This window comes from Anolis sagrei, chromosome 2 (genome assembly GCF_037176765.1).
Source record: "Anolis sagrei isolate rAnoSag1 chromosome 2, rAnoSag1.mat, whole genome shotgun sequence".
Classification (NCBI taxonomy): domain Eukaryota; kingdom Metazoa; phylum Chordata; class Lepidosauria; order Squamata; family Dactyloidae; genus Anolis; species Anolis sagrei.
The window spans coordinates 200,261,457-200,331,320 of NC_090022.1; the positions used below are offsets into that span (position 1 = coordinate 200,261,457).

General features: G+C 40.1%; 1 protein-coding gene across 3 annotated transcripts; it reads left to right on the forward strand.

Moving 5' to 3' along the window:
• Positions 1 to 6,705: 6,705 nt before the first annotated feature.
• On the forward strand, positions 6,706 to 40,999 carry RAD23B (RAD23 homolog B, nucleotide excision repair protein). 3 transcript variants are annotated; one of them, XM_067464347.1, is made up of 11 exons: positions 6,707 to 6,946; positions 16,920 to 17,007; positions 17,892 to 17,973; positions 21,556 to 21,635; positions 24,480 to 24,754; positions 26,263 to 26,318; positions 29,911 to 30,038; positions 33,437 to 33,581; positions 36,685 to 36,811; positions 37,467 to 37,683; positions 39,657 to 40,999. In XM_067464347.1, the coding sequence occupies exons 2-11, from the start codon at positions 17,005 to 17,007 to the stop codon at positions 39,768 to 39,770; spliced, it is 1,227 nt and encodes a 408-aa protein (XP_067320448.1). In that variant the 5' UTR covers positions 6,707 to 6,946; positions 16,920 to 17,004; the 3' UTR covers positions 39,771 to 40,999. The 3 variants fall into 3 exon arrangements, with proteins under 3 accessions (XP_067320447.1, XP_067320448.1, XP_060618531.1); XM_067464346.1 differs by lacking the exon at positions 16,920 to 17,007 and having other exon boundaries at positions 6,706 to 6,946; XM_060762548.2 differs by lacking the exon at positions 16,920 to 17,007 and having other exon boundaries at positions 36,685 to 36,812; positions 37,486 to 37,683.
• The last annotated feature ends 28,865 nt before the right edge of the window (positions 41,000 to 69,864 follow it).

Below are 69,864 nucleotides of genomic sequence, written 5' to 3' on the forward strand. Positions count from 1 at the left end.
TCAGGATGCCTCTTGTGTTTAGCCTGCATATAGAATTCTTCTGTATTTGTGTTAACAAATACCAGACTATTTTGCTACTATGCAAGTTGATCAATAACAGGTGGCAAAACACATTAAAACTGCCCTTCACATTTCTGAATTTAACTTTTGCAGATTTGATTATTTATGGGTTTGATTAAGAATCTGTGTGACTCTATATTGCATTGTGTTGGAGGGCCTAGGGACATCTAGAAAGAATATCTCTAGAAATCTATAGATTTAGCCTTAACCACTGTGGTGGAAGCTAATTTGATCCTGCAGTTCAAACCCTTGAGCTCCTATCACTTAAGACTGTTTATGATTACATTACAACAACAAAAATGGACTAAATTCAAAGAGAAAGATATTTTTCTGTTGCTGTCCTTGCAGTTCTATGTGGTAGGGAGGCTGCAGTCAATCAACTGCCCCATAAGATTTCTACAGCAATACAGCCACCATATGATGAAGAATGCTCAACTGGAATAATTCAACAAACTTCAGACTGCTATTCAGACTGTACTACAATTAGATCACTACGATAAGTATAGTTTGTTGCTGTTATCTGCTTCTGGGAAGTAATCTACACGGCTGATCATGTAGTACAGCTATTTTTGTACAACAGGATTGAGCAAAGTATCATGGACCACAACTGAGCCTCAAAGCCTTTTGTTGGTGTTTCCTAAAGCCCTTCTCAGAGCTAGAAAAACCAGCTAGGCAAAATGAAGCCAATGTGAAGTAGTTGTCTGAGAGTTGGACTAGAACACCAAGAGTCCAAATCTGCATTCTTATTGAAGAAACCACTGGATGACCTTGGACTAGTCACAAGCTGAAGTGAAAGGCAACTGAATACATATTCACACACACATACACACACTGTGAAAACGGCATAATTCACAAAAAGGATCTAGGATACTGACTTGATTTCACAAGGAGACGCGTTTGAAATAACGAGAGTATGGAAACATAACCTCCCCACAGGTTATAGGAGCAAAATAGTGGGGAATAGGAGCTAATTTACTAGAAAATCTGTGATTAGCATAGATTGAGCTGTGACTACAGAAGTAAATCAGAATGCTGATAATATATTGCGCTCCAACCACCACTCTAAGTATTCTTTGCCCAAGGAAACCCTGTGAAACTCATGGAATTGCCATAGGTCGACAGGTGAATTGAAGGTACATATACATGTAAGCTTGACAAGTACTGTGTGCTGAAGAGAAGAAATTGTTTTCTTTTAAATAGCATAAAAAGTATCAGAGAAGCCATGCATTTCAGCCTGGCCCCTGATGAATTACCAAATACTGTAGTCCAGCTTGAAAATTACTTATGTGCTAAGAAAACCATCTATTTTAGAACCAACATTATTCTACAACAGATGGTGTGTTATTTGTTTAATAATGTGGTAGCAGCTTCAAGGCACATTGCATTGTTCTATGTTTCCATAATGCAGTCATTATTCCCATAATGTAGAAATATAGGTACATATGGCAGTGTACTGAAATTCATAATTACGTCTCTAAATATAGCTACATCTCTGTATGATTTTCATCATATCCATTATAAAATGTTAACCTCTGTATTTGCTCAGAAACACATAAAATAGCCTTCTTAAAAGAAATACTTCTTCTAGCAGGTATGTTTGTTTGGGTTGGGTACATTCATAGATTTATTGAGGATAGCAAAAATCACAGATAATAGTGAACCCTATTGAACAAGTGACTTCTACCAGAAGTTACCATAGACTTGCACCAGAGGACCTAAAAAATGCCTAGGACACCTGAGAAGTTTCTTGTTACTCCAGTGCAACTCTAAGCATACTAAAGAATCATGCTGGAGGACCTAGAAAACACCTCAGCTAAGGACAGCACGTTTCTTCTGAATGAATGCCTGGAGGAGGTAATGGGCTGGATGAAGAAAAATAAATGGAAACCAAATCCAGACAAGACAGAAGTGCTTGCCATTAAGGGTCCTAACTTGGGAATGGAGGCATCTCAGCCAGTTCTGGTTGGGTTACACTCCCCCTGAAAGATTGTGTTCACTGGTTGGGAGTGCTTTTAGATCCATCTCTCCAAATGTCAGCTCAGGTAAATGCAATGGTCAGAAGTGCTTACTACCCGCTTCAGATGATACGTCACCTTCACCCCTTCCTGGAATCAGAGGACCTAAAATGGCATTGCATGTGCTGGTAACCTCAAGGTTGGAATTCTGCAATGCACTTTACATTGGGCCACCTCTGTACCAAGTTTGGAAACTCCAATTAGTTCCAAACATAGCAGCCAGGCTAATTACAGGAACATCCAGGAGTGAGAATATTACACCCACACTAAAGTCACTCAACTGGTTGCCCATTAATTTCTGGGTAAAGTACAAAGTGTTGCACTGCATGGTTTTGGTTACCTACAGGATCGCTTTCTCTTGTACAATTTACGCTGGACATTTATTCCAACCAGCCAGAACCTGACTAGCGACTGTCAGCTCCTCCAAGACTATGGAATGACCTGCTGGAAGAGATTAATCAGCAAAATCAGTTGTAGGAATTCAAGATACAACTGAAGACCAATCTCATCCAGCAGGCCTATCTGGTCAATTTCAAACTATGAATTTTAAATTTACATTCTATGACTATTGTATTTTGATCTTTGTTCCATGAATCTTAGTGTGTGTGTTTTACATAAAAATGTTTTAATATATGCATTTTATTGAATGTTTTTATGATGATGTGTTTAACTATGTTGTGCCCTGCCCCCTGTTGTGAGGAGAGGCTGGTAACAAATCATGATCACCATGTGTTTCACTATTTGCTAACTGTTCAACCTGTGTGTTCACGAAATGACTATTTAAAGAATTAGCATACATCTACAGCACTCTAGCCATACGAGAAAATTGATAATGTACTTTTTGGGGAAAATGAACATAAAACAAAAGTATATTATATGTTCCTTTTCTCCATGAAGAATTATGTATAACTTGAGTGTTTGTAACACTATATAATTTTGTGCATGAAATCAAATTTGTATAAACTAAGCCATCAGAAAGCAAAGGTATCTTTATTTCAGACAGCAGAATTCTGAATAACAGATGCTCACTCAGTATCATAATAACTGTTAACCCATGCTGAAAAACATGAGCTTGTTGCCAGTTATCTTCCAAGTCCAATTAAGAGTTTTATTGGCCATGGCTGACTAGTGATCAGCAAGTCTGCTGGACTACAATTTCCATCATTGCTGACCACTTGCCAGAATGGCTAGGACTAGCAGAAGTTAATATACAGAATTATCTGGAGGACAAATGGTTGTCTCTATTCATTTCAGCCGTTAAAATTTTTGAATATTTCTCAACCTTTAAAGTCTTAATTGGTTAGAGCAGTGTCGACACTATGGAATTGCAGATTAGGATGGAGTGTTTAGAATTCAAAATTAGAGAACTCTAGGGCCTCACTAAAATATAAACTACACAATTCCATAGGATGCAAGTATGGCAGTTAAAGTGGAATCGTAACACTATGATTTCATAGTGTGAAAGAGACCCAGATGCTGAGTGGCCCTCCACCCACATTATTACCAATCTCTTTTGCAGGACAGCAGTACTAATCAAAGTGTTGGTCCCTGCACAGCTGGTAGTGCTTTGCAAATTTCCGGGAAAGAAAGAAGCACTTCTGATCAGTGAGGAATTTGCTTCCTGTTTGTTGCTTTGCTATTGCACTGCATTTTGAATTAAACTTTCAACTGTGTCAATTCCTTTTTGAACATCTTTGACATTCCAATTCCAGTAAAAGTACAAACGAAACTCAATAAATATAGTGAAAGCTATCACAAAAGAACATGACTTTTGTGTCTAACAGGAGTTAATTCTTAGAGATCAACAAGAATGGCTCACAAATAATGTATACAGGACTGCTGTCACAAAAATCCGTTGCAGACTGTAATCCTATAGAGCAGAAAAAATAAGAATGGATATGTGTGTTTGTGTACATGTTTGTGTACAGGCAGTCCCTGAGTTACAAACATTCAACTTACAAATGACTCATAGTTAAGAATGGGGCTGAGACAACAGGAAGTGAGAGAAATTCATCCCTGAAAGAGTTTTCATGGGGAAAAGTGGTCTCCACTGAAGCTTCATCACCAATCCTTTTTTCCACAACAAGCCAATTTTTTTCAAAACCCAATAATCACAGGGACAGAAAGTGAGGTGAAATCTTATGAACAGGGGCACTGACAGCAAAACAAACACAAGAGTGCTAACACTTCCCTATGCTATCCAAAGCCTATATATGCATGTGTGTGTCTGGAGTTACCCTTAAATAATGTACCTGTACAACTTACCAAAAAATCAACTTAAGAAGAAACCTACAGAACCTATCTTGTTCATAACTTGAAGACTGCCTGTACATATGCACACACAGGCAGGCACTGCCACGCACACATGTAAGCAATGTAAGCACACATTCACTAAGACAGAATAGTACTTTTAGGCAGGTCCTGATGTGTTGTTGTTTTTTTTTTTTTGAAAGGCATTATTAAAGATTGAAGCCCCTTAATGACTGTTGGCCTACCATGTATAAGCTGTATGCATGCTGCATGCACATATATGCATATTTATATTTAAAACACGACTAAAGACCCATCTCTTTCAACAGGCCTACTCAGCAAATTTTGAACCATGAATTTTATATTTACATTCTATAACTATAGCATTTTCATCTTTATACCATACGTTTTAATACATGTATTTTATAGTAATGTGTTAAAGTATGTATTTTATGTTAATGCTTTTTACTGTGTTGTGCCTCACGTGAAGTTGTGAGAGTTGTGTAATAAAATTTACTATTATTACCGCACATATATATGTGACTCCTCACATGAGTATATATACACATATTTGTGTACCTATCTGTGTGTACTGTCTATATACTCTGCTCTCACCACATACATAAACCGACTGTGGCCCCTTCTACACTGCCATATAATCCAGATCATCAACTAGATCAGGGTCCTCAAACTTTTAAACAGGGCCAGGTCACAGTCCCTCAAACTGTTGGAGGGCCGGATTATAATTTGGAAAAAAAATGAATGAATTGCTATGCACACTGCACATATCTTATTTGTGGTGCAAAAAACCCCACACTTAAAAACAATACAATAATTAAAATGGAGAACAATTTTAACAAATATAAATGTATTAGTATTTCAATGGGAAGTGTGGCCTTGCTTTTGGCTGATGACATAGAATTGTTATTGTTGTTGTTGTGTGCTTTAAAGTCATTTCAGACTTAGGTTGACTCTGAGCGAGGGCCGGGTAAATGACCTTGGAGGGCCGTATTCAGCCCTCAAGCCTTAGCTTGAGGACCCCTGAACTAGATAATCCATATTATCTGCTTTGAACTGGATTATATGAGACCACAGTGATAGTATGATAGCTGGGACCCAGTGCTGCTAGCGCTACGCTGTTTTCGCAACAGTGGTTGTGAATGAGGGAAGGAAACACGTGAATGACGTGGACGAGAGAGCAGACAGAGTGAGAGACGCAGGTGCAACAGAGTCGGGAAGATAGTTCGTTGTTGCATTCGAAGGAAGGATAAAAAGGAGAGACATACAAGGAGTGGTGAGGAATTAATGAAATCCAGTTTATTGAGCAGTTTCGCACAACTGAGCAGGAAGTGAGTTCTTTGGAGGCACGTTTAATTATTGGGCAACGCTGTTCAGTTTGTGGACAGGCTGGATGTGGGGTAGCCATGAAGCTGGTGAAGACAGGTGCACTGTCTTGCACATATATTCCCTTCCCTGATTCTGACCCGCGTTGCGCTACCAACATACCCGAACCTGCGTTGCAGAAACAGTGTCGTGCTAGCAGCACTGGGTCCCAGCTATCATACTATCACCAAGGCCCCTTCTACACTGTCATATAATCCAGATTATTAAATCAGATGATTCACATCATCGGCTATGAACTGGATTATATGAGTACACACTGCCTCATAATATGGATTTTATAGCAGTGTAGAAGGGGCCTGTGTGTACTCTTTCTCTTTCCTCGCCTCAGGAGTTTAAAGTGTGGTAAAAGAGAAATCCAGGGAAATTGCACTTTCAGCTGCCTCAAAGGATTATTCTGTTTTGGGCCCCTTCCACAGCTGTATAAAATCCACATTGAACTGGATTATATGGCAGTGTGGACTCAGATAACCCAGTTCAAAGCAGATATTGTGGGATTTTTGTCTTGATATTCTGGGTTATATGGCTGTGTGGAAAGGCCCTCAGATAACCCGGTTATGTAGACTCAGATAGCGCAGTTCAAGGCAGATATATTGGCTGCGTTTATATTCTGTGTCATATGGCTGTGTAGAAGGGCCCTCAGTCAATACGTTCTTGAGTTCTCCCTTCTTCCTCACCTCTGCGCCTACTTCCTTCCTCAAATCCTGCTCTCCTTCCTGGTTTTATTCTCTGACGCTTCCCTCATCCTTTTCTTCCGCGGGGAAGAAGAGTCCCGCTCGCACATGCGCAGTTCTTCCTTTTTCCCGCTGGCGGACTTTCTCGGAGGGGCCGTCACGAGACTGCAGCGTCACGCGCGCTGTCGTCATCATGGCGGCGGCGGCGCCAACCGCGGCGGCCCCCTCCCTGCCCTGAGCGTGAGAATTCCGGAGTGCGCCTGCGCCGGTGCGCGCGCATGGGGACGTCTGGCGCGTCGTGGCTCCGCCCACTGCCCCCCTTCCCTCCCTCCCTTTTTCCTTTCTCCCAACGTCGCTGGAGCTTGCCTGCCGTCCTCCGTGAGGGAAGGAAAGAAGGAAGGAAAGGAAGGAAGAAAGGAGGAGGGTGCGGGTTGGCTCCGCCGGGGGAGGAGGCCCCACTGCCAAGCAGCCGCCGCCGCCATGCAAGTCACGCTGAAGACGCTGCAGCAGCAGACCTTCAAGATAGACATCGACCCTGAGGAGACGGTGCGGCCTGAGAGGAAGAGGAAAGGGATGGGCGGCGGGGAAGAGGAGGGCTGCTAGGCCTCAAATGGCGGCGGGGCCTGGAAGGAGAGCCTCCTCGAGGCCTAGCTCGCAAAGAGGCCTGTAGAAGTTTTTTAGCGGGGGGAGGGGAAGGGGGGGGTGAGGAGGGAAAAGTTGGCGCGCCATTGGTCGCTTATGGAAACGGCTCCATGCTATAGGCCAGGCCTGCGCGCGGGCCTCGAGACCCTTCTTCGCGAAGAGGGGAAACCTCTCCCCCCCCTCCTTTTTCCGCCATGACGGCTCTTGCTGCTTCGTTGGGTGGTGACAAGGGTATTGAGTGTCGTCTCCGTCGCGCAAAGGGTGGGCGGGCCTGCTTATGAAGGGGAAAGGGTGCCATGACTGTGCATTATCGCTTCGCGCGAGGAAGGGGTGTGTGTGTGTGTCACTCAGGCTGTCTCTGTGTGTGTCCGTCCGTGGCTCCGTGTGCGCATGCGCCACTATTGGGATCCATGCGCGGGAGAAGTGAGCCAGGAGGTTTTAGAATCATAATATTTAGGCCCCTTCCACACAGCTGAGTACAACCCCAGATCTGCTCTAAACTGGGAACTCTTCCACACAGCCCTATATCCCAGAATACCAAGGGAGAAAATCCCACATTATCTGAGTGTGGACACAGATAACCCAGTTCAAAGCAGATACTGTGGGATTGTATGCCTTTATATTCTGAGATGTAGGGCTGTGTGGAAGGGCCCTGGGATATATGGCAATGTGGATTCCTGGCTATTCCAGACAGGCCCTATATCCCGGGATCGGAATCCAGGTTTTCTGCTTTAAACTGGATTATATGAGTCCCCACTGCCAGATAATCTGGGATAAACACAAATCATTGGATCAGATCCTGGGATATATGGCGTGTCTTGAAGGGCCCTCAGATAACCAAGTTCAAAACAGATATTGTGGGTTATTGTGTCTTGATGTTCTAGGGGCCCATCCACACAACCCTATATCCCAGAATATCAAGCAGAAAACCCCACAAAATCTGCTTTGAACTGAGTTATCTGAGTCTACACTCAGATAATATGGGGTTTTCTGCCTTGATATTCTGGGATATAAGGCTGTGTGAAAGGGCCCTGAGATAACCTAGTTCAAAGCAGATATTGTGGGATTTTCTGCCTTGATATTCTAGGATATAGGGCTATGTGGAAGGCCCCCCAGAATATCTGCTTTGAACTGGGTTATCTAAGTCCACACTGCCATATATTTCAGTTCAAAGCAGAAAATGTGGGATTTTATTCAGTTGTGTGGAAGGGGCTGTGGAAGAGACCACAGGGGCCATCCAACCCAAACCCCTTATATTTCAGGATCTGATCCCAGGTTTTCTGCTTTAAACTGAATTACATGAGTTCGTACTGCCAGATAATCTGGCATAAACAGAAAACCTGGGATCAGATCCTGGGATATAGGGCCTTTCTGGAAGGGCCCTCAGACCCCTTCCACACAGCTGAATAAAATCCCACATTATCTGCTTTGGACTGGAATATATGGCAACGTGGACTCCAATGGTCATGGAATGGAGACAGCTTTGGTCACCTGGGTGGATGACCTTCACATGGAGCTTGACAAGGAGTGTGTACCTGTTGGTTCTCTTGAATCTTTCAGTGACTTTCGATACCATCGACCGTGGTATCCTTCTGGGCCAGCTTTCTGGAATAGGACTTGGTGGCACTGCATTGCAGTGGCTCCACTCGTTCCTGGAGGACCAGACCCAGATGGTGGTGCTGGGGGACACCTGCTCGGACCCCTGGCCATTGACTTGTGGAGTCGTGCAAGGTTCTATTCTATCCCCCATCGACATGAAACCGCTGAGTGAGGTCTTTGGAGTTTAGGAGTTTGGTGTCTTCTGTATGCAGATGACACACAAACTATTATTCGTTTCCACCAAAATCCAAGGAAGCTCCCCGAAGTTCTGGACTAGTGCCTGGCAGTTGTGATGGACTGGATGAGGGTTAACAAACTGAAGCTAAATCCAGACAAGACAGAGGTCTTCCTGGTCAGTCGTGAGGTTGCACCCTGTGCTCGACGGGGTGACACTCCTCCTGATTACACAGGTCTGCAGTTTGGGGGTCTTCCTGGACTCAGTGCTGATCCTGGAAACTCGCAGAGGAGGAAAGTTCCTAACATATGACACATGCTACCCAAAAAGGTTGTACTAAGCTTATACTGTCTTTGTAATTCGGGTAGCTATCAGAAAAGTGGTCTAAACCCCTTAAGACTATATCCAGTCTGATCTTGAAGGAGAGTCAGACCTGGTTAGTGCTTGGATGGGAAACCAACGATAAATGCCAGGTACTGCAAGTTATATTTCAGAGGAAGGATTTAGCAAAACACTGCTGAGTTTTCTTTTTAAAGAGACTTTGTTTTGGGACTCGACACAAACCTGCTGAAATGTCCTAAACACACCAGATCCCATCTGATGGACTCTAAGCAGGGTCAGCCCTAGTTAGTACTTGAATGAAAGACCACCAATGAAAATTAAATGTCATGGGCAATATTTCATAGTAAAGAACTAGCAAAACTATCCCTGAGTATTCCTCGCCTAAGAGTAACCTATGAAATTAATTGGATTTCTATAAAGCAACAGGCTCATTGAAGGCACATGTGCACACGCCTATCAGTGATAGAATTTGCACTGTCAAAATATTGGAATGATTTTCGACACATAGTAATGTAGATGTCTGTATATACATGTGCTTTCCTCTGTCTGGCCATCGTTGTTGGTTGTTTATTCAGAAGTGGGAACATATTCCAAGTTTTGGAAACAGTGATTCAGTACAGCCTAGTGAGTTGGTAAAGAACAGTTATTGATTTTGCCTTATGTTTTGGAGAGCCTACCTGCACAGTCATACTCTATACCCCACTGAGATCACTGATCAGTGTGTTAATTGTTGTCCTCTGAACCAATCCCAAGCAGATACTGAGGACCCACTATACAGCATTAGAACAACTGGTATGTCTGCTTCATAATGCTTGTCTCACTCTTAAAGAAGTGTGTCTATTAATTTCATTAGATGCCCTTTCTGCTGGAATACAGCTATAGATGTATAAGGTATTGTTAAGCATGTTTCAGTTCAAGTCTGACAGTATTTTTCTGTAAGGATTACATACAACTTCAGAGATACTAAGACATTTGAGTTTGGTAAACAAATACATGTTACGAAGGCTTTTCATTGCCTATGGATTCATTGCTAAGGAAGGATATATGTTCTGTGGTAAACAAGATAAACAGTGCTTTGGTTCTGTTCTCAGCTTAGCTAGTTGTTATGTGCAATGTAAACATTTCTCCAAAACACCGTTTATATATATACTGTACTTGGGGTGTGATCTGGAGATGTGCTTAATTTGTTCGATAGTTTTATGCAATCTACACTCTCAACTTTAGATTTTGTATTTGTAGTGGGCATTTTGTAGCTCTAGATATAACACTGCAACTTTAAGATCAGCAGTGGAACTGGAAACTGCACTTCCTAAATGCCTACACTGCAGTTCATAGAAAAGAATTGGCTAACGATATGCTGTTGTAAGCATTATGGAAATAGTGGGCTTGTTTGTCTGGGCTACAATATCTCAATTAAATATGATGAAATAGTAGATTTTATGGGCATATTCCTTTTGCTCCTCCCTTCATAGTAGGAACAAACAAATTGTCTGCTGAAAACTTCAAAATAGGAAGCTATGGTGCACATAGTTGTGACATAGTTGTGAGAAGTCATATTATAATATCATCTTCAGACTACACTTTTGTATTCTGACTTGTTCTTGGACCTATTAATCAGAGTATTCACCTTGGATGTAATTTTAATAAGATGTGGGGGGGGGGGGGAGAGATCTGGTTGGTTTACTTTTGTGAAGGGAGGAGCTGCCAGGTTGCATGCTCAACCAGAAGGCTTTTTTAATATCTCAGTTTACAGTTTACAGACTGAGTCCTCAAGTATTACAATAGTTATAGAAAGAAGAACTTGTCAAATCATTACTACATTACAATATCACAATTTAACACTCAAATGCTCTCCAACACTGGCATTGCTGTTTTGGCATGGTGGGAATTATAGTCCAGTACAGGTTAGGAAGGCTGCTCTGAAAATTCATTATTTATTGTACTATCTATAACTACTTAATCATATAGATTATTGGTTAATAGTTTTGCATAAACAAGTGCAATTTAACGTAACATGTTGGAGGTCAACTATCCACATTCTTTGTGATGAATTCCCCAGGAAAGTGGAAAAACTGTGAATAAAAAGCTATTTTTTAACTTCAGAAAATACCTCGCTAGAAATCTGGATCCTCCAGCACAACTCTGTGGCAGAAGTTGCACTGGAGGACTCAGGTGATTCTTAGAGAGACTGCATTAATCACAATTTATCCACAAAAGTTTTATCCACATTGTGTAGATCCTGTTGTTAACAGTGTTATACTGTTTTCAGGTTTTGTATTGTACCAGGATATTAAGAAATATAATATTAAATACAATCTCTCACTGGCTTTTTAAGTATGTTTAAGGGTTTTTTAAAAAATAAGTTGGCTGGTCAACATGGCACCTGATTAAAAAAAAAAGACTACAACATTTTGTTTTACACACACACACATATATATATATAAATAACTTTTTAAATGTATTGATTTTCCATTTCTCTCTACATTCTGAAAAGGTTAGTACAGAAATTCTAAATTTGGATCATATTTAAAATACATTTTAAAATAAATTTAAAGCAGTTTATCACTGTTTTAGCATTTATTATGTTTTAGCATAATATATTGTAAAATGACTCTTGGCTCACCATCTGAGATGCTTGGTCTTCAATGGTATGATGGACAAATGTCTTAGTAATCAGGTAACATTACCTGATTGGGTTTTGGGGATGGAAAAATATCCCATAAGTATGTTATCCGATCATTCTCCTGATGCGTAGACAGTGGCTTTATCAGGCTGTTGTGAGAAATAGAGGAATTTGATTATTGACCGTACTCCATTCTCTATGATTGTCTGACAAAATTGGTGAAAAGCTGAAGCCTAAAAATAAAGAATCCCATGTTTTAATATTCATGCCTCTTGTTAAAATGGATTGCTGTAGGCTTCAAGAAATTAGTTACCAGGGTTCTTTTATTCCAAGATTTGATTGGATTTCTACAATTGACTTGTTCCACGGCCAGGCTACCCACCTCATAGACCAGGGGTCCTCAAACTTTTTAAACAGAGGGCCTGGTCACAGTCCCTCAAACTGATGGAGGGCCGGATTATAATTTGAAAAAAAACACATGAATGAATTCCTATGCACACTGCACATATCTTATTTGTGGTGCAAAAAACAGTTAAAACAACACAATAATTAAAATGAAGAACATTTTTAACAAATATAAACTTATTAGTATTTCAATGGGAAGTGTGGGCCTGGTTTTGGCTGATGAGATAGGATTGCTGTTGTTGTCGTGTGCTTTCAAGTCATTTCAGACTTAGGTTGACCCTGAGTGAGTTTGGAGTTTGGAGACCCCTATGTTGTGAACTACATTGCTAGGAAACCTTCAGATCTTTTTGACTTGTACAATTCATTGGGTCCTTAGTTTTTATTTCTCTTTTTGTCATGTCTTCTGTTGATAATCTTAAACAAACTAGTACATTTTGGCCTTCCATTTTTATTATAAGAATAATGCAGATTGGGTTTTTTTAACATGAATGTAATGCTGTAATAGATGAAAAGATAGTATATGAAAACTATTTTGTACACAAAAGTATAATTTAGTCCTGATTTAGTCTTGTAATCTTGTTTAATTTTATCAATCCATGCAATCATGCCGGCCATGTGACCCTGGAGGTGCCTACACACAACGCCAGCTCTTTGGCTTAGAAATGGAGATGAGCACTAACCCCCAGAGTCGGACACAACTAGACTTAATGTCAGGGGAAAAGTTTTATCTTTACCTTATATGGCAGTGTGAACTCAGATAATCCAGCTCAAAGCAGATACTGTGTAATCTGCCTTGATATTCCAGGTTATATGGCTGTGTGGAAGGGCCCTTAGAGAAACTGTTTGTTATTCCTCTCCTCCAGTGCAACAGTGTGATTTTGGAGGCTTTTAAACAGACTGGATGGCCATCTGTCAAGGATATTTTGTGCTTTTCTTGTACAATAGGCGGTTGGACTAGTTGGTTCATGTGGTCTCTTCCAACTTTGTTATTCTATGATTCTATAATTATCCGAAGCACTTAATCCTGATTTTGGGCACTCCTTTGTAACAACCTTCTCCATTTTAGCCCCCTCCCAATTTTTATTGAATTTAAAGCTGTGGTAGAGGTAATTTAATATGATACGCATATGCTCAGTAGGATCTTACACTTTTGTAAGAGGAAGAAGGCATATTGCTTTGATGAAATTTAGCATGTACATTTTACACATCTGGAATGCTCTTGGATCTCAGTATTCTGACTTTTCAGAATTTTGCATTGGTTTGGAGTATGAGCAGCACTAGCTTTTAAAATACCTGGCTCTTGTTCTCCCTTATGTAGGCCTGTGACTGTCAGTTTTGGTGTTGTAATCTGACTGCTAGGCACCATTGGCCTTTCAGATGTGTCCTAAAGTGGGGAAAAGTGCCATTTTGTTTTAGCCTTAAGCTTCTGTTCTGCCAAAATCCATGAAATCAGCTGAGAAATTACAGCTGAAACATTCATTTTATCTTTTGGTAGTTACTTATCAAAAAGGCATGCCTGCTTACTGTTTCAATATCTTCTCCCAACCATGGAATTTGGAAAAGTGGGGTTTTCTAAAACTCACACCTTCTTGACTTTTAGTGGTGGTGTAAATCATTTTTTAAAAACCTGTGTAAACGTTGAGTATCCCTTATCAGAAATGCTTGGGACCAGAAGTATTCTGTATTTTGTAGGGTTTTTTGGATTTCAGAATACTTCAATATATATGATGAGATAATCTTGAACATAGGATCCAATTCTAAACACCAAATTTATTTATGTTTATATTCACCCTAAATACATAGTCTGAAGATAATTTTATACAATTTAAAAAAAACATTGTGCATGAAATTAAGTTTGTGCTCATCGAACCATCAGAAACCAAAAGTGTCGCTATCATGCCACCCACAAAGACAATGTTGTGTTTTGGAATATTTTGGCATTATCTGTAAGGTAGACTCAAACTGTAGTGACAGTAAATGAGACAGAAAGATGGCTCTATTATTACCAGCTACAGAAAGGTTTTCTAATTGAGTGTTGCTATATTTTTCTCATTGTTGTGTTCTAAATATCGTTAAATTGTTTGAAACTAGCACTATTTTAGTAGGATAATTTATTTAATGGCCCTCTAAGTTCTATTTTACTGATGTGACTGGTTTTAACTATATCATAATCTATGTTGTGAATTACTTTAGGTCCCATACAGGAGAAAGGTAGTACAGACATAGCAAAAATGTATAAAACATTAACAAGTATTTTGTTTTATTGCCAGAGGGGAATATATATTCTAGAAGTGGTACCACTGCAATAGATTGCATGGTATCTGCTAGGTATCAGATTATTATTATAATTTATACCCTGCCTTTCTCCCTGTAGTGACTCAAGGTGGCTAACAATCCACACTAGGCAAGTTTTAAAAGTGCAGTACAAAAGTTTAAAAAAGAATTAAATAGTAATAGTGTGATTAAAAACAGAATTAAAATAAAATGAATACTAGGGGCGTGCATTTAGGTAAAAGCTTGTTCTGTTTTGCTTCTGGGTTTTTGTTGCAGGGCCTGATCCATTTTTGGTAAGCGCTCCGAAATTGGGAGGGTTGTTTTTGATTCTTTCATTACGGGGCCTGAAAATCGGCCCATGATGGGGGGGGGGTCGCTTCCCACCCACTGGCTCCCCTTTCCGAGGCACTTGGCTGCCTGGCAGTCACTGGCAAATGTGTAAGTGGCCACTGCGCTTCTTCTCTTCCTCCCCCTCCCTCACTCGCGCCCGCAATGCCCCACATTCACTCACGGGAGTTATGGCCGGGCAGCCCCACATCCAAACCTCACCAAGCATGTTTTTTCAAGGCAGAAGGAACCACCTCCCCTCCCTTCTTTCCACTTGGAGAGTGTGGCAGGCAGCAGGGCATGTGTGTGTGATGGGGTGTGTGACTGTGCAGGTGCCCGGCTGCAGGCAGGAACTGACAGGCACGCACATTCTTTCTGGGCCTTCCTGCATGCCCCATGCCACACACATTTTCTTCCTGGAAAAAGTGTATGTGTGTGGTGGGGCGCACACAGGCCTGGAAAGTGTGTTCGTACCTGTCAGTGACTGCCTGCAGCCGAGTGCCTGCACAGTCACACACCACACCACACACATGCACAGTAAGGAGGAAGGGACAGTGGTTCCTTCCGCCCTGATGCTGAGGTCCGCATGTGGGGCTGCCCAGCCGCAACTCCTGTGAGTGAATGAGGGGCATTATGGGCACGAAGAGGGAGGAGGAGAAAGAGAAGAAGCGCGTACACATGGAATTTTGGCTCCACACAAAAGCAGTATTTTGTGTCGAGCTGAGGTTCATGTAGGGAGGGGGCTTCCTGTTTCTTGCTTCTGAATAAATGGAAGGAACTGTAAGAACGAATTTTGCACACATGTCTAATAAATACATTAAAATGGCCTTTTAGAACATACACCAGCCCAAATAATATTTGACCAAAATGTCATTATAATTTGAGGGAAAAAATATTATTTTCAAACTACAAAGTAGATTTTCTGGAAATACAGAGTATGACATAAGTGTTTAATATTTATTTTAAATTAATGTTTCAATTGGATTAGTGTTATTTGTTCGTTTGAAAAAATACATGTTGTATGGTAGTTTTAACTTAGCTTCCCATGTTTGAAAAAAAAATAGGATATCAAACAAACACAAAATAGCTTCATGAAGCTTTTGATTTCAGTTAACATTTTGAGACAACTTGTATCGTTAATAGCCCAGCCATATGGTTATTTATATCACTCTGCCCCATTAAATTAATATATATCTTGATAAACATACGTTAGATTACAGTTGTACTGAATGAAAATGTTTAATTTACAGATGGTTTATAAATTTGAAACCTTTCTCTAACAGCTATTTTTGTATTGAGAATAGTCTTCCCACTTAATATTATATATAATTTTTCAGATTTAGCTAGAGATATCTTGATTTGATGTTGTAGCTTGTAATTGTCGTCTTGACATTTGTCGTAACCATCCCCTCCCCATCCCAAGGATTGATAATGTTTGCCCTCTTGAGCAATTTAGGTAGGTCTTTTTCCTCAGAGAAGGGCATGGTTCCTTTTGTAACAAAACAAAACAGCTAGGTTTCCATATTAACTCTTACCAAAAAGGAAACATCCTCTTATCTCAGGAGAGTGGTTAAAGGCAAGAACTTAGTCCATCATGGGAGAATCTAAAAGAAGCACCCACCCCACTATTCTATTGGTGTTCCTCTGCTGCTACCATTTTTACACTAAGCCATTCTAAAAGACCAGAAGCAACACACAACAGATGAAGCAGAGAAGAGTCAGTAAGTTCTCCCAGAATAGACTTTGGGGCCCCTCCAGACAGGCCTTATATCCCAGGATCAGATCCCAGGTTTTCTGTTTGACCCTGACAGTGGGAATTCATACAATCCAGTTTAAAGCAAAAAACCTGGGATCAGATCCTGGGATATAGGGCCTGTCTGGAAGGGCCCTAAGCTTTCACTTTTGCCACTTTACTCAGAGGATGGGGTGGTTGTTTTTTTTTTAAAGTATTAATGTATAGTACTTTAACTCACGAATAGGTCGACCCAGGATTTTGGGGTTGATTTTTTTGACTTAAAATTTTTAGATTTACATTGACGAGGTATTTGATCTTGGAATATAAATGTTTTGGAAGTTACAAGTTTGTTTGGAAGTGAAAACTGATGAGTTTAGTTCCTCTTATTAAATTTTAGGCTATCTGAAGATTTTGTTTGGCCATTGATTACGAGATAAAGTTCTTGTGCAAGGAGAAGGAAGTGGTAGAACCTGTTTCACTAGATGGTATGTAGATACTTTCTCATCTTATAGTTAGAGGTGGAAAAATTCAGCATATCTGCCTGGCTGGCTAAGAAAGTCCCAAATTCCTCAATTTGGACATTTTCTAAGGCAGTGGTTCTCAACCTGTGTGTCCCCAGATGTTTTGGCCTACAACTCCCAGAAATCCTAGCCATTTTACCAGCTGTTAGGATTTCTGGGAGTTGAAAGCCAAAACATCTGGGGACCCACAGGTTGAGAACCACTGTTCTAAGGGGTCTCAGATGTATTAAGCTCAACTGGCTGGTGTAATTTTCTACCAGGTTTGTTAGGCTGAAATGAGAAATGAGGGGGCAGAAATCTGACTTTTTTATCCTTGTATGATAAGGCCTATAATATTTAACAACTGGTTAAAATGGTGAAGTCAGAAATAGTTATGATCAATGGGTTTTGAATTTGAGAAGGATAATGTTGAAAAATGGAACTCAGATGTAAATTGGAGGACATTAAAGTTGGTATGTCTGCATCTGGTCTAGATCTCTTTTTAATGAAGTAAGAGAGTGTTAATTGGTAAATTCCCAGGGTGTGGCATATGTCCTCAGATCCTATGGAAGTTGAATTTAGCTGCAGAAGTGCATAGGTTAGATGTCTCTTACCGAGACTGCTGTAATCTGTGATGTGGTGAAAACTGTGGTATTGTAAAATGTGGCTATTGCTTGCCATAGATTTCAGAATTCGTATCACTGGCTTTGAATCATTTTAACGCACTAGCACTGAAAAGATTAAACCCTATTTTCTATTGAAAAGGGGGAAATCCCCTTAATTTTTGTACTGTAGAAAGAGTATCAGGTGTTGTGATATTATAGCGTTAGAAGTATCAAATGTCTTCTAATCGAAACTATTTGTTACAGGTTAAGGCTTTGAAAGAGAAGATTGAATCGGAAAAGGGGAAAGATGCATTTCCAGTAGGAGGCCAAAAATTAATATACGCAGGTAAAATGATCTTATATATAAAAATACTTTTGAAATAGGTTGTATAGAAAACATGACGCTTCCAATCTGTTCATAAAGTACCCAGTGATGGGAGAAGATATCCAGCTTCTTTAATTTCATTCAGTAAATATTGTAAAATTAGACATTTTGTTTGAGAAAATGTATATTATTTAGTCCCATGGTTGCTTTGCTTATATGCATGTGTAAAGCCAAATTTTCAAAATCCAGTTATCACAGAGATAGAAAGTGAAATAAAATCTTATGAACCAGTGGCACAGACAGCAAAACAAACACCATGTGGGTGTTATCTTTTCCCTATGCCAATTATTCTCAGCCTGTAGGTCCCCAGATGTTCTTGCTTCAATTCCCAGAAATCCTCTAACAGCTGGTAAACTGGCTGAGATTTCTGGAAGTTGTAGGCCAAAACACCTGAGGACCCACAGGTTGAGAACCACTGCTCTATGCTATCCAAAATGTGTGTGTGTGTGTGGCTGGAGTTACACTTTAAAAATGAATTTATATTTAAGTTGGAACAGGTACAACTTAAAAACAAACCTACAGAGCCTATCTTGTTCAAAACTTGGGAACCGCCTGTACTTGGAAAAAAGGTTCATCCAACACAGTAAGACTTAGATTTGGAGAGGCATACTTAGGCTTGTCCTGTTTCTTTCCACTGCTTGTGTCTTGAACCTCATACTAATTAAATAAATGTATATAATAGTGCACTGTAAAAAAGAAAAGAAAAATTAAAGCTATGTCAGCTGTGAATATGTTATGTAGCATAGGTATTAGTTGAAAAATGGTTTGGTGAAAAACATGGTTGAGGTGGAAGGATGAATCCAAATTCTGTGTAGTTCTTATCTGTGGTCGTGACAATTGGAAGGGGAAAATACCCATGGTCATCAGTTTTTATCATCCCTGGTCTCTATAGATATTATCCACAGTGATTCATATGTTACAGCTTACTGCTTTATTTTGCATATAAGCATTTGTTTTCTAAATACATGGGCCAGTTCCTCACTATTCTGTGTGAAACTGTAGAATAGGTGCTTATTTATCTTATTTGAGAGCCTTGTGTGCTTTCATTTATTATAGGTTTTTTTTACAGGACTATGCCTGTCTTGTGAGGTCTTTTTGCTAATCAAAACATTTCTATCCCATCATGAAACGTTTAAAAACTTGGGCTAATTGGATTAGCATCCCAGAAGTCTTTCATGCTTTCACTGCCTGTTTGAAATATAGCATTAAGATTTTCTGCAACGTAAACAATCTGACAGGCAGAAATATATTCCTATGCATTGGTTTTAGCTTTATATATATAAATGCATTGGTATTTTTCTTGCTACTGGATTTATGACAGAAAACACTTTTAATAAAATATTGAAGATGCAGTGCAGACATCTCTTGAATAGACAAAGAATGCCAATTAGAAATGATTAGCTAGAATTTCTGGCCAACAGTACCTTATATATAATTCCATCAACTTTTGTATAAGTTTTGTAATTCAGCTGACTTCCATTAAGTACAACTGAATACAACAGTTAAGCCAGGACTTGCTACTAGAAGTGCTGCTTAAAGTGTTGGTCCACCAGCCAGTGCCAATCCACAAGCTATTTGTTGTCGGCCCATGGTGAATTTCCAGGAAAGAAAGAAACAGATGTAGCTAATAGATACCAGTATTGCTGGGGTCTGGCACACCGTAGAAAAAAACAATTTCATCCCCCACCAAATAGTTTTAAAAACACTGCTGTATAGTAATCTGATTGAACTGCTAAATTAATAAATTATGCAACAAATGCCCAAGTAGAAATCATCATAACAGAATTTTAGAAAGAACACCCAAGAGGAAACTGGTGAACTTATAGATCATGTTGTGAAAACAGGTAACTATATTATGAGCTACTTGCTGTTAGTGGTTAACAGGATGTTATCTATTATTTCATGTGGGAATTTAGTATTGTTCTGCCACAAAATAAGAGGTGTGCGACAATACAGACATTCCCCATTTTTCGACAGTCTGCTTTTTCTCTGTTTGCTCTTTTGACTCTTTACAATTAGAATCAGAATCCATTAATTTTACATATGGTTTGCTTTTTTGACTATGCACCGAAGTAATGGGTTCTAGTTACATAATTTGAAAGAGTCAACAGAGTAAAGGTAGGGTCTCTTTTAGTTGGATGTCACCATTTGTGCACACACCTTGCCTAGATAACAACTTGAGATAACTTTGGATGTGCTTGGAAGGGATTGTTGGGAGTGGTTGTCTTCTGCAGTTTGGTGGCTGTTGAATTAGCAGGCAGTGAGCACTCCAGATTGAATGAAAAGATTTGCACAATACTACTGCAATCATGTTTTTTCTTGTTTTTGACTCAGTACCATCTTTCATTCAATCCCTACTGCGCTCTCCACTTACTTAGTAGGCTATGGATCAGATACCACATTTTGGCAGTTTCTGCTTTTTTGACAGTGCTCTGGTTCCTAATAGGACTATGCACAGATCCATTTTTCAAAATGGGCTCCGGCTGTTTCAGCATAGGCGCTGTGCCATTTTTTTTCTGGCTGCAATAGACCACATGGTTGCTGAAAAAGTCTTCCTTTGGTTTCTTTCAGCGACACATGGAGTGCAGAGAGGGAGGCAGCCATATGCATACTGGTTTCCGTGTGAGGTTGGAAGCCCTGCTGCATACCTGAGTCATTCAACAAAAAAGCCACTAATGTGCTTTGTGTTTGCTGCTCTTAGGATCTTGCTTTTGAATTCAGTTGCAATCTTTTCCTTTGGCAAGTTCATTTATGGGCTGTGAAATGGCATTGGGGGGGGGGGGTGTATGTTTAAATATTGGGGTGGTTTACTGATGGGAAGGGATAGCTTGAGTCCTCACGGGGAGAATTCAATTCCTCCCCAAGTCTAGTTGAAGAATATTAGAGGAAAGGATACCAGAAAAAGTGATTTCCTAACCCTGATGTCTTAATCCAGGGCTAGCTGAAGGAGAATAAAAGAAAGCACACCAGAAACAGTGGTATCTTAAGCCTGACATTTTAACCCAGGGCTAGCTGAAGGGGATTACAGGAAAGGATGCCAGAAACAGTGGTTTCTTAGGTCTGATGTCTTAAACCCAAGTCTTGAAGGATATGAGGAGAAACAATCCAAGACTTCTTAAGACTGATGCCCTAAAAATGACGGAAAAGGGAACCTCGTAAGTTCCCCATTGCCACCAATGGGCTGGATCTTCCCAGATCTTTTGGCTGCCAAACCAAAAAACTGACTTTTCCCTGGCCAATTTCAGGAGGCTCCTGAAAATCTGATCTGGGTGGGTGGGGGAGGGGACCAAAATCTGGACACTGAAAACAGCATGGGGTTTAACCAAATTGCACACCCTAGTTCCTAATCTGTCAAATGAGCGCAATATACCTGTAAACCTAAAGTTTTTCTGATGATTGTAGAAGCCTGCTCCCTATGCAGTTATATTACTTGTTTCTACTTACAGCTTTCAACACAGAGGGAACACATTAATTTCCACAACTTTGTGGTGGTGAAGGCTAAGGAAAGCAAAAACCATCTGAAATGTTTGTCTGATTTTCTAGGTAAAATTCTTAATGATGATACTGCTCTGAAAGAATACAAAATTGATGAAAAGAACTTTGTTGTGGTTATGGTGACAAAGGTAAGTTACTGTTCATAAATTTTATTTTGAGATTTTCTGGGTGTTTTTAAAAGTTTTTTTTATAGTAAAACAGGTAGAATAATGTAAATTTCAGTAACCATTTCATAATACAAACAGAATGTTGTTAACTTAATTTGCTTAACATTGACGATTCCGCATTTATTTCCCACTTGCGTCTATTTATTTATTTATTTATTTATTTATTTATTTATTTATTTGCTGTATTTGTATACTGCCTTTCTCAGCCCGTAGGTGACTCAAGGCAGTTAACAGGATAAATTCAATGCTTACAATATCATAAATATAATTAAAAAATATAACATATAATAAAAATTAAACAAATTAATAAAATATAAATTCATAGTATCTCCTTGTTAAAAACATTGTCCAGTCTCATTGTCGTCGTGCCATTTTCCTATGTCAGTTACTCTGCATTTGAAAATGCTTGTTCAAAAAGCCACATCTTGACTTTTTTCCGGAATGTTAAAAGGGAGGTGGCCGATCTAATTTCTATAGGGAGGGCATTCCATAGCCGAGGGGCCACCACCGAGAAGGCTCTGTCTCTCGTCTATGCCAAACGTACTTGTGACAAAGGCGATAACGAGAGCAGGGCCTCCCTAGATGGTTCATAGGGGGAGTTGCATTCGGACATGTAAGTTGGGCCAGAACCGTTTAGGGGTTACTCCCAGATCCCCCCCCCCCCCCCCACAGAACAGTACTTTCCTTCATACACATATTATTTTAATTGATTAATCATAGAGAGAATCTGGTGCAGTTCTTTGTATTTTCTTTCTACTCTATCAATCTTTCCTGTTTCATATCCCACTTCTTGTTGATTCGTCCTGATGTATATTTGGTTATGCTTTCGAGGATGTAGTCCTGGAGCATGAAATCCACTAAATATTCAAACCATTTTTAATCTTCCCACTTTCTGTGCTTTTTCTAGCCCAACGCCACAGTTGCTTGGGCAGTGACTATCATATGTTTTATTATATCAACCAGTCTATAATATTATCCTTCCTATCTACTTTCTGGGTAAAAAAATCTTTTTTGTTCAACTCCAATTTATGCTCTATTAATTATTCCATCTCCTTCTTTACCTTGTCATAGAATTTTTGTACTTTGTTGCAGTCCCACCACATATGCATATAGGAGCCAATTTCTCCACATCTGTGTAAACATATTTTTTTGATTGATTTAGTTTTATGAGCTAATTTAATTGGGGTTATATACTGTTTGGTCAATTTTTTCCTTTGTGTTTCTCCAGTCCTTATGTATTTATTTATTTTTATTGTTGACTTTTTCCAATTTAATCAATTCAATCAAATTCACAATTGGAAAAATAATTTTACTTGACTGGGATATGTGATGATTTCCCCCCAATTTCCATTTTTTTTTCAAATCCTACCATATCGTATCTTCAACAAAATAATCAAGAAATGGGACAACTCAGCAAAAAATTGGATAGTAGGAGCAAACAAAAATAGAATCTCCAACTCAATATTTTACTTCCCTGAATGAAATTGAGGCCTGCCAATTAACAAGATTGTTACAATTAAACTTTGATAGTTCAAAAAGATGGGCCAGAATGGAAAAAAAAATAAATGGATGGAATCACTGTCTGTGTTTAAAAGGGAGAGTTGGCAATAAGGTATTAAAAGTAATTAATGGGGACCCAATGATCTCATCCATGAAGTGTTGGAAAAAATGGCAAAGCAAATTCCTAATAAATAAAGTAGATATGATAATAGGGTTCGTAGACAATACAAAAGATTTGGCAAAGTGATAACAAATTTAAAACAAAATGGAATGAAACTGATAAGAGACCTCCTAAACCGAGATGGGACAACCAAGGATTGGGAGACAATAAAGGATAATTGTGGTCAATGTAACTGGCTTCTATGGAACGGTTTGAAACAAAGGATTATGGATTGGAGAAAAAAGGAAAGTCCAGAAACATACTTTGATCAGATTTTAAAGTGGAAATTAGAAAAGGAGGTCTGATGGGCTTCTTATACAATAAATTAGTTGGAAAACAATATAAATGGAAACAAACATTGGCGGAAAGGGGACCTGAACAGTAATGTATTAGACATTGAACACTGAAGATTTTATAGGTGTTTTAGAAAAAAATTACATAAATCTACACAGAAGAATACAGGTTGAGCATCTCTTATTCTGAAATCCAAAATTGTCCACATGGATGACTGAGATAGGGACACCTTCACTTTCTGATGGCTCAATGCAAACAAATTTTATTTCATGCACAAAATGGGCGGCTTGAATCTATGGATACAGAGGCCCAACTGCTTCCTTCCCTCCACCCTCCGTAGTCTACAGCAGTGGTTCTCAACCTGTGGGTCCCCAGGTGTTTTGGCCTACAACTCCTAGAAATCCCAGCTAGTTTATCAGCTGTTAGGATTTCTGGGAGTTGGAGGCCAAAACATCTGGGGACCCACAGGTTGAGAACCACTGCTTTAAATAATTCTTAGTGTCTGCTAGTGACGTGTAAACCTTTTGAATGAATGAGTGAAACTTTGTTTATAACACACCTTATCTCCCCATGAGGACTCAGGGTGGCTTATAACAAAATACACAGTGGCAAACATTTGAGGAAATGCAAAACATTTCTTGTAGGAAAAAAGTGTTGCATATACCTTATAGAACATCAGTAGTAGTTATGTGGAAGTGACTTAAAGCAGCCTCTGTGTCACAGATTTAAGTTCCAGGTGAGTCCTGAGAGAGGTGTGTAAAAGGGTCTTATGCTTAAAGCATATTACCAAATTGTAATGGAAAAATAAAGGATGACTTGGTAATTTGATTAATTTAAATTAATAATTATAGCCCAAAGCAGCAGCGGCTCCAGCTCCATCGCCAACTACAACTCAACAGTCAAATGATACCACTACTACTGTTAGTTCTTCTACGATAGCTGCATCAGCCCCCAAACCAGCACCTGTCCCAGCTCCTGCACCCGCACCGGTTTCAACACCTGCAGCAGATCCTCCAACGTCAGCTGCAGTGACTTGTGAACCAGCACCCGTGAGCTCTCCTGTAGAAGAGAAAGTAGCAGAGAAACCCATAGAGACACCAGCTGCCACCAGCACATCTACAGATAGGTATGATCAGATTGTTTGGAAGTAGAGTGCTTCTCATCACAGTTTAGAGGGATTCGATGGAGAACCTCAAACTTACCTACCTCCAAAAAAGCTGTCTACATTCTCTTCTGGGCTGTTTATAAACTATAGTCATGTATACGTTGAAAATGTAATCTAAAATGCAACCTAACAACCTGGGTTGATTTATACACAAATTAATGCAGTAATGCCTAGTCAAAAAATGTAGCAGTGGCGGCTCTTTCATGCTTTCTTGCTGCACCAGAGAGATCAGTGGGGCTTAGTCCATCCCAGGATAGACTGAAAAAAAGCCCAAATCCACATGTATCTTTCTGCTGCAGTGGTGAATCTTTGGGTCTTTCCCACCAGGGCATGGATATTGAGGGTGGAGGAAGGAGAAAGGGTGAAAGCCCCCCCCCCATCCCCCCTGCACATTTGCTTCTTCTTGACTAGTGGCCAGAGTAGAGGAGGTGAACTCCAATTCATTTCTTCTCTTTCCAAAAGTAGCAGTAGCTCATTATCCTTTCTCATCCAGGGTCAGAAGAGTGGAAGGAGTTGTGCTTTCTTTTAGTTTGCCATAAATGTACTGGATAACTTTGTCTGTCCAGGTCCTAAAAGAAATCCGAGTGCCTCCCACTACTTCCATTGACCTTTTATAATATCTGGGCATGGAAATGATGGCATTCCTTGATGGAATGCTGGTAGCTTGTGCTGAGCCTCAAAGTTTTATTTACCCTTGAGTTATCTATGAATCGTATTAAAATTCATAATTTTGGCCTTCAGACTTGGGCCTTGATTGAGACCAATCTGTACATACATTTGTATATATTGTACATTATTATTACACTTTCTTCTGAAAAGTGGGCGGATATGGCAGTGATATGAACTGCTATTTTTAGTGTTGTGAAGAAACCAGCGTCTTTTAATGTTTATGCCGAATTTTATATCCATGGTTTCACTTACCCACACTACAAAATATCCCTCCCGAGAGGTGTTTGTAGGGCTCTCTAGGTCCTCCAGTACAGTTCTGTAGTATGATTTTTGCTCAAGTATAGTCAAAATGTAGCTATTATCCACAGTTTTTGATGTTTGTGTGTCTTGGAATGTATCATTCATATTTATGTGTTGTATTTAACTTGGTCTACTGAACGAAGACAGTAAATATCAAACTAGCATGCATGCTTTGAATCATTATCTACCTTTTATCTGTCTGCTTTTATTCCCATTATGAACAATGAAGTCAAAGCTCAGCATTTTTCGTAGTCTGTTATATTTCTGGATTGGCTTTATAGGAGGAAGAGATTTTTGGATAACTTCTCCTAGTAATACCTTAATATAAAATAACATTTTCATTCAAGGCACATTCTTATTAAAATGAGTATACAGCAATTTGAGATGCCTTGTGAACATACATTTTAGCTAACAATAAATGTTCTAATTCTGAATATGAATGAATGAACCTCTTTCACGTTGGAGACACATCTTAACACTTTGTTTTTATTTTGTCGCAGTACAACAGGTGATCTATCACGATCAAATCTCTTTGAGGATGCTACAAGTGCACTTGGTAAGTATTTAATGAGAGTTGGCTGAGTGGGAAGATCATTGCTTCCATCCTACTTCAGCAGTTCTTAACACCAGATTCATAACTGAACAATTATGATTTTTGAAGAGCCGCTAATAAGTGTTAAATATAATCAAGATTCTGCTTCAGTTTATTTTCAGATAACTATTCCTTCTATTTTGCTTGGACAACCCCCATTAGTTTCTTTGGCTTGTCTGTGAATTATGACAAAGAGTTTAAGATAGTATGTGATTACTTTCTATAAGTTTTTGAAGTGAAGTTTTCAAGGGTGGCATTAACAGCCATCCATTCGTCACTTTTGTTGGATTATTTTTCCATTCAACAGTTTAGTGTCTCAGGGCCCAAAGCTAAATACTATTCAAACTCACTTAAATTCAGTTGAAATACAGCAAACTTTTAACATAAAATACAGCTGTAAATGTGATTCCTCATTAAGTTTTTGTATTCTGTACATATTAAGTTCATCATTCAGTAATAACTAGGTATTTCAAATGTGTATTGATGTTATTGTTTTTCCCCCTTCTCACATGTACCTCATATGCTTTGTTGTGAAAAATAAATAAGTCCCAATTGTTCTTAAAGTTGATTCAGGATTTCTCCTTGAAAGGGTTGTAGTTCTCTAGCAAGGGAGCACAAGGCAGGTAGTCAAACATTTTTTCAGGTTAAAAAAGCTTGCTGCTAGAGGATGTAAGTAGTGCTCAATCAAGTAGTGCTCAGTCAATCAAATAGTGCTCAATCATCCCTTTTGTATGTCCTTCCTTCTCTCTTTCTTCCTCTCTCCTTCCCTCTCTCCCTCTTTCTCCTTCCTTTTTCCTTCCTTCCCTCCCTTCCCTTCCACCCTTTTGTCCTTCCTTACTTCCTTCCCTCCCTTTTGTCTTTCCTTCCTTCTCTCTTCACGGCAGAGGGGGAAAAGGAAAGGGCCTGAGGCTGTTAGGAATGGTGGGAGTTGCAGTCCAAAACATCCGGAGGGCCCAAGTTTGCCCAGGCCTGCACTAGATGTTTTTAAGCCTTTACATATCACACCATCATTTCCAAATCTCTTCCTCCATATTCCACAAAGTGTAAAAGTCAATGCACGCTGTTTTGTACTGTCTTGTACTCCCCCCCCCCTTAAATATACCACCTGTCTGGAGAAGGGTGGTAATATAAAACTGCCTTTAAAACATGAAATACTTTGCTTCCTATTTACATAGCATTGAAGTGCCACTCTGGCTGTCCAATCACTTATCTTGATTTTTATTTTTTTATTTTTTTGTGGCTTATGCTTTCTAAGTAACCAGCTTTTCAAGAAGACTGATTGATTAGATAGACAGACAGACTTAAAGCTAAAAATGATTGTTTGCTTTTTCTGTGAGCTTCACATTGATGGTAATGTTATGTCTTGGTTCCATCAAAGTCACTTTCTGTGTTGAAGTTTATTTTTTATATAATGTCAGAAGCAAATTGAGAATATACTTCTAGTCATTTCTGGTGTAAGAGAATTGGCAGTCTGCAAGGGTGTTGCCCATGGGATGCCCGGATGTGTTACTTTCATGTCACCGCATGAGAAGCTGAGGCTGACGTTTGGAAGCTCACCCTGTCTTGTGGATTCAAACTGCTAACCTTTAGGTCAGTGGTTCAGCCGGCACAAGGGTTTAAACCATTGCACTACTGCCACACCTTGGATTGAAGTTACTTCACTTCATTGGTTTGAAGTGATGCTTTTATTCAATAATAGATTCAAATAGCCTTGAGTCATTACCGAATTTACCTATCAATTAGAGACAAGTGTTTCATATCAGATAAGCCCTTTTCTTAGGAACCTAAGAGCCCTGCTGGCTCCAACAGGATCCATTTAGTCCAGCACCCTATTTTGTTAATATCTAACCAGACACCTTTTACAAGACTATAAGCAGATAACATTAGTAATATGGGGATTAGTATTTGATGGGATACCATTTTTTTATCTGAAGATGCCTTCAAACTGTTGTGAGGTATCTGGGCACTATCCTATCCAGCCACAGATCAGATTGAGATATGCTTAGTTTTATTAAGATTTCTGTATCTTCAGTTGTCTTACCAGATGTTTCAGACTAGAGCTCTTTCGTATTACTTTTGAAAGTGAACAATATATAAAGAACTAGTTTTCCCACCTCTAGCTTTGGTATAGTTGATTGCTAGACATTTACTTGTGTTAGCTTCTTCTGAATCTTAGTACTCAGTTCTGAAGGCAGAGAAGTAAGGATAGGCTGCGATCCCAGGATTCAGTTTAAATGGGGGTGGGTGCTATTTTCAACTCAGTGAGAAAGCACATTTTAAGAACGTTGGAGCTAAATGCCAACTTACCTGAGAAACAAGTTTCATCGAGCTGTGACTTAGCAGTGCCTTGAAACCAGGAACTGGTCAAATCTCTGTGCTACAGAAGGAAAGGTAAAGAAACAGAATTCCAGTTTTGCCTTGACAGAACAAAGCTTTTTTTCCCAGTCTCCGTCTTAGCCCTGCACCCAGCTAACTGTAGAGGCATAGTCATTTTCTTTTTCTTGTGAATTTTATCATGGTCTACTTGGGAAACAGTTGAGCAAAGGGCAAGAGGAGATATGGTTGCCCAGTTCAAAGAGTGAGCTACATATTGTAGGAGAGGTTGCTGTCCATCAGCTGCTTGCATGATTTTCATAGCGAGTACTGAGAAATTCACCTTCCACCAAGAAAAAAATGATCCTAATATGTGGGCTGATACCCACCAAGGGAATGTGACCTTCCCCTTAGAAAAGATTCCCTATTATAATGTACAACATAAAGGCTTTTATAGTAGTAGAGCAGGATGCATTGGTGGGGGAAGATTTAAAGGAGTGCTGCGGCAGATAAGAAAGTGTGGCAGAGAAGCAACTAGTTCTTGAGTTTTTTTATGTATGTGCAAGTTGAGGATAAAGGGTTCCTCTTTGCTTATCAACTGAAACAATGTTGTGCAGTAGTTCTGTGTCTCTCTTTTTCAAAGCAGTGGTTGAAAGCTGTTAGCTATTACTTCATTACAGATTGGATGCATATAGCTTTTGTTCTAATAAGTTGTTAGGATTTTCAAAGTCTCAGATGAGCTAGGGGAACCAGTTTCTATTCTGACATACTGGATAACTTTCTTTAGTTACAAAATATGTTTAAATTCATCAGATATTAGCAAAGAAGCAGCAGACTTTAAGTAAGGAAAGTTGTTTCAATTCATTAATTCACAGTGTTTCAACTGTCTTAAGGAACTGTCTCAACATAAATATGTCTGATTATTAAGATCTGCAGGTGAGACCCTTCTGAGGACTTTATCATTTCAAGAGGCCTGCTTGAATAAACATGTATGAGAGGGCTTCTTCCTGTAACATTCTCAAATTGTGAATGCACAGAGTTAACTACACTTTCTACTTTTAGTAAAGGTATCAAGACACTTTTAAAATTTGACTTTTTACTTTTTAAATTGTTCTTATTTTTAATAGATTTCAGGGTGATTATTTCTTACAAACCCCACTCTATTCTTTTCTTGGATATTTCCCTCCCATTGTCTCCATTTATTCATTTTTCATCTTGACGTTTGGTTTTCTGTTTTTCTTAGTGACAGGTCAGTCCTATGAAAATATGGTGACTGAGATCATGTCAATGGGATATGAGAGAGAGCAAGTAATTGCTGCATTGAGAGCCAGCTTCAACAATCCAGATAGAGCAGTGGAGTATCTTTTAATGGTGAGCATATCTTGATTTTTGTATGTTCCTTCTGTGAGTTTACCATGGAACTATTTTTCATATGACAAACTCCTTAAGAGTAGGTAAACCTGGATTTAGAAATTACGGATTGAATGTCATGATTCAGTAATTAAAGTTATTTGAAATTTTTCTTCAAGGGCAAAATTCCCCAAACATATGGGGCTTCACAGTTGTCCTCAAGACCTTCCTGAAAGTTCGGATATCCTCCATCCCCTCACACACATGGAAGTTGATTCCAGAAATATAGGCTTGCCACTAAAACAGCCTGTGGAAGGGGACTGGTAAAATGTCTCTTGTTGACTGTGAAGAAGGTTCAGTCTCTAAAGTATTCTCTCAGTACTGCATGTGCCAGTTATTCAGCCCTTTCCATTATCGAAGCAGCTTGATTTCTGTATCACCCAAATTTTCCGAACCATCTTTAAAAGCAGTCCCATTTTAAGAATAAATTATAGTAGTGCGGCATGGCAGTCATCAGACCAAGAAAAAATTAAGCAAGGGCTATAAATCTAAGATAGAATAGAACAGCAGTTCTCAAACTTTTTTGATCATGGAACCCTTCAGAAGACACACCCACACACCTTTCCGGAACCCTAACTCTGTCCCTGATTTTTCTACAGAACCCTAATTCTGCTCCTAAGCATTGTCAATCCACAAAGTCCTTCCCTGTTTCATCTACCCCTATTGTCTGAATGTTCTGAGTAATGTAGCAGTAATGTAACATTTAAAATATAACCACAAGCATTGATTTTGGTACAGGGAAATACTGGGATTCACACCTAAAGTGATGAATGAAATTGTTTCATTTGTATACTTAAAATAGTTTTGAAACTGGACTTTATGTTTCATAGCTGAATACATAAATCTGTGGCAGCTTCCAATTCATTTCTAAATTTGATTTTGGTGTAAACATAAGCTAAAAAGCCTGATCTGCATTCATAGGTTGATATGAAGGGCAGTGCTTGGATAGCCTTTCAAAAAATTGACAGCTGTATGTCTGTCAGTCCTACCCAATAGTCATTTGTCAGTATATAATGTTATAAGGTATGAAAATTGCTTATAGTTTAAACTGATTTCAGAAATGCATGGCTTAAAACAGAGATATGTAGTGTTGGTAGAGTATCACTTTTGGAGTTTGCTGTGTCGACCAGATGAAGAAACTCTGATAAGAAAGGAATGTGCTTTTTGCTGTGTGCTGAGATGTGAGCAGACATGATTGAATATAGTATTGTATATTTTGTAAATATATAAAAGATAAACTGCTGCTTTCAGTGAAAGCTGAATTAAGGAGTCCAGTGTCTTTACCAGTCCGTGCCTTCAAGTAGAAACTTGGAAGGTTGGAGCAGCTGAGATAAGAAAGGTGATTTATCTCAATTGATCAAAATCATTCAATGACACAGATTCAAATTTTGTTTTTAAAGCAGCGGTACTCTGAATTTCAATGAGATCATCACACCCTGGCACAGATTTTTCATGGAGTCCCTACAATGCTTCACAGAACACAGTTTGGAAACCACTAGATTAGAAAGTAAAAATGTCTTAACACTATATTCCCTAATATAATGCTTTCTATTTTTGGACGGCAATTCTCACCAGCCATGTGACCAGGTTCTTACGTGGAGGTTGTTTCCGAGGTGCTTCATCTTTTTCTAGAAAACACAACTTTATTGAGGAGGTCATGTTGCATTGCTTGTTTTCCTTTCGAAAACTCAATATATGAAGCTCCCTCTACTTAATATGCAGTTTTGATGGTCTGCTTGGCATTGTGAAAAATGTGAATGTTGTTAATTAACATTTGGCCATAGTTGCTAAATCATACACGTCAGGACACTTGTTAAGCAAGTTGTCTAAAATGTTGGAACACTGCTTAAGATAACTATTTTGATAATTAATGCCGTCCATTTGAGCCCATTTGTATCACTGCCTAATGGTAATTTGTTATAGATTTTTCTGTGTGGAGAACTGTCACTTTTGTTCTCAAGTCATGGCCAGGACTTTGCAATTACTAGTTTGGCTCTAGTTTTTGCTTGTTTTGCTTTCAAGTGTTCTGATCCTTCTAAATCATATCTAGAGCAGCAGCATAGGAAATGATGGTTTAACTTGCTTTTGAATCTCCTCAGTTTCAAAATTAGGTTGCCATGAAATGTCGGGGCTTCAATTTGATAACAGCAAGCACCAAAACCTCTGATCTATAGAATAAATTACAGAGTTCTGGCCACATGGCCACAACTGTTTGTATATGGAAACAAAGGTGCTCCACATTTGCAGATGAAGCATTGGTAGATTTAATTGTTTGCAGATTACTGTATTTGCTGCTGCCATTGCTATCCTACACTTTTTTTAAAAAAAACAAACACTTTGACCACATTGGTGTGGCTAGGAGGAAATCAAACTGAAACTGGCTGGCCTGGCCATTTGGATTCCCTTCCAAAGCTGGAGTTTATGAGTGGGAGGAGTACAAGGGCAGCGGGAATAGACTGGGGTACCTTTCCTGACAACAGCGACCACAACAAGTATGCACTTACTAAGGACTGTTAGTCTGATCTAGGCCTGCCTGCTGTATTCCCTATTAAGCAAAGACTTACTGAGATAGTTGCTGCAAGAATAGCTTCCACAACACCTTCCTACTACCCTTGCCCTCCTCCAGCCATCATTATTACATTTGCTTTCTCCAATGGCAAGGGGAATTTAAGGATGGAAGTTACTGGAGAAAAAAAAAATCTCTTCCGGTGTCACTATCCTTCTCTTTTCCCCTTTGCAGCAGCAGAGTCTGTAGCATGCATATTTGGTAGGCTTAAGGTACTTGTGTTTTTCCACTTTTGTGGGAAGCCTTCTTCCCTAAGCCTGACAAAGGTTGAGGGATGACCGTATTTAGCATATGTCTGAACCTTTGACTTTGATTTTTATGGTTTTACGAATCATAGAAACTGAAATTCATGGTCCAGTGAATGTGAAACTGCTTTTCATTTTAAAATGCAGTCTGTCATCACAGTTCAGGCACTACAGCAAAAAACCCAGTCAGGTGTAGCAGTCTACAGCATTTGTTGTAGACTAATTTGTGATCTTGCAATGTTTGTGCATGTATATGTATGTATGCTTGCATGTGTGTGTGTGTATAATTACATTGAATATTGAGTGTTTCAGCTAACATGAAGATCAGGTCTCAAGGATATACTGCTGAATGTTGAATAGCTGTTCAAATATGCACTTGTAAATTTTCAAGAACATAATCAATACTGTATATATGCTAGTTTTCAGTGTTAATGAAAGTTATCAGGACATTGAATGAAATTTAAGTTATTTCCCATAATCACTTCACACTGTGCATACTTCTTAATTATTAAGGCAAGTGAATTTTCAAAGTGACTGTGTCATTTTAGGGTATTCCTGGAGATAGAGAAAGCCAGGGCATGACTGACCCCCCTCAAGCAGCCAGCACTGGTGCTTCTCCCTCAGCAGTAGCAGCAGCAGCTGCAGCAGCAGTTACTACAACTACCACAACTACTACTACTAGCTCTACAGGAGGTAAGATTGCCATATTTTAAATGATATCTCTGAAAAGAATCATCTTGTATGATGACTGGTTTTAACAACTGCTATTATTAGAAATAATCTGTGGAAAAATATGTTTAAGAAAGGGCTGTAGTTCTAGATTTCCCAGTCAATATTCCCAGTCCTGTTTTGGAATACACTCACATAGCTTTATAGACAGACAGATTAAGAGATTCCTTTTTTCATTACAAAAAATGGGGTGACAATAAATCTGATTTACAAGTATCCTCTTTAGGGGACGAATACTATTGATTTGGTGGTCAAAAGCAGGTATCCTTGTCTGGTCATCCCAGAATTCCTCATCATTGAACAAACTGGCTAGAGCTTCTGGGTATTGGAGGCCCAAACAGCTGGAGGGCCAGAGTTTGAGAATGCTTGGTCTAGAGAGTTTCAGCTGTTAATCTGTTGGTTTTATAAGAATTCTGCCTGTGTGGAAAATTAGATACCCACACCCACATACACACTATAATTGCCTCTCTGATAAATACATACTGTATGTTTACTTGATTTGTGAATCTTAAGTACTTTAAGTACATTTTTAAACTACATTGTAAAACACACTTTTCTAGTTAAAAGATTAATCAGCGGTTTTACTAGAAGTGCCTAAACCAGAGTTGGCAAACTTGTGGCCCTCCAGATGTTTGGACCTCTTAACTCCCAAAAGCCCATGCCAGTCATTCAATATGCAGGAATTCTGGAAGCTGACGTTCAAAACGTGCCGAGGGCCACAAGTCCTAACTTAAGCGGGACCCTTCAAGCTGGACTTGTCTATTGGGTGGATGGTATCACATGCGAGGAACCTCTTTCTGCATTACTCATGGCAACTCACCCGACTGCAAAGTCCATTTTCTGGACATAATAACAGCAGAACCCCTCCAAAGGATAGCAAAGTTTTTCTTTGCATAGCTAGCAGAGAATGCCACTGTTCTGTCTGATCACTAATGAGAGATAATGTTGTTTCTCCTAAGTGCTTCTCTTAGAATCATAGACTCATAGAATTGGAAGAGACCACATGGGCCATCTAGTCCAACCCCCGTGCCATGCAGGAAAAGCACAATCAAAATATCCTTGACAGATGGCCATCCAGCCTCTGTTTAGATGCTTCCAAGGAAGGAGCTTCCACTACACCCTGAGGCACAGCTGAACAGCTCTTACAGTGGGGAAGTTCTTCCTAATGTTCATGTGGAATCTCCTTTTCCGTAATTTGAACCCAAGGCTCTGAGTCCTAGTTTCAAAGGCAGCAGAAAACAAGCCTGCTGCCTCTTTCTTATGACATCCTTTCACATATTTATACATGGCTATCATGTCTCCTCTCAACCTTCTGTTCTGCAGGCTAAACATCCCCAGCTCTTTAAGACGCTCCTCATAGGGATTCATGGTGTCCAGACCTTTGATAATTTTAGTTGCCCTCATCTGGACACCTTCCAGCTTGTCAATATCTCTTTTAAATTGTGGTGCCCAGGATTGGACACTGTTTTCCAGGTGAGGTCTAACCAAAGCAGAATAGAGGGGCACTATGACTTCCCTCAATCTAGACATTAGACTCTTTTTGATGCAGCCCAAAATCCCATTGGCTTTTTAAACTGCTGCATCACACTGTTGGCTCATGTTTTCCACCCAAACTCCGAGATCTTTTTCGCTATTTCCTTATTTCTGCCTAAGTGTATTATCTTACATTTTTTTCCTTTTTGAAATGCATTTTGTTAGTTTTGTCCTCACTCTGTAATCTGTTAAGGTCATTTTTAATTCTGATCCTGTACTCTGGAGTATTAGCTATCCCTCCTAATTTTGTGTCATCTATAAACTTGATAAGCTCACCCTCTAAACCTTCATCCAAGTCATTAATAAAGATGTTGAACAATACTGGACCCAGGACCGAACCCTAGTGGCATTCCACTAGTCACTTCTTTCCAAGATGAAGAGGAACCATTGGTGAGCAACCTTTGGGTTCGGTTGCTTAACCAATTACAGATCCATCCAATAGTAGTATTGCATAGCCCACATCTGACTAGTTTGCTGGCAAGAGGGTCATGAGGGACCTTCTCAAAGGCCTTACTGAAATCAGATATGCTACATCCACAGCATTCCCTGCATCTACTAACCTTGTAACTCTATTGAAAAAAGAGATAAGATTAGTCTGCCATAACTTGTTTTTGAGAAATCCATGTTGACTTTCACAGCATTCCTTTCTAAGTGGTTGCAGACTGCCTCTTTAAAGATCTGCTCCAGAATCTTTCCTGGTATTGATGTCCAGCTGACTGGACGGTAATTATTTGGGTCCTCTTTTTTTCCCTTCTTGAAGATAAGGGACTACATTTGCCCTCTTCCAGTCTGCTGAGACCTCTCCTGTTTTCCAAGAATTCTCAAATATTATTGGCCGTGGTTCTGAAATTACCTCTGCTAGTTCCTTCAATACTCTTGGATGTAGTTCATCTGAACCTGGAGATTTGAATTCATTTATCGTACCCAGGTATTCCTGAACTACTTCTTTACCTATTTTGGGTTGCATTTTCCCTATTACCTCATCCGCTTCATATTACTCAGGTTAAGCACCAATCTCTTTTTGGGAGAAGACTGAGGCAAGGAAGGTGTTGAGCAGCTCTGCCTTTTCTTTGTCTCCTGTTAGCATTTCACTACATTTTCATGCAAATTTCTTCCTTTTTCTACTGACATAACCAAAGAACCCATTTTAATTGTTTCCCCAAAAACCTTTTGTTCCTGTTGAGAAGAGAGAGAGAAGTACGAAAGGAGAAGCGTGGCCCGCAGATTGTGCTGGGAGTTGAGGTTTTGATTTTGTTTTATTTCTTTCCCCCCTCTTGATTAGAAGCTGTGTGCCAAAGAACCAGTGTCATATGTTCTTCCTGCTGAGCTGATGATGTTGTATATTCCAGCTGCTCTTTGTGGGGTTTTGTGAACCATTATGTAAAGTATCTACCTCATTATAGTATATGCAGGCAAGACTGTACTGTCCTACAGATGTGTGGAGTAAGCTGTGATGTAGTTCTTGGCACATAATAAACACGTTGCAGCAGAAAATTATATAAAAACCTAATGGGCCTGCTTCCATTACTTTCAGGACACCCTCTTGAATTTTTACGAAACCAGCCTCAGTTCCAGCAAATGAGACAAATTATTCAGCAGAATCCATCTCTTCTGCCTGCATTACTACAACAAATAGGCCGAGAAAACCCTCAGTTACTGCAGGTGACTTTTAAAGCATTATGGGTTGTCATTTTAATTTCAAGGTGTTGTGTGTTAACATGTATCATCATTTGTAATGAGGCAGTAAAGTTGGCCTTTTTTTACTACTATATATAGTCATGTGTACTCCAAAATTTGACCTCAAAACCTGGGTTAACTTATCCACAGTCAGTGTAAGTACTGTACCGTATCTCTTATAAAAAAGGAACAATCTCTGAAGAGTGGTGAAGGGCAGAGAACCTGAGAACCTATGGGAAGCTCCAATCCCCTCTGATCTCTCTGCCTTAGTGCTGTTTCTGGTCTTGTTGAATGCTTGAGCAAGAAAATAGTGGCCAATGACAGCTGGCCCTTTGAAGTGGCATTGGTGCTTTCCTTTCTCTGTAGATGTCACTCAACATATTCATAGATCATTTCAAAATTCCTAAATTTGGCTCTAGAACCTGCCTTTGACTTACATAAGGTCAACTTAAGGACAGGCATTTATGGTAAGTTGTAAAAAGCCTCCACATTTACATATGTATCTGTTAGTCCTCATTATCAAGATTTGGGGGGGGGGGGGGGGTCTAAGTTTTGGAGATTGCCATTCATAGTGCAACAATAATTGCAAGTCTGTCAGAAGAAATGCATATGCTTTATTTCAGTGTATTGTTTGCTTTTGTCCTCCCATGCACCACAGCAAATAAGCCAGCATCAAGAACATTTTATTCAGATGTTAAATGAGCCTGTTCAAGAGTCAGGCCAAGGGGGAGGTGGCAGCGGAGGCGGCGGTGGTGGAGGTGGTGGTGGAGGAGGAGGAGGAGTAGCAGCTGAAGCCGGAAGCCGCCACATGAACTATATTCAAGTAACGCCTCAGGAAAAAGAAGCTATAGAAAGGGTGAGTGGTCTGTATTTTAGAGTGGCTTCCCAGTCACCCCTTTCATTATTCCAACTGTTGTAGAAGTTCAGAGATGGATAGACAGCTTGCTTGCTTGCTTGCTTGCTTGCTTGCTTGCTTGCTTGCTTGCTTGCTTTTCTTCTTCTTCTTCTTCTTCTTCTTCTTATTGTTATTATTATTGTTATTGTTATTGTTATTGTTATTATTATTTTGCTGGAGTTACACTTAAAAATGTACCTGTTCCAACTTCCATATAAATTCACCTTAAGAATAAATCTACAGAAGCTATTTTGTCTGTAACCTGGGGACGGCCTGTAGATGTCTACTACTCTTAATGATTTGGTTTCACATTATCCAATAATACATACTTACATTATTCTAGCATTTCCATTGCATTACATAGAGCCTTTCAAGCATTGCCCATCCACTGCACATATATATTGACTGTATGGGCTGTATAGCCATGTTCCATAAGCATTCTCTCCTGACGTTTCACCCACATCCATGGCAAGCATCCTCAGAAGTTGAGGGGCCTTTGTTGGGAGGTGTCAGCTGGCCCTGATTGATTCTTCTCTCAAATTTCCCTGCTTTTTTAGCATTGTTCTTTATATACCATCCTGATTCTAGAGTTTTTAAAATACTAGTAGCCAGATTTTGTTCATTTTCATGGTTTCCTCCTTTCTGTTGAAATTGTTCACATACCTAAGTATTTCAATGGCTTCTCTGTGTAGTCTGACAAAGGATTCCCCCAGGCAACAACCAGCCAGGCTTTGAAGCTGCAAGGCCATTAAATGATAATCAAGGTGGCAATTTGGGGTTTTTGGGGGGGGGGGTTAATTTTTATTTAAATTTTATTTCAAAAAAATAATACACCAACCATATATGTTACAAAAATATACACCTACACAAACAAACACACATACACAAACAACCCTCCATACAGTTACCCCTCCACCCACCCCCAGTGCTACCCACCACCTTGACTTCCGTCACTAATCCACGCAGGATTTATGCACAACTTATTTAACCCTCTATACGTCAAGGTGACCATTTGCAACATTAACACTTGCCTGAAGCAGACAAGAGTTTTTTCTTCCACTATGGACATTCCACAGATATATAAACTTCACTTGCTTAGTTTCCAGCAAACCCCTCAACCTCTGAGGATGCCTGCCATAGACGTGGGCGAACATCAGGAGAGAATGCTTCTGGAACATGACCATACACTTGAAAAACTCCCAGCAACCCAATATTTATTTCGCATATTTATATCCAATCTTTCTCACCCTCAGAGGGAGAGTCAGGGCGGCTTCACAACAGGCATTCATTCAATGCCAACAACAGTAAATAATAATAATAATAATAATAGCAATTAAAACAATTCATTAAAACATTTATCTAAAATCATGCAGGTTTAAAATCATAGGGTCAGTCAATTGTCTTTCACACACATTGAATCTCATTCCTTGATTGCTGTCTCTACTGTTCAAATACTTGGTCCCATAACCAGGTTTTGAGTTTCTTTCTAAAGGACAGGAGGGAGGGGGCCAATCTGATGTCACTGGGAAGAGAGGTCCACAGGTGAGGGGCCACCACTGTGAAGACCCTGTCTCTCATCCCCACCAGTAACGTTTGTGAGGCTGGAGGGACCGAGAGCAGAGCCTCCCCCGGTGATCTTAAACTTTGTGATGGTTCAGAGCAAGAGATATGTTCAGATAGGTCTTTATAGGCTAATGCCAGCACTTTGAATTATGCTTGGGAGCAGATTAATTATAATAATTAATTAATAATTAATAATATATTTTTGCCAAGTGTTCAAATTATTTTATTTATGTACCTCTGTAGTGTGTTATGATTGTTACTGAGGGTACTATCTTCACACAGTGTCAAAAATGATGGATCCTGGGTTTATTCTGAAAAAGGAGTTGCTTGTACATTAAATCTGAATTCTAATAATCTTTTTCTTCCTCCAGTTAAAGGCACTAGGATTCCCTGAAGGACTTGTGATACAAGCATATTTTGCTTGTGAGAAGAATGAAAACTTGGCAGCCAACTTCCTTCTACAACAGAACTTTGATGAAGATTGAAAGGGAGAGACTTTTTTAAAAAAAATCTCACACATCACACCAGTGCATTACACTAGCTGTTCACTGGATTGTCTGGGATAACTTGGGCTCATATCCATGATACTTGGCATATGGTCATGGGGAGGGGAGGGAGAAGAAAATATAGAAAGGATACGTGGAAAGATAAGCACGTCTGTTCAAAATTGGCAGGTGCAGCAGATCAAAGTATAAAATAATATACAACCAAAAATCAGCTTTTTTTGCAAATACTTAGTTCTTTTCTTCTTTAAACTAAGTTCACCTCCCCCCCCCCCCCGGCCGCCCTTAAATTCCATTCTTTTATAGTACTAGATTTCAAAATTAGTGTGGTGCCCTGCTTTTGTTTCTTTTGAATTAACTTTGGTCTCAGAGAGAGCGAAGGCTACCTAGAATTGGCAGTCTGTATTTCATGGTAACACTGGATAATGGCTTCTTGAATTTAAGAGAGAATATATTTGAGTACCTATAACAGATGCCAAAAAATGGAGGTGGTGGGTTTCTTGCAGGTTCAGATGTATGGAACTGCAAGAGACCCATCCTTTCATGTGAAGTGCTAGATTAAAATTCCAGTTTAAACCACTTGTTTTAGATTCTTGATCATTGATTTTGAGAGATCTACTCCCTGTCCCTTTCTTTATTTCATAATAAATGGAGAGGCTATATATGCAGGCAGAATCATATTATTTAGGGCAAATAATGCAAGATGACCTAATTACTGCTTACTTCAATGTTGGGTTACAGTATAGCTTTTTTAAAGAAATAAACAACCATTGCATGTTTTGGGTTTGACGTATCCTTTTTTGTGAATTGAGCACTTTTTTGTTGCCAATGAAGAAAATGTAAACTCTCCATTCTAGTGAAAGTATTTATGAAGAAATCAGATTCCATCCTACCTATATTTCGTTTAAAGTGAAAAAGATCTGACGAATACAGCTGCAAGTATTTCAAAACTAGGTGTCTTAAATGCTTGTAATCTTATAGTTTCAATCTCTGGGACTCTTAAGGCTATTGTCATTTGTATTGCTTTAAAAAAGGACTGTAATGTTCCAGTAACTTGCCTTCTCTTCTGTTTAAAAGCATTGTGAAACTATTTTGCTCTTGAAGAGATGTTCAGAACGTGGGAAACTAGATGAACAATCAAATTATTGAAACCCTAAAAATTATGCACATCCCCCTTTTACTTCCTATTAAAAGTAACATCTAATTGTGAAGTTTCGAGTATTGTTTCTTACTGGCAAAGAGGACCTTACATTTGCTTAGTGTGATGTATAGTTTAAGTCGCTCTTAGTTTGGATCATTGATTGATGATCCTGCTTTGCTTGCTGCAGTTTCATCAGTAGAAGTCAGCTCTTGATCCACATCTGGACCTTTGAAGAGATTATGTTTTCCCAGATCCGAGACAAGCGGTTGGTTGAGATTGGGACAATTGCAGAGTAGGGACCACTTTTAATGTCAAACCAACTTGGAGTGCCATGTGTTTTTCCTTGTATACCTGTTATCACTTTAATAGGCTGTAGGTATACAAAACATACTGAAGATGCCAGTTCTCATTGGGTTGTTTTGTGGATTTCTCTTTCATGGTACAGTAGAGTCTCGCTTATCCAACCGTCTGTATTATCCATCGCAGTCTGCCTCTCACCCAGATCCACAGCTGTTTCAATACATTGCAAATTCAAAGGAATAGCCAGCATATGTAGAGATAAAATGAGAAAAGCCAAAGTTTCGAACGAGCTCAGGCTTGCTAAAAAGATTTAAAAGGGGTTTTTTTTGGTAATGTTTGTAAAAAGGAAGAACAATGAAATATGTACAGGAGATGGCAAAATGCTAGCAGGAGAGAAAAGGCAGAACAACTCAACACCGCCTTTGCCTCTGTCTCCTCCCAAAATGTTAACCATGTTTAATTTGGGGAGGATGTAGTAGGGGAAATGCAGCATGGGATAGGTAAAGTGTCAGTATAACAGTATGTGGTTAATTAAATGAATTCAAGTCTCTGGGATTTGATCATCCTCTAGCAGTGAGGTGAGTTCAGAGGGGGTGGGGAATGTGTGACCTGTTGGGACAATCCCACTATTGTAAGTGTGATGCATGCATTAATGGAGTCACTGCAGGGTTGATATAGACTGGAAAAGTTAGGTGCCAACAGATTTTTAAAAATTGGTTTCTCAGAATCCTAAATCAGACAAAACATAGGGGTTCCTTCAAACGGAGAATGATCCTCTTCCTTTAGAGAATCATCATCTGCAAATACATGTGGGCTGGGCACTGTAAAGCTGTAAAGAAGAACCCTACTGGATTCCAAGCAAGTGATGAAGACAGTGACAAGTGGTCAGCACACTTTTCCTGGAACCTAGAAAAACAAACATTCAAGATCTGTGGAGCCATACTTTGCAATAGAAAGGAGCCGGGACTGAGATCTGTGCAGCCTTCTCTACCCGCTAGAAGAGGCCTTCTAAACCAATCTCTCTCTTAAAATGGAGCACAGCTGTGGCACATTCATCTCCCCCAATGCTCCCTTCATGAGCTTAACGGTTATTTAATACTAAAGCATTTGTCTCTACACCAGCAGGCATATGGCAAAACAATGGCCCATTAAACTGACGCACTCTTGTTTCATCAGCCTGCCAGTGCAGCTTCAGCCTGTTCACTGGCATGGGTTTTGTGTGACTCAACAAAGGTTTGGGGTTTTGTTTTGTAGTGCAAAAGTCTAGCATACAAAGGGATTTTTGGGGGGAAGGGGTGGACTAGCAGAAGACAAAGTCCCACATTAAAAAAAAGTGTAGATGAGTGATAACCTCTCAGCAAGATCAGCAATCCTGGCCCCTCTTTTGGAGTTTGGCAGCAGTCTGAAGAAAATGGGTGTGTTGTAGGTTTTTGTGGGCTATATGGCCATGTTCTAGAGGCATTCTCTCCTGACGTTTTGCCTGCATCTATGGCAAGCATCCTCAGAGGTAGAGAGGTCTGTTGGAACTATGAAAATTGGGCTTATATATCTTTGGAATGACCAGGGTGGGACAAGGGACTCTTGTCTGTTGGAGCTAGGTGTGAATGTTTCAACTGACCACCCTGATTAGCATTTAATGGCCTGGCAGGGTTTTTTTTTTGTTTTTTTTGGTGTGGCTTATTAGTGCCTGGGGCAATCTTTTTTTGATCAGCTGTCCCTAATCAGCTGTCCCTGATTGTTTCCTCTCTGTTGTTTTGCTGTTGTAATTTTAGAGTTTTTTAAATACTGGTAGCCAGATTTTGTTCATTTTCATGGTTTCCTCCTTTCTGTTGAAATTGTCCACATGCTTGTGGATTTCAGTGGATTCCCTGTGTAGTCTGACATAGTTGTTAGAGTGGTCCAGCATTTCTGTGTTCTCAAATAATATGCTGTATCCAGGTTGGTTCATCAGGTGCTCTGCTATGGCTGACTTCTCTGGTTGAAGTAGTCTGCAGTGCCTTTCATGTTCCTTTTTTCATGTTTGGACACTGCGTTTGGTGGTCCCTATGTAGACTTGTCCACAGTTGCATGGGATACCGTAGACTCCTGCAGAAGTGAGAGGGTCCCTCTTGTCTTTTGCTGAGTGTGTTCAGCCTTGAAATAATATTTTCATCACTGGGATGAGAATACTCAAATCTGGAAAAAGTTAGACCTACAAATGTGGAGTGCCAACTGTATTTGCCTATTTCTACAGTGGAAGTGTGGCTGAAATCCTAACAGGTAAGTGAAGCATAACATTCCACCTGCACATTTCACCCTTGCACTTAAAAAATGTGGGGTGGGTAGGGGGTAAAAGCCCTTTGTACCTTTTCTGAAACTTAACACACCACACCACCACTTGACCGCTGCTGCTGACGAGTGAGGAAGGTAGACAGTGAAGAAGCAATTCAAATTTTATCTAACTGGCTCATCGTGGAGCTACATCAGTTGAATTGCCTCCCTATTCTCTTATCTCCATGAGTGTTCCTTCCTAGGGCTTGACAACTGTGGGAAGGGGGGAATTTTGGATGGTGTGCCACGAGCTACAGGAGAACATCCTGCATTTTGTTCAAAAAAAGATGTGTGCACACATAAGTATTGGGCAGGGCTGTAGCACAGCTGGTTAATCACCAGCAGCAATACGTCACTGCTGCCCGGAAGGTGGTAAGTTTGAAGCCCTAATTGGATAGAGCACCCAACTGTTAAGCCTAGCTTACTGTCCACCTAAGCAGTTTGAAAACAGCTGAGCTGTGAGTAGAGAAATAGGGGACCGCTCAAAGTGGGGAGGCATTTTACGATACCATAAAAATGCTGGCAATCAAAGAGCAAGAAGGAAATGTGATCAAAAATGACTCTGCATGAAGCGACGGCACCCCCCTGTGGCTGGAATTGAGCATACCTCCAGACGCTGAAGTTGAAATGCCAAAATACCTGTATCTGTCTGACTGTCTAAAAGCAGCACTGAATGTTTGCTGTACATGTGTGCATTGTAATCTACCCTGAGTTCCCTTCAGGATGAGAAGGGCGGAGTATAAATACTGTAATAAATAAATAAATAAATAAGCACATTTGCTAGCAGGATTCCATCCAGTGGGAATTGGATATGGCTCACTCTGGTTAAATACATGTGTGTGTTTTAGAAGGACCTATCATGGGCATATGAGAGATAGTAATGAATCAGTAGGGTGGATCCATATTCCAAGATCTGATCCCTGATTATCCATTTATCCCAGATTATCTGGCAGTGTAGACTCATATAATCCTGTACAAAGCAGATAATCTGTGATCAGATCCTGGGACATAGGGCAGTGTAGAGCCAACCTGCATAGAGGCCAAGGCAGAAGGGGACCCCCTTTCCCGGGAAGAGATTTTTGTTTGTGTGCCAGGAGCAACTTGAGAAACTGCAAGTTGTCTTTGGTGTGAAAATTGGCTGTCTGCAAGGACGTTGCCCAGGGGATGCCCTGATGTTTTGATGTTTTACCATAATTGTGGAAGTTTTCTCTCATGTCCCTGCATGGGAAGTTGGAGCTGACAAAGGGGGCTCATTCGTACTTTCCCTAGATTCAAACCTTTGACCTGTCGGTCTTCAGTCTTGCATCACTGGGGGCCCCTTCAAATGCAGCTATGGCATTTTATTGAAAAACCATACAGAGGTAGAGTAGAGAAGTTAGAGGTTTCCTGTCAACAAGTGAGAAGCTGAGCAACAGATGGAGCAGATAGGCTGCCATTGTGGTGAGAGGGCTTGTATTTCTGTTTGAATGATAGAAGCTGTTTCTACATTTCCATCTACATATGGAAATAATCATATCCAGTTTTTAGTAATGAGCATCCTACAGATTCTGAAACATTCAGCTTCTTTGCAGATCCCCCCCACCTCCAGTAGAGAATGGTGACTTCCAATGAAACACAATGCACCATCCAAAGCAGTAGGATGTCTGAGGGGAAGTTGTAGGGAGGAGGGAGCAAGCTTGTCTTCTGCTGCCCTGGAGACTAGGACGTGGAAGAATGGCTTTAAACTACAGGAAAGGAGATTCTGCCTGAACATTAGGAAGAATTTCCTGACTGTAAGAGCTGTTCAGCAGTGGAATCTCTGCCCTGGAGTGTGATGGAGGCTCCTCCTTTGGAGGCTTTTAAGCAGAGGCTGAATGGCCATCTGTCGGGAGTGCTTTGAATGTGATTGTCCTGCTTCTTGGCAGGAGGTTGGACTGGATGGCCCACGAGGTCTCTTCCAACTCTATGATTCTTGCTCTGTGGATCCTTCTATGGGTGGCTGCTCAGATCTGCTGGCCTTTGGAGCCCCCTTCATGCCTCTCAAGCTTAATGTGGGTTACAAACAGGGGACTGGTGGCAATTATAAATTTCAGCTTTCTGCTAGCGTCAGTCAAAACCTATGGGATCCTGGGCTTGATAGAAAACAATCCTCTAAAATATTTTCACAGTATGCAACTCTGTGATGTGGTTGATCTTTGAATGAGGGTGACTTTGCCCTTTTCTTTATTTCTTCTTCTTCTAAATACAATTATCCCTGATATGTTGATCTCTTATTCTTTCAAATGCTTTGATCCGACACGACAGCTGTAGGAGTACATGTATGCCTTTGGGAGGCACTATAGCACAGCTTTTAAAGGCTCCAAGAACCGACATTTGCTGAAAAATCGGTATGAGCCAGACACTTTCTTTTAAACTATGCAATTAAGTGTAGGATTTTCCCCTTCCTGGAGATTTGGCAAGTATGTACTGGTATGTGTCCTCCCCTCTCCTGTTCAGCTCTGATTTATAGAAAGGTTAAAAGAGGTAAAATTTTGGAATGACATGAAATTAGAACAGAACTCAGTGGACAGATGTTCGTGGGACATACGCTAACTTTTTTAAAAAAACTATAAGGTTTCTTTTGTAGGCTTGTCACCATAGATGCAGGTCCCTCCATACAACCTTGGGGGCAATCAGGTGACACCTATCAAGGGGGTTGCCTTCTAGTTCCTGTCCCATAATTGAGAAAAGTCTTTGTTGTTAGATTAGATTACTATCTTAGGTTCATAGTGTTGGGTATGACCTAAAAAACCCTGAACATATTATGTCCATATTATTTGAAAGGCTGTATCTCCATATATGAACCTGCCAGAGCTTTCAAAGCTTGTATTGTTGAAGGCTTTCATGGCCGGAATCACTGGGTTGTGAGGATGCTTGCCATAAATGCAGGTGAAACGTCAGGAGAGAATGCTTCTAGAACATGGTCATACAGCCCGAAAAAACTACAACAACCCACTTTCAAAGCTTCTTTTGATAGACTGGAAAAAGAAGTTCAGTCACGTTGGGAAGTCAGCAGGGACGCCACAAGGACTTGAACCCCATATCTTGGAAGCCAACCAACAGCACCTTTTGCTTTTTTCTGGTAATGCGACAAGAGAAAAAGCAAAACTTGAGAGAACACAGGTATGTTCTCTCAGGAAAAAGAAAACCTTTCAGAGTTAGGATGGCAAAATCAGCTTCTATTTCTGATGAAATTGCTTCTTGTGTCCTAGAAGAGATTTAGCAGATTACCTCTCCAAAATATGGGTACAATAGAGAACTCCTGCCTAACCAGGTATTGTAATTATTATTATTATTATTATTATTATTATTATTATTATTGACACAAAAACACAGAATGTCACAGCAAATGAGATCTATATGCTGGATTTCTTATCACAAAATCACAAATCAAACACTTCCCAAGTGTCTAGGACTGTGTGATGTATTTTTGATTGAAGTAAGGTGGCCTTTTGCAGTTGACAGATTGTAATTTTGTCAATGTTCATTGTTTCCAAATGCCAGCTGAGATCTTTTGGCATGGCACCCAGTGCGCCAATGACCACTGGGACCACCTGTACTGGTTTATGCCAGAGCCTTTGCAGTGCGATTTTGAGGTCCTGATAATGGCTAGGTTTTTCCTATTGTTTTTCATCAATTCAGCTGTCACCTGGTATGGCGACATCAATAATCCAAACTTTTTTCTTTTCCACAATCATGATGTCTGGTGTATTGTGTTCCAAAACTTTGTCAGTCTGGATTCTAAAGTCCCACAGTATTTTTGCGTGTTCATTTCCCACTACCTTTGAAGGTTTATGATCCCACCAATTCTTTACCACTGGTAGGTGGTACTTGTGACATAAGTTCCAGGGAATCATTTGGGCCACAGAGTTGTGCCTTTGTTTGTAGTCCGTCTGTGTGATTTCCTTGCAGCAGCTGAGGATATGGTCCATGGTTTCATCAGCTTGCTTATTATTATTATTATTATTATCATTATTGTCATCATTATTATCATCTGTTTGCTGTTTGTATTGTATCTTGTTGTTGTATATTGATTGGTTATGTTATTAATTGCTTATCCAACTCTATGTAGTTTATTGTACTGTATTTTATTGTATTATTTATGTTGTGAGCTGCCTCGAGTCCCTTTGGGAGATGGGGTGGGATACCAATAAAGTTTATTATTATTCTTATTATTTGATACACAACAAGATTAGTAGCCAGCAAACAAGATCACTCTGCTGGCTGTTCTATTGGATCACATGTCGAACGCTTCCCAAGTGTCTAGGACTGTGTGATGTATTGGTGAATAATGCGTGCAGATCCAAGTAAGATGGCCCTTTGCAGCTGACAGATGTTAATTTTGTCAGGCCAAGGCTTTAGGCACTGCACCCAGTGTGCCAATCACCACTGGGACCAACTTGACTGGCTTGTGCCAGAGTCTTTGCAGTTCGATCTTTATTATCATGTCATATCATGTCAGCTTTTCCAGTTGTTTCTCTTCAGTCCTACTGTCGTCTGGGATTGCAAAGGAACCAGCCCCTATTCTGAGTAGAGTAGCTAAAGGTAAGAGCTTAATCCACCCTGGAAGACTCTAAAAGAAGCACCAAGTTTCTATTCTCTCTGTCTTGGCACTGCTCCTGTCCCTTTTGGATGCCTGAGTGGGAAAAATTGGCAGCATTGGTGCTTTCCCCTCTCTGTAGAATCACCCTTGACTCCCAAACCATCTCTCAACTTACACATGAGGCTGACATGTGCATGAGTATATGTGGTACATTGTCAGTTCTTTCCCATTCTCATTTTATCTTTGGTGACAGAGAATTTTCTCGACACAGAATATTCTTTTCTTGTTGAAATAACTACAGCTCTTACAAAGTGCCTTGGCATCAGTAGAAATATGCCGTTAGTGAAGGATGCTTCTCACTCACCAAACAACATAAATAAAGTGAAACACCTTGACAAGAATGATTAGATCAACTTGCAGAGTAAATGTAATGTTGAGATGCGATGGCTCAGCCATCATGACCTCAAAGCTGTTGGAACCAAGGCAGGTATTCAAGTAAGCAATTTTGTTAATGTGAGGCACGCATGCAAGAGACAAAGACAAAGCTGTCTGTTGAGATGAACCTGCTTATATTTCAATACAAAGGATTAAAAATTACATAATTGTCAGAGATGTTTAAATGACAATCTGGACAATCTGCCTCCTAAAGTTGTTTTAATTAGAGATGGATAAACTTACTAGGAAATTTCACGGAACCACCACACCCAAGCATTTCGTTCTTCAGAAGTCAACTCTAGAACATTCATTAAATTAAAAACCCAGATTAGAAATAAACCATTCATCTGGAAGTAGATAAACAGAAATGGATAAATGGGACTAGAATCAAATGAAGCATTTTCAGAGCAATACTTTGGAGGAGTCATCTAAGAGCCCTTCCACACAGCCATATAGCCTAGAATATCAAGACAGATAATCCACAATATGTGCTTTGAACTGGGTTGTATGAGTCCGCACTGCCATATATTCCAGTTCAAAACCGAAAATGTGGGATTTTATTCAGCTTTGTGGAAGGTGCCTAAGTCTCTACACTGCTTGAAACTTGCTCTATATTGCTTGAAACTGGGTTCTATGGTCAGTTTGACTGTTGAACTGCATTACACTGATCATATAATGCAGTTGCAAAATGCAGTATATGGCAGTGTAGATGGGGGCCATAGGAACGTAAATAATAATAATAATAATAATAATAATAATAATTGGAACGTTGAAAAAGCAGACGGAGGGCCTGATTCTGGCAGCCCACAAACAAGCCATTAGAACAAATGCCATCAAAACCAGAATTGAAAAGTCGACGATACATCCCAAATGTTGACTCTGCAAGGAAGCAGATGAATCAATAGATCACATCCTCAGCTGCTACAAGAAGATCGCGCAGACAGACTACAAGCAGAGGCATAACACCGTTGTTCAGATGATTCATTGGAACTTGTGCCACAAATATCATCTGCCTGAGACAAAGAGCTGGTGGGATTACAAGCCTGAAAAGGTTACAGAGAATGAACACATCAAGCTACTCAAGGACTTCCGAATTCAGACAGAGTTTTGGTGTGCAATATCCTGACTCCTGACCTCAGGGCTGTGTTAAAAAACAAAGTATGGATTGTCGATGTTGCAACCCCAGGTGACAGCAGGATTGAAGAGAAACAACTGGAAAAGCTGACACCATATGAGGATTTAAAGATCAAAGTGCAAAAACTCTCGCACAAACCAGTAAAGGTGGTCCCAGTGATGATCAGCGCACTGGGTTCAGTGCCTAAAGACTTTGGCCTGCACTTAAACACAATTGGCGCTGACAAAATTACCATCTGTCAGCTGCAGAAGGTCACCTTACTGGGATCTGCATGCATTATTCGCCAATACATCACAGAGTCCTAGACACTTGGGAAATGTCTGACGTGTGATCCAATACAACAGCCAGCAGAGTGTCTGCTGTGGACTCATCTTGTTGTGTTTCAAATAATAATAATAATAATAATAATAAAGCTTCCACATCCAACCAATGGTCTGTGTCACTCAGTGATTGACAGTAGCTATTCAGGCTCTGAAGAAGGGGTCTTTTTCCAATACAAGTGTACTTTTGTTACAAAGTATTTTAATGCCTTCCCAGACTGCTCTTTTCACTCTATCTTTTGTCCAACTGGGAGATTTTTAAATGGCGTCAGCACTTGGAGGATGTGAAAGGAAAGATGGAGAAACACAGATTTCCAGCATCAGGTTGCAGTAATATGTCTGTAGTAGACAATACAATTAGCAAATAATGGACTGGGGAAGAACAGGATTGCAGTTGTGTAGAGGCATATAGAACCTAAAGGCAGTGGATCCTGTCTGATCTTAGAAGCCAAGCAGGGTCAGCTCTGATTAGTATTTGAATGGGAGACTGCCAATGAATTCAAAATGCTGTGGGCTATATTACAGAGGAAGGTGCTGGAAAAGCCACTTTAGCATTTCCTGTCTAGGAAAACCCTATGAAATTCATGGAGTTGTCATAAGTTGACAAGCAACTTGAAAGGGTGTGTACACACACACACACACACACACAATGTAATTAAATGTGTCTGTCTACAACAAACAAAGCAAATTGCAACTGCATCCAGGATCCCCTACTTAATTTTTGTGATCAGCAAAAATAAGATAATAAAAGATTGCAGGTTAATATGCCTCACCAGCTTTTTCCAGTATGGTAAAAAAAAACAAAAAACATAAGTCTATAAGTTACACAAAACACGATAAGAAAAATAGGGGCTAGTGAAAGAAAAAGTCATCATCTGATGCATTTTGGAAGAAGTCTTCAAGTTGTCTCTAGAAGGCTGAAAATATTTTGCTTCTGGAAAACTTACCATTTTTGTTAGTTGTTAATAAATGTTTTTGACAAAAAAAGTGCTGGAACTGCTCTTCAGGTTCTATGCCAATGGGATGTAGTAGATATGGTAAACATAACTACCTGGGACAGATGTCTCAGAGCAAGTTGGTCTACATGGGGGAACCATTTGGGAAGGTGCCTAAAGCATTTGTTGCACTCCTCCAAGTGGCAAGTCTGGTGCTGGTTTGCTGCTTGGCTGCTGATCACCACTGAGACCACCTTTACTGGTTTGTGCCAGAGTATTTGCATTTCGATCTTCCTCTTCCTCTTCCTCTTCCTCTTCCTCTTCCTCTTCCTCCTCCTCCTCCTCCTCCTCCTCCTCCTCCTCCTCCTCCTCCTCCTCCTCCTCCTCTTCATCATCATCATCATCATCATCATTATTATTATTATTATTATTAAAAACCTAAACAACAACCACTACTAGAAAAGCTACCGGTTAGATTTAGTTATTCTAGTCTCAGAATACACCCGTAGAATCACTGAAACTTACATAAGAGTGGACATCTTAGTTCCACTTGATCCAGTGAGTCTAATCTGTTTGAGTCTAACAACTGGATGTCGGCCAAAGTATAAATGTTTGTGCTACTAGAGTTGGAAAGTAATTTATTGTGTTACTAAATAAAACCCAGCAAGAAATGCAAGGCGCATCCCAGGACTGGGAAACGTTGGCATATGGGAATAATCAAGTTAATTAAAATACCTGGGCAGCTTTCAACTATATCTGTCAGTTAACTATGTTTGGCAGTTTTGAGCGATCTCTAAATGTCAGGATGGAAACCTTGTCAATGTTTCTCCCTTCTCTGTTTCATGTAACAGTGTGTTTCCTTGTTTGTACCTGCTGAATATTGCAGAAACACACGACTGTTGTTTTAAGCAAATACAGAGTCTCCTTGCCAACAGGAAAATCCTGTTCCACATAGCTTTCTTTTACGAAGAAGACTTGATGCATGAAAAAATGTTGTTTTTTTTTGTTGCCACATTAAAATGTATTGCTGCTCTTCCAAATTTCTTTCTTCATCCTTCACTAAGACAGAAAAATAACAAAGTAGTGCTATTGGAGGACAACATCAGTAGATAGTTGGGGTGGAAGCTATGTTAATTTTGCATACGTTTTGTGGCTCACCCTAAAAATGGATCAAATGAGGCACCTGATTTCAATTTTATGGGATGATTCCCCCATCCTTTTCTTTTCCAAATCAAGAATTACTTTAGATTTTTTCTTTTCGCATTATATTACATCTGGCTCTTAGTAAAGCTTTTTACCCAGGCCAATAAAATTCCAGTGAGGCCACTCATTTATTCAAAAATGATTCAGCCAGCTTTTTAAAAATCTGGTCCCGTGTTGTCAAGGTTGTTTCACTTTTAGGACTTGGTTCCGGCATGCTCTTTCTACCAAGTGGGTGAAAATCATATGTGTCTATGTACCTTTGTTGTATTTTGTGTGTTGATGCACTATTGAGTGGTTTTTGTGAGCGGCCCCAAGTCCCTTAGGGGAGATGGTGGCAAGATATAAATAAAGTTTTACTTTTATTTATTTATTTATTATCTTCTGTACGTTTGTAATAGTGAGGGATGAAGCAAAGAGTGCATCTACACCAGGAATGGGCAAACTTTTTAACTTGGGGCTGCATGGCGGGCCAGAGTGGGTTGGGTGGATGGAAAGAATGGGAAGGGGTTCTCCCCAAGGCCCCTCCCAGCTCTTTCCTCCCCTTCCTCTTCTCTTTCAGAGGCAGAAAGTGAAGGAAAGACAGGAAACGTTTGGATCCCAAAAGAGTTAGTCTTGGTCAGGATGAGATGGTGGATGGGAGAGAAAAAGTTTATCATTTAGATCCCGTATTGCCTACTCCTGATATAGAATCCTAGAGCTGGAAGAGTCCCCCAAGGGCCATCCGGTCCAACCCCCTGCCATGCAAGAAGACACAATCAAAGCACTCCCGATAGACAGTCTCTGCGGAAAAGCCTCCATCACACACTAAGGCAGCCTCTGCAACTCTGCACAGCTCTTACTCAAAAAGTTCTTCCTAATCTTTTCCGTTGAATCTCTTCCCCTTCCATTTGAACTCATTGCTCCCTTGTCCTGGTCTCTAAAACAGCAGAAAGTCAGTTTCCCTCCTTCTCCTGCTCAATGGGACACCCTTTCAAATTTTAAAACAAGGTTCTCATGTTCCCTCTCTACCTCCTCTTCTCCCAGCTAAACATCCCCTAAGGAAAAAAGGGGAGGGAAGGGGGAAGAGAAGGGTGAAAGGAAATGGAGGGAGGGAATGAGGAAAGAGAGAAGGGAGGAAAGACAAAAGAAGGAAGGAAGGAAGGAAGGAAGGAAGGAAGGAAGGAAGGAAAGAAGGAAGGAGAAAGGGAGAGAGGGAAGGAGGGAGGAAAGGGAAGGATGCAAGAGAAAGAGGAAGGTAAGGAAGGAAGGGAACAATGGAAGGAAGAATGAAAAAGAGAAGGAAGAAAGGATAGGATGGTGTGAGAGAGGAGGGGCTGAGAAATAAGCCCAAGGGGCTGCATCTGGCCCCCCAGGCCTGGGTTTGCCCATACCTGATCTACACTATAAAATTAATGCAGTTTGACATTACTTTACTTGGCATTGCTCAATCATGGGAGTTGTATTATTACAAGATTTTAGTCTTCTCTATTTAGGAATGCTGGTGCTTCAACAAACAACAACTTGTAGCATTGAGCCATGTTGGTTAAAGTGGTGTCAAACTGCATTGATTCCACAGTGTTGATTCACTTTGTTAGTGGAAATCCTCATTTCAGATTAAGACCTACCAATGAGACAATCCTGGTTGCATTGACATTTCTGTGTGGAGATTGAACAGAGACCCATTAGAGAAAAATCCATCCCATTATTCCCAGGTCTACCCAAAGGTGGTGCTTGAGCAGAAATGGTTCTGTGCTCCAACCACACACAAGTCTTCAAGGCAGAACTGAGAGTATGGACTGTTCAGGTTACAACCTGCTGAATCCCTAACAAACATGGCACCGTGTTGTGAACGTTGAAATTCCCTAATATTTTTCCTAAGTTCTTCTTCTAGGAAATGTTGACCAACAGAGGAGGTTGGCAGCTGTCATATTTTTGGCACAGTGAATCTCTTTTGAGTTTTCCTCTGAAACTCAAAAGATGCTGATGCCCTTCCAGTACCTGGGATAGCTCTCTTAAACATCAAGACTCAAACTAACAGTAAATTCACTAACCACTTAATTGGCCGCTCAACAATCACATAGTGATGACACAAAGTTCCTAGTAGAAAGTTGTGCCTTGTCGAAAAATTGAAATTTTGAGCTTAGCAGTGATCTTTATACTGTTAGTATATCTGAATAAGCTTTGAAAGAGGTATCAGTCCCACTTGTCTTAAACAAATGACCATGGAGTGGTTTTTTTTGACAATTTCTTTGTTGTTGTTTATTCGTTCAGTCGCTTCCGACTCTTCGTAACCTCAAGGACCATCCCAGCCAGAGCTCCCTGTCAGCCGTCCCCACCCCCAGCTTCTTCAGAGTCAAACCAGTCACTTCAAGGATACCATCCATCCACCTTGCCCTTGATTGGCCCCTCTTCCCTTTTCCTTCCATTTGTAATTCCTAACGGATTACAAAACTTTGCTCTTGACTTTAAAATTGGTAGTTGAATTGCAGGTATTCTGTAGTTCAGTGGGTTTAAGCCCATTGCAACCCAGCTAAAACTTCCTAGGTAGACAACTTCTGTTGAGAAAGCAATGAATAATGCCATTGATTCAGCCGAATCTCTCAACAGCTTATCATTCACTATTTTGACCTCTGGATCTTCTGTTGTAGGTTGTTGAAATTTAAATGTATATCCTTTTATGGGAGGGAATTCCCCAAGCTAGGAGCAGCAACCAAGGATGTGTCTTCAATATAGAATGGAGGCAATTTGACACCACTTTTTCTGGAATCCTAGGAGTTGTAGTTCTACAAAGTCTTCATTGCCAAAGAGATGTGGTGCCCCACCAAAATACAACTGCCAGGATTCCTTGGTGTTGAGGAACAGTGGTTGTTAAGGTAATGTTAAACCTGAATTAATGGTACAGTGTAGATGCACCCCAAGAAGGCTTCCTCACATTTCCACAGCAGAAGGAGCAACAGAAGTGTTGTTGTTCCCATACATGAATTATTTCCAGTAGGTGGTGCTGGAGGATTGCTGCTCTACCCCACAGCATTTGCTCCATGGGTTTCTGTACAGTTCCATGTTGGCTTGTTTAACACACAGTTTGGTAGTCATGAGTTACAAGCAAGGTACCTATAACTAGTTACTTTTCAGATAGCAAGAATATTGTAATGTATTTTAAAAGTAACACAATGAGATAGAAGGAAGGAACTTTATAGGGAAAATGAGTAACATTTTCTACTCATTTTCAAAAGCTACTTGTAATGAATTTTAAGAAGTAGTTTGACAGGAATTTTTCAATGTTTATGCCAGTGTTATCAATTCTAAGTGTTTACTTCTAAAGGAATGTAAATAAATGGGGAAAAAGCAATAAGAAATAGAGCAGTGGAGTAAATTACTTTCCATCCTTTCCCCCCTCTTCTTTCTCCCCTTTTTCATAACTTATTAATTAATATGTTTTATTTTAATTAATAGGATTTGCTTCAGTAGCCATTTTCAACTGGGTATAAATCCAATGAACAGTAAATGCATTCATTTGTTCCCACAAGGCTTGAATCCTTGCACGTCTGCTTTTGGAAATAAATTGTAGGTCAGAGAATTTTAAAAATGTCCCACTGAATTTTTTAAAAAAATCTGAAGACAGCTGCAAGTGACTTTCCCCGAGTGCATTTTTTTCAGGCAAAATACAGGAAGAATTTTGAAAAAAGACACCAGAGCTTCAATAATATCAGGAACTTTTCCCATTGCTAGCATTATTGATTTTCACACTCCTCTTACCCATGTTATTTCAGAATATTTATATGAACAAAGTGGGCAGAATCAGTGCTAAGGTTCAGAAATAAAGCACATCTGGGTTGAAATCCCTCGTGCACTTTAATGGGAGCCAGATTGAACACAGCAGGACTTACTTCTGTGTAAATAGGCATAAGATTGCACTGTGTAAGCCAGGGGTCCCCAAACTAAGGCCCGCGGGCCAGATACGGCCCTCCAACATCATTTACCCGGCCCTCACTCAGGGTCAACCTAAGTTTGAAATGACTTGAAAGCACACAACAACAACAACAACAACAACAACAACAATCCTACCTCATCAGTCAAAAGCAGGGCCACACTTCCCATTGAAATACTAATAAATTTATATTAGTTGAAATTGTTCTTCATTTTAATTTTTGTGTTGTTTTTGTTTTTTGCACTACAAATAAGATATGTGCAGTGTACATAGGAATTCATTCATGTTTTTTCCCCCAACAGTTTGAGGGACTGTGACCTGGCCATCTGTTTAAAAAGTTTGAGGATCCCTGGTGTAAGCTATGGTGTCTGTGTTCAATGCATTGTACATCGACTCCAACCTTGCTCTTGACAAGTTTTTTTTTTTTTTTGCTAACGTTTGCTATTGCTTTCCTCTAAGGCTGTGTGACTTGCCCATAGTGACTCAGTGGCTTTCTATGGCTAAAGGCATTACAATTCTTATTAATAACACTCCTGAGGGCATTATTTTAACAATTTCCCAGAGCACTCACTCTGATTCCTATTTAGCATTTAACCTTGTCACCTTTGGCCTGACCAAGCACTCTACATGTTTCTTCCGAAACCTTCCATTCCTCTGGTGTTTGCTTATATACAACTGTAGAATTAATACAGTTTGACATCACTTGAAATGCTATAGCTCCAGGCTATAGAATCATGGGATTTGTAGTTTGCTGAGGCACCAGCACTCTTGGGCAGAGATGACTAAAAGTAATGTAAAACTGGTTCCCTTGTCAAACTGTTACATGTTCTAAAAATTCTTCTCTAGCTTTATGTTTCAGCCTATCATTATGTGGGATGTGATGTCCCATAGTCTATACATTTGAGAAGAATGACAGAAGAGTATGTTGTCTTGAGGAATTGTGTTTACTTATGCTGATGGCTCAGTGATTGGGCTTTCTCAAGGACAGCCACATTCCCTTCAACGTTTTACAGAAAACTAGAAAAGAACAACCCGAAAGCCCACCACTTTTGGACTTTGAACTCAGTCTGCAACAACCGCTGTAAAGTGAAGACGAAGGGAAAATGGGAGAGGAAAGAGAAACTGGGACATTTTAAAGGAAGCTGCAAAAGTGGGACAGCAGAGCATTAATTCTGACTGCCCTTTCCAAATTGGAATAGTTGGAGTATGAGAATGATTAAGGGTGCATTCAGAGTGATGAAAAAGACAAGGAAGTCCAAATGTTATTTGTATTTCTTTGGGTTTCATTTTGGAGAGCCAAACATATTTTATTCATTCAAGAATATTTTAGTGCCCAGTACAATCTGAGTGTTGTTTCTACATAGCCATTTAATCTGCATCAGAACATCAATTTAAGAGTTCCTGCTCACTGTGGAGTGCCTACACAGGGAACCCAGGAACTAGCTGGAGGCTGGAATGGTGAGCGCAAAGATCCACTGAGTGCAGACCAATCCGAGATAATAATTTCTCCCCCTCCTCCCAATCTCCTCTAGCTAGAATTGCTGAAAAGGAGATGATACAATCGGCACTATGGTAATTCAGGGCAAAGCAAGAAAGGGGGAGTCAGCATCTCATGGGACCTCTGGGAGGTGTGTGTGTGTTGTTTGTTTACCTTTTGACCGAGTTGTGTATTCTTTCTTTGAATGCATCAACATTACCCCTGTTTGGAGGCAAGCAGCTTGCATGCTGGGATGCTTGCTTCCCAGCCAGTAAGGACAGAAGTTTTGGGGAGGGGAGAGAAGGGGTGTCATTATGGCAACCATCGCGCTATATAAAGGGCAGCACATGGCTCAGAGGCTCATTGTAAGCCTGGGAAAGGGAGGGGAAAGAGAAAGGGAAGGGAGGGAGGTTGGATGAAGAGTACCTGGATAAGCAGGGCAAGCGGAGAAGGGCTGGGAGCAGGGCTGTTGCCTGCCTGCCTGCTTTGCACCTGCCTGCCTTGCAGCCTCTTGTGTGTTGTTGTTGCTGGGGGGGGGGGGCGGCGGGAAGAAGAGCAGGGCAGAAGAGAACCAGGGCAGGGAGAAGGGCTGTTGCGCAATCGTGTCAACCATTAACAAAGCAATTCGGAAATTTCTGAAATTTCTGAATTTTTTTTTAAAATCAGAATTTTTTCCGAATCAAACCACCACGCTCCCTACATCTGAAATGAGTTTTGAACCATTTTTAAAAATCATCCAAGCCTATTGGTTATGTATGGATCAACATCAGTATATTTTCTGTCTTGATCCATAATTTCTGGTGAGTTTTTTTTTCAACATGCTATTTCCATTTGGATATGTGTTGCATTCACATTGGAATGTGTACGTTGGAGCCTGCTTCAAGTTGGATTTTGGTGCCTGTGTAGAAAGGCCTCCAGACTTTTTATACTTGCTCCTCAGGTTGGTTTTTTTTAACCCAATATAAAATTGGAAAGAACAGGGGGGAAAATCTGATGCCTTTCAGTCTGGGTGCTTAAATCTCCTCTCAAGGTGAAATTTGAACTAGAGATTTCACAGACTAAAATAACATTTTGAGACCAAAACCTAAAGGGCCACAGTTCTAGGGCAATATGATGACAATCAGGTTGCACAGACATCTCAATTAAAATTTCTGTACATACAAAATGAAATCCTGTTAAGCCAGTTCAGTTATTTGTCTTCCAGGGAAATCATAATGCTATAACTGTGTAATGTGAAAGGTGCCAAAGATCACCAGCTAGAGGGAATTGGCAGTAGGCAGATGCCTTTTCTACCATTAGAAATGCCCTTTTGTGAATAGAATTGATTTTAGTGGTCTGCTGACAGAGTATGCTGCTGACAAGTCTGCTCTGCTGGCTACAAATTATAGGCAGAACAGCAAAGAGGTGAGTTAGGGGTGAGTTAGAAGCCAAATTATGCCAGATTCAAACCTCCTCCAGTTACAAAGACAATAAGAGGATAGTCCTAAGTAATTTCCAACATCTCTAAACTAGGAGGGATTTGGAATCAACACAGCTTCAATTACTCTAGAGTCAGCAAACCTTGGTTGTTGCAGTCAGTTATGATTTTCTCTTTAGATCAGTGGTCCTCAACCTGTGGGTCCCCAGATGTTTTGGCCTACAACTCCCAGAAATCCCAGCCAGTTTAGCAGCTGTTAGGATTTTTGGGAGTTGAAGGCCAAAACATCTGGGAACCCACAGGTTGAGAACCACTACCTTAGTTTCTTAAAACCTCATCAGACAGGGGATTCTCCTGTCCTAGTGTGCTGCCGGCACTCTGCCAGGATGGTCTGCTGGAGCCCATCAGATGATGCAGAGCTACTTCTGACGGGGTTCTACTGAATCCTGAGGATATGGCTGACTCCACCCGTATCCTCATTGAAGTAACTGGGGAGAGTGGGAAAACGTCATGGGATGGTAGCCCATGATCAATCACGATAAGTGGATGAAGATGAGCACTGTCCCAAGGTTTCTTCCACTGTTCCCAGACTTTTGGAACTTCATGTGATGAAGTCCCAAGTTACAAGACCCTCAAGCAAAGCTGAATCCTGCCTGTGAAAGCTTTGTTCTTTTTTCTCATTTTGTGTTTTACCACCGCCTCCCCCCTCCCCACTGGAATTATGCATATAAATACCTTACATGTATATATGAATAATTTTTTGGCTGGACATTCAAAAATGCATGTATATGTTAAGAGAACATCTGTTCTTGGAGTTCAGTGTATCAGAAATGATCACGCTTATAGCTCATATTAAGGCAAGTTGACATGAAATATCAGGCAGTTGAGTTTTTACAATCTGCAAACAGCTGTGTGCATTTTGTGATGAGAAGGAAAGGCGGGAGAGAGAGCCTCAGTTATGCAAATACATCCTCTGAAAAATCCCATCCAGGGCCCAAGCACCAGGGGATGCCTGATGTGAATGCAAACAGTACCTATTATCAGATATTGAAATTGAGTGCAAAAGCAGGGGGCGGGGGGGGGGGGGGTGGGGGGGGGGGTGGGTGCGTGGGTGGGGGTGGCTAAAATTGGTTGTGCTAGGTCCCATCTTATACTTGCATTAAAAATCATGTTATGTCATTTAATGTCAAGATTGCCAATTCAGAAATGCTGTTTCACATTCAAGAAAAGTGAGATGAAAACTTTGGCAAGGACCCTCCAATTGTGATGAAATTGCTCTGCAAATGCTTTGCATGCCTTCTAATAAGCTCTGCTGAAATCCTAGACTGGGTACTTACCTATGGAGATGTCACAAAGTCATATCTCTTTGCCTAAACCACCTTCCCCAGTCCACCTTAAGAGCCAATTGCTTGATTTGGCTGTTGGAACTTGCTGCTGGGGTGGTAATTGCGTAGGTTTCCAATACAGGTTGAGCCATCCCTTAACCAAAATTCCAAAATACTTCAAAATCCAAAGGGCGACTGACATAGTGACTGCTTTCCTTTCATATGATTCAGTGTACACAAATTTTGTTTCATGCACAAATTATTATACATATCGTATTCAACTACTTCCATCCAATGTGTATAAGGTGTACATCTCCGGTGGTGCAGTGGGTTAAACCCCTGTGCTGGCAGGACTGAAGACCGACAGGTCGCAGGTTCGAATCCAGGGAGAGGCGGATGAGCTCCCTCTATCAGCTCTAGCTCCTCAAGCAGGGACATGAGAGAAGCCTCCCACAAGGATGATAAAATCATCCGGGCGTCCCCTGGGCAACGTCCTTGCAGACAGCCAATTCTCTCACACCAGAAGTGACTTGTAGTTTCTCAGGTCGCTCCTGACACGACAAAAAAAATAATTCTCATGATGGCCTTTATTGAGTGATGTTGCTATTCTGCATAATTTGCACGTTTAGGGATAGTGGTAATTTACCAACATGGTGACCCTTGGTGTCACATCTCTCCAAGTGTCATACAACTGTGATGCTCCAATGATCTGATGTACCTAATGTATCTCCACACTCCTGCATTCTGCTGCTCTGTTTTTTTAAAAAAAAATCTGTTAAGATAACATTGCAATTCCAGTAAAGAGTGTATATATCTATATATCTATCATAAACAACATTAACTTTTTTTTACTGTGAGAGGAGAGGAGAATAATCCCACCTATGCAATGCTGGAAGAGAATAGGTGTGGGCAAGCTCATAAACAAACAAACAGTTACCATAGATATATGTGATGCGCCTAAATCCAATAGAATAACATGCAAGGCTACCATGCAGAGGGATGGCATGTAAAAGACACCATCTCTATATTAATGCAAGTGTTGTGTTGCTTAGAAAGGTTTCTCAGTATATGCATTTAGAAGGCAATGCACTTTCACATTTTAACACACTTCGGATAATAAGGTGCCATGTGAATGCGTTCTTTGGATACAGTCTCCGCACAGGGAAAATCAATGTTGTGTGTCAAGGCAATCCTTGCCATGTGTTTATATTAGAACTGCAATTTAGATGTGAAGGGAATTCCAATCTCTGCCCACTCAGGTAATTAAGGAGTTGTTAGATTCCTTACCAAATGCCTGAGGCCCAGTGGGAAAATGCCTAGAGAGCTGAATGAGGGTGCATCTACACTACAGAATCAATGCACTTTGACAGGGTTCAGGACACAATGTAACACTTTCAAGTTCAAATATCAGTTTTGCCAAGATAGTGATACCAAGGAAAAAAGTGAAATACATGGGGAGAATCACTTTTTGGACTAGAGTTTCCCAAGTCCTACAGCCACCATGACTACTATTCATGTTGCCTTGGTGATTCGGAGAATTATAGTGCCAGCAATAATTTTTCCAAGCTCTAGCTATTATATGGATTCCATTTTAGAAAACATAGCCATCACAGTGGAATTTGGTGGTTAAGTGGAAGCGTAAAAAAAAAAGATAATGGTAACACACATTTGCACATTTGTGGTATAATGGAGTCACCTGCACAGAAACATTGAGAGGTACATGAATGCAGTACACCTCTTTGTTTTCCAAATTTGGATTGAGAAGAGTCATCAGCTGCAAAGCCAGTGGGGAAAAATTGCTCTTAGGTTGCTTTTCATCAGAAAACAAAAATTCCCAGCCTAATTATATTTTGGATGATTTGGATTTGCTCCATCTAGCTCATTTTCCCAGGCTCAAATCAACAGTAATCTCCACATTTATTTCAGATGTCTGATTTACCTGACTAGCTTAATTTAATTTAGTAATGAACTGTTCAAATAGCCTACAGTCAAGAGAGTTAAAAAGTCATCACTTCTTGAGTTAATCGGTCATCTAGATGTAGGCTGCAAGCCACAAACACAAATAAGTGCATAACCGCTTTGTTGAATCACTTTGAATGTATCTAGTTCAGCATCTAGACTCCAGTAGTGGTCAGCAAGAGGCTTGTTGGAAGCTTCAAAAAAGGGAACTAATAGTCCCGATGGGTGACCAATGAATCCCATTGGGCTGCTGTGGTTCTCCTATGGGTTTAATTCGCATCCTAAAGGGGTTAATGAGGGTGTTATCCCCATACCAGGTTCAGCAAAACAGATTCATGATCCCTAATATAACAGCTATGTTGCTCCTGAATATGTGAGTTCCATTGACCCGGTTTTCATGGCTAATAGTTTTCAATAGATAAAGGATACATCTACACTGGAGAATGAATGTAGCTTGTGTGGGGATTTGTAAAAAGGCACCATGATGTAATGGGTTGACTGGAAAGGCGTGTGTTGGCAGCTGATTGGCTGAGCATGCCAGGAGCCAGAATTCTGATTGGCTACTGTCTCTGGCTTGCTGCCGAGACAAATGGTTTTAACTGCTATTTTCACCTCGGAGAGTGAAGAGAGCGCTGACTGGAAACAGCCAGGAAGGAAATGGCTGTCAACTCTCTGAAGCCTGATCATTTCTAAGGCATGAAGCACATTTTAAAGACTGTTTAAAAGGACTGTTTATTCCTTCAGTTCTCTGTGTGAACTCAGAGAGGCTGCTATATATATATTGTTGCCCTGTTCTTTTGAATGGAAGTAAAGATACTGTTACTTGTTACTCAAGCCCGAGTGACATTTTATTATACTGCAGGGTATATTTTGGTTCAGAAACTGTGGTAAAGCTTCTATTTATTTATATCTACAACCTCAAACAGTTTGACAGCACTTTATCTGCCATGACTCAATGATATGGAATCATGAGATGTGCAGTTTTACAAAGTCTTTCATCTTCTTGGCTAAAGATGGCTGATGCTTCACCAAACTATAAAGCCCAGGATTCCCTAGCATTGAGGCATAGCAGTGAAAGTGCTGTCAGCCTGCATTAATTCTACACAGATGCTGCCTTGCCTTTCTATGTGTCCAAGACCATGTTAGTCATTGAATATTACTGCTACTACTGAAGTTATTCATTTTTACTTAAGTTCCATATTTGTGCATTCTACTCTGTTTTCATATTGACAAACAACATTAAAAAGGTGACTAGTTCTTATTTCTTGTGCCTTAAAGTTACACCATCCCCGTAACCTTGTGCACAGTTAAAAATTGCAAAGTGTGGTTTGGCAAAAATTTGTATTAAATGGCAATATATGGTCACTGGGCAGTTGCTGGCCAATATGCTTGAAATTAGCGTACTCATTTTTTTTCCAGTGCTCACTCTAGTATGTAAAAATATTTCCTAATCACATGAAATCTCTGCCCGACCCCTTTTTAATCCCTTCTAAAACAGTTCCCTAATGAAGCATCATGGTGCCCATCAAACATTCTGTCTGTTGTCCATGTGCTTTAGAAGGGTTAAGAAATGTGGGGGACATGAGATGGGGAGACATTATCTTCAGAGCTCATGATTCACGTGGAAATGAGAGAAAGAGTGGAAAGGCAGGTGAGATGGGATTCAAATTAGTCTATGTTGTATCGCTTCAGTGACGTGGAGTAATGGGCATTCCTATGGGCGGTCTCCTAACAAGCATTGACATTTCACTCCTCAAATCCTGCTTAATGAGTCCGGCATGGTAATTTTTAAAAATTAATTTAATCATTAGACATACCAAAATTTCAAGATATCACCACTTTGTTTTCCTGTCATTTCTCCTTCATATTAATCTTGGCTTTCAAAATTGTGTTACTGCACAATTTCCGCAATTTGAAGTAATGAGATTGGGAGTAAAGGAGAAGAGTCCAGAGAAGGAGTGTCTTCCCAAAGAACGGTGCCTTGAGTTTCCTCTTGAGTAAGTGGATTGAGAGGGAACACAAAGAAGCACAGAAGTAGTGTCTTAAGAATAATACCTTGTGTCTCATCAAGAGTAAGTGGATTGGGAGAGAAGTGATGTCTAATTTTAGAATGGTGCCTTGGGCCTCCTCTAGAGTAAGTGGATTGAGAGGGAACTTAAAGGAGCACAGAAGTGGTGTCTTAAGAATGATGCCTTGCATTTCAGGACAACAGGATTGGGAAGGAGAGCAGTGGATTCCATGGAGAGAAATGGTGTAGAACGATACCTTCTGTCGCCTTTAACTGATGGTTGATCTGGAAGGAGGTGATCTTGTATGATGGAGGCAAGTGAATTCTCTATCTTCTTTAAAGACAGAACACCACACAAAGAAGATGATTTCCCCCACTTTCCTAGGCTCCGTCTGATGAAATCCTAGGTGCGTTTTCAGAGCAGCCAATGGCTTTTTGAAGAATTCCTAATAAATTGATTTCTATCATCATATACATATGCATAGTGTTCTATAGTTAGTATTTCTTTGTATTTAGAAAGAAACTGCCTAATGTGGGGAATAAGCTATCTTTTTGCAGATTGTATGTGCATGTGTTTGAGAAAAAAGAGAAGGCGAGAGATCAAGAGATCTATGTTTGCATATCTGTATATATCTACCTATCTATATGGCTGATCCAATTCCTGTTCCACTTTCTTGTATGCCAGTGAAGCAGGACGAGGCAGGGCAGGGGGAAAAATGCCAAGCATGAAGTCACATCATATTAGCAGGAGACATGCAAAATGATATTGGCTAATAGCAATCATGTGTTTAAGGTAAAGACATAATTTGGCATAAAGGTAAGCCACAAAGAATTCATTTTCTCCCCCCCCCCTTTTTTTTGGGTTAGGAGCAGAGTGTAATTAATATCAGACGAAAATCTCTTTCTCTGATCTCTGCTCTTAAAGCAAAAAAGACGAGAGAGAATGAATAAATATATTAATTGCTCCATAGTCTGAACCATACCTTAAGTGAAACAATTTCTAAGGGCAGAAAACCTTTTCTTGCATTATGAACATAACATGGGAACTTTGTCAAAGCAAATGTTAGTTGAAAAAAAGCTGTTTACCAAAGGAAAGGCTGTTAAACATCTTATACAGAAGACAGTATTGTAATCACAGATCAATAAAATGAAGGGAAGATGGATAACAGTGCAGCTGTAAATACCAAAACATGACATGAGATCACTCTCTGGGCTGTTATTTGTGCACATTGTCTTATGATGATTTCCAAATTTTGCCTTAGTAAGTTAAATGCTCTACACACCTTTAGTAGCAGAGCTGATTACAAGACATTATACACCAAGAGCAGTTAAGATCCGTTTACCACAGGGTTTCAGAAATAAGAGAAAGATAAATGACTTCTGCTTAGTATTTGGTGGAAGGTGGAAGGTGAGACTTTATGATCTTGGCAGATCATCAAATCCTATCATGATTAATCAAGGCAAACATTCCCCAAAGTCACTTATTAGTGCATGAATGCTGGCTCTGATAAATTCTACTGGATTGAGAGTGACAGGATTGAGGAAAGAAATGGGAACCTGCCAAGGTCCTCATGTTTTCTACATCCACGTATGAAACAATAAGAAAGGCAACACACACGCAAAGCTGCCAAAAAGCAATATGGATTTCCTACATCCAGGCAGTTTTGTCTCATAAAGTCTGTGTCATAACGTCTCCCGCTGGTGGAAGGTGGTAGCAAAAAAAAAAAAAACAGGGGAAAATTGATGTATTTCCACAAGCTCTTTCTCTCAGGACATTATCACACAAAGCTGTCGTCCCATCCCATCTATTATTTATTTATTTTGTATTTATTTACTATATTTATATACCACCCCTCTCAGCCCAGAGGTGGCTCGGAGCAGTTCTAATTGGCAACAATTCAATGCCTCAACAATTATAACAAGTAAAAACAATCAAGAAATTCTGTTAAATGAACAATGATCCTAGGAGCTTACTGGGATGGCCACCTTTGTGTCTGTGAAGCCTCAACTATGCTGCATCACTGGATATGATTGCAGAAGGATCAGGACATGATGTGGAGATATTGTCAGGTTTTGCCCATGAACAGCTGGGGAATGTTTTGTTGTGGGGAGGTGACAGATCAGTAATGGTTTCACATAATGTCTTCCATCCCAGTTTGCCAACTCCATGTAATAAAGTCAATAGAGTGCTTTCAACTATACCAGAAAAGCACTATGATTCCACTTTAACTGCCATGGAAATGTTATTTGAATACTAACTGGGATATTTTGTTGCAGTAGTTTCTTGAGCTGTTGCAATGTATGCTGCTCCAGTCTGCTGACAGCAATTTCAATGAAGATATGCATGCTATTCTCAGGTAGGGAGGCCACTTATACATCACCAAAAAGAAGGCGGAAGAAGATGCGCATCTACAAATTACAGGTGTACCTCAGTGAATGAAGTAGATGTGTTATTGAGTTCCACTTTATTTAGCTCCCTACACAAGAAAAAAGATCATTTCAATACATTTCAGCAAATTCTTTATTCAAAACTAACAGTATAAGTATGTGCAATAAATCAATTAGGTCAGTTCAGGAGGGCATAAAGAAATATATTGAATGTTCTACAGGGCATTTGAAGGATTCTTCCAAGCAATATCCAGGCTGTTTAATTCACCAACCTTCACTTTTGTTATGTTTTCCATTTTGGTGGTCAAGTTTATGGATTCATACTTTTTTTGCACATATTAAGAGCATGCTATGTTTCTCCAGTCCTTCTTCACTATCCTCCCAATGCCAATACCATTAAAAATATCCAAAAAATTTCAAAAACCTGACTTTTCTGGTATCAAGCATTTTGGATTAGGGATACTCAACTTGTACCTTGAAGGAGACTATATACACCCATTATGCTTTTAAATTAGTGAGAGATAAGTTGTTGCCAAATAAATGAAGAAGCAAATCAGACATTAGGGACCTAATCACATGCAACCCCCCCCCCCCATTTCCACACTCTTCTGAACAGTTCATAGGTGAAGCAATATGAATCCCATCATACTACACAAGAGAACTTCCTCTCAACCATCTCTCCGAACAGTCTCTGAAGTTTAGGGAAACATGGGGAACTGGGATCATAGAATCATAGAATCAAAGAGTTGGAAGAGACCTCATGGGCCATCCAGTCCAACCCCCTGCCAAGAAGCAGGAATATTGCATTCAAATCACCCCTGACAGATGGCCATCCAGCCTCTGTTTAAAAGCTTCCAAAGAAGGAGCCTCCACCACACTCTGGGGCAGAGAGTTCCACTGCTGAACGGCTCTCACAGTCAGGAAGTTCTTCCTCATGTTCAGATGGAATCTCCTCTCTTGTAGTTTGAAGCCATTGTTCCGCGTCCTAGTCTCCAGGGAAGCAGAAAACAAGCTTGCTCCCTCCTCCCTGTGGCTTCCTCTCACATATTTATACATGGCTATCATATCCCCTCTCAGCCTTCTCTTCTTCAGGCTAAACATGCCCAGCTCCTTAAGCCGCTCCTCATAGGGCTTGTTCTCCAGACCTTTTATCATTTTAGTCGCTCTCCTCTGGACACATTCCAGCTTGTCAATATCTCTCTTGAATTGTGGTGCCCAGAATTGGACACAATATTCCAGGTGTGGTCTAACCAAAGCAGAATAGAGGGGTAGCATTACTTCCCTAGATCTAGACACTATGCTCCTATTGATGCAGGTCAAAATCCCATTGGCTTTTTTTGCCGCCACATCACATTGTTGGCTCATGTTTAACTTGTTGTCCACGAGGACTCCAAGATCTTTTTCACACATACTGCTCTCAAGCCAGGCACCCCCCATTCCGTATCTTTGCATTTCGTTTTTTGCAAAGATACAGAATGGGTGGTGCCTGGCTTGAGAGCAGTAATTGAGAGGGTCAATTAGAAAGTAACTTCTGATCTTCTAATGTACCTGAAAATGGGAGAAAGTGGGGTAAAATGTGGGATGTGATCTGTCAAAGTCACCCATGTTGAATTGCTTCAGTGACACTGAGTCATGGGCGTTCCTATGGGTGGCGTCCTACTGAGCTTTGATACATGAATAAGAAAGTAGCCCATAGAAGTAGTGTCTTAAGAATGGCATTTGGGAAGGGAAACAGCCCATAGAAGTAATGTCTTAACAAAGGGGTCTGGGAAGGAATCAGCCCACAGAAGTAATGTCTTAAGAGAGGGGTTTGGGAAGGAAAGCAGTCCATAGAAGTAAAGTCTTAAGAAAAGAGTTTGGGAAGGAGAGGCAGCCCATAGAAGTGGTGTCTTAAAAATTATGCCTTGTGTCTTCTCTAAGTGGATGGTTGAGATAGAGGAAGTGATCCTGCGTGATGGACATAAGTGATGTCTCCCTCTTCTTTAAAGACAGAACACCATGCAAAGAAGGCGATTCGATATGCAAAGAAGATTATTTCCCCTGCTTCCCCCAGTTCCGTCTGATGAAGTCCTAGGAATGTAGCGCAGTGGACCTCAAAATGCAGTCAAGTATATGATCAAACACTTTTTTGTTCTATCATGAGTTATATATTTGAGGACATCATGAGATTTAAAATTAAGCTGAAGCCAGAACATTTTTATTGGGACTGCTGGATGATCTGTATGATAAATGATATGAGGTATTTTGTAATGCATGACCACAGCTGCCATACTATTTTATGCACAGAAGTGGAAAGATACAGTCATCCCATCAAGAGAAGATTGGATGCTTAAAACATACAGTATCTCTGATATGGACTAACTGATAATTCTGATTAAAGAAAAAGGCAATAAGTAATTCTAAGTAGGGCTGGGGTAGGTCAGCTGTATTTGGATTCCAAGCATGGTAGATGTTATACAGAGATTGAGTATTCCTTATCTGTAATGCTTGGAACTAAAAGTATTTTGGATTTTGAAATACTTGTATAGGCAGTCTCCAAGTTATGAACAAGATATGTTGTTTAGGTTTGTTTGTTCTTAAGTTGAATTTGGATGTAAGCTGGAAGAGGTACTTTTTAAAGTGTGACTATAGATATAGATAGATAGATAGATAGATAGATAGAGATAGAGATAGAGATAGATAGATAGATAGATAGATAGATAGATAGAATAGGGAAGGGTGAACACTCCTGCGATGTTTGTTTTGCTGCCTGTGCCCCTGTTCAGAAGATTTATACCACACTTTCTGTACCTGTGATAATTGAATTTTGAAAAAAATTGGCTTGTTGTGGAAAAAAGGATTGGTGATAAAGCTTGAGTGGAGACACCTTTTTCCCATGATAACTCTTACTTGAGTGAATTTTCCTTCCTAGGAGTAGATTTTTCTCACTTCCTGTTGTCTCATCCCATGAATTGTTTGTAAATTGGATGTTTGTAACTTGGGGACTGCTTGTATTTGCATATGCATACATAGCGAGATATCTTGGTGATGGGACCCAAGCCTAAACATGAAATTCATGTATATTTTATGGACCTCATACACAGAGCCTGAAGGTAATTTCATACAATTTTAATAGGTTTATGTATGAACAAAGTTTGCTTCCAATGAAACATCAGAAAACAAAGGTGTCACTATCTCAGCCAGCCATGTGGAAAATTTTTGATTTTGATGTATTTTTGGGATTTCAGATGAGCAATGCACAGTTATATAACCAGA

Coding starts and splice junctions, on each gene's coding strand:
- RAD23B (XM_067464346.1), top strand. CDS start 6,881: ATGCAAGTCACGCTGAAGACGCTGCAGCAGCAGACCTTCAAGATAGAC. Junction 26,319..29,910: donor GGATGCTACAAGTGCACTTG/GTAAGTATTTAA, acceptor TGTTTTTCTTAG/TGACAGGTCAGTCCTATGAA. Junction 30,039..33,436: donor CAGTGGAGTATCTTTTAATG/GTGAGCATATCT, acceptor GTGTCATTTTAG/GGTATTCCTGGAGATAGAGA.